The 54,272-nt window shown below is 51.2% G+C and overlaps 4 protein-coding genes across 7 annotated transcripts; 2 read left to right on the top strand and 2 right to left on the bottom strand.

Moving 5' to 3' along the window:
- Nucleotides 1-21,622: 21,622 nt before the first annotated feature.
- MAGIX (MAGI family member, X-linked) lies at nt 21,623-25,573 on the top strand. Of its 2 annotated transcripts, none has more exons than XM_060002777.1 (6): nt 21,623-21,734; nt 22,517-22,663; nt 23,416-23,498; nt 23,573-23,809; nt 23,921-24,053; nt 24,813-25,573. In XM_060002777.1, exons 1-6 carry the CDS (start codon nt 21,686-21,688, stop codon nt 25,115-25,117), a joined length of 954 nt encoding a protein of 317 aa, XP_059858760.1. In that variant the 5' UTR covers nt 21,623-21,685; the 3' UTR covers nt 25,118-25,573. The 2 variants fall into 2 exon arrangements, with proteins under 2 accessions (XP_059858760.1, XP_059858759.1); XM_060002776.1 differs by having other exon boundaries at nt 23,921-24,092.
- A 2,861-nt stretch (nt 25,574-28,434) lies between these two features.
- PLP2 (proteolipid protein 2) lies at nt 28,435-31,343 on the top strand. Its single transcript, XM_060001695.1, has 5 exons — nt 28,435-28,661; nt 29,734-29,886; nt 29,991-30,086; nt 30,618-30,708; nt 30,908-31,343. Exons 1-5 carry the CDS (start codon nt 28,566-28,568, stop codon nt 30,928-30,930), a joined length of 459 nt encoding a protein of 152 aa, XP_059857678.1. The 5' UTR covers nt 28,435-28,565; the 3' UTR covers nt 30,931-31,343.
- Nucleotides 31,344-31,407: 64 nt separating this feature from the next.
- PRICKLE3 (prickle planar cell polarity protein 3) lies at nt 31,408-39,854 on the bottom strand. 3 transcript variants are annotated; one of them, XM_060001692.1, is made up of 9 exons: nt 38,456-38,541; nt 37,390-37,573; nt 35,349-35,462; nt 34,915-35,052; nt 34,161-34,364; nt 33,888-34,074; nt 32,815-33,114; nt 31,569-32,194; nt 31,408-31,457 (listed from the first exon to the last, which is right to left on the bottom strand). In XM_060001692.1, the coding sequence occupies exons 2-8, from the start codon at nt 37,495-37,497 to the stop codon at nt 31,602-31,604; spliced, it is 1,644 nt and encodes a 547-aa protein (XP_059857675.1). In that variant the 5' UTR covers nt 37,498-37,573; nt 38,456-38,541; the 3' UTR covers nt 31,408-31,457; nt 31,569-31,601. The 3 variants fall into 3 exon arrangements, with proteins under 3 accessions (XP_059857675.1, XP_059857676.1, XP_059857677.1); XM_060001693.1 differs by lacking the exon at nt 31,408-31,457 and adding an exon at nt 39,757-39,854 and having other exon boundaries at nt 31,473-32,194; XM_060001694.1 differs by lacking the exon at nt 31,408-31,457 and adding an exon at nt 39,757-39,772 and having other exon boundaries at nt 31,473-32,194; nt 37,390-37,649.
- Nucleotides 39,855-41,350: 1,496 nt separating this feature from the next.
- On the bottom strand, nt 41,351-53,225 carry SYP (synaptophysin). Its single transcript, XM_060001966.1, has 7 exons — nt 53,137-53,225; nt 51,899-51,964; nt 50,609-50,733; nt 47,681-47,876; nt 46,757-46,948; nt 45,217-45,547; nt 41,351-42,971 (listed from the first exon to the last, which is right to left on the bottom strand). Exons 1-6 carry the CDS (start codon nt 53,170-53,172, stop codon nt 45,221-45,223), a joined length of 942 nt encoding a protein of 313 aa, XP_059857949.1. The 5' UTR covers nt 53,173-53,225; the 3' UTR covers nt 41,351-42,971; nt 45,217-45,220.
- Between the last annotated feature and the right edge of the window lie 1,047 nt (nt 53,226-54,272).

Genomic DNA, 54,272 nt, shown 5'->3' with positions numbered 1-54,272 from the left:
AACAACAAAAAAAACTTTAAATTTTTATTTTGAAATACTTTTAGACTAAAAGAAATGTTGAAAAAATAGTACAGAGAGTCCCTGTGTATCTAGATCCCCCCTAAACATTTTATATAACAATAGTATAATTATCATAATCCGGAAATTAACATTGATGCAATACAATTAACTAAATGATAATTTTCTGTTCCAGGATTCAATCTGGGATCATACTTTGCATATAATGCTAATGCCTTTTTTAAAATTTTTATTTTATTTTATTTATTTTTGGCTGCGTTGGGTCTTTGTTGCTATGCACGGGCTTTTCTCTGGTTGTGGCGAGCGGGGGCTACTCTTCGTTGAGGTGCGCAGGCTTCTCTTGTTGTGGAGCACGGGCTCTTGGCGTGTGGGCTTCAGTAGTTGTGGCACGCAGGCTCAGTAGTTGTGGCTCGTGGGCTCTGGAGCGCAGGCTCAGTAGTTGTGGCGCACGGGCTTAGTTGCTCTGCGGCATGTGGGATCTTCCCGGGCCAGGGATCAAACCCGTGTCCTCTGCATTGGCAGTACGACTCTTAACCACTGCACCACCAGGGAAGGCCCGGTAATGCCTTTTTAAGTCTCCTCCAATCTGTGAAAATTCCTGTTCTTTCCTTGTCTTTCATGACCGTAACATTTTTGAAAAGTACAGTTCAGTTATTTTGTAGAATGTCCCTCAGTTTGGGCTTCTCTGATGAGTTTTTACAATTAGGCTGAGGTTATGGGTTCCTGGCAAGAATGACACAAAGGTAATGTGCCCTTCTCATCACATCATATCAGAGGGTTCACAATATTATATCTTATTACTAATGATGTGAACATTGCCTGGGAGGTGAACTGTCCATGGCTGAAGTGATACCCATTTCCTGAAGCAGCCACCTGAGATAGTGTGCACAATACAGGCTTACACAGGCTAGGGCCAGAGGTCCCTGAGGGTCTTGCCTTCTGGGTTGGTTCACACCTGGTCTCTGACTCACTCCTGACATGTGCCACAGAGCTCATGCCAAGTCCTGATGCAAAACTTTGTGGTGAAAATGTAATGGGAGAAAAGACACTTTTTTTTCTATCTTTCCTTCATTCTGAAAACAAAATCAGGAAATTTTTTCTCTTGTGCTCCACAACAAGAGAAGCCACCGCAGTGAGAAGCTCACATACCGCAACGAAGAATGGGCCCCACTCGCCACAACTAGAGAAAGCCCACGTGCAGCAACGAAGACCCAATGCAGCTAAAATAAATTAAAAAAAAAAAAGCAATATAGGGACTTCCCTGGTACTCCAGTGGTTACTCCAGTGGTTAAGACTCTGGCTTCCACTGCAGGGGGCATGGGTTCAATCCCTGGTCGGGGAGATCCCGCATGCCAGGCAGTGTGGCCAAAAATTTAAATAAATAAATAAAAATAAAAAAGTAATGTATATCAAAGGTATAGGGACAATGTACTCAATACACAAAGAACTCCTGTAGTTCAATAACTATAAAAGGCAAGCAACCCCCAACTGAAAAATGGGCAGTGGACATAACTAGGTGGTTCACGAAATGGGAAATACAAATAGCCATGAAGCACATGTAAAGATTCTCAACCTCACTAATACTCAAAGCAATGCAAATAAATAAATAATAAAATGTTGTTCTTCATTTAACTCATTGGTAAAGACCAAAAGTAAAAATGACAACTACTTCTGTGGTAAGTTCTCTATGCCAATTGCCCAACTAAGCACTCATTTAGTCCTCCAAAGGATTCTGTGATGTAGGAACTATTTTAAAAATCCATTTTACATATAAGAGAACTGCAGCACAGAGAGGGTAACTGAGTTGGCCAAGATCACAAAATAGTAAGTACTATGGATGATGCCCAGAGTTACTAAAGATGGAAGAAAATGGGCACGTTCATACACTGCTGATAAGGGCACAAATTGATTCAACATTTATCAGGGGCAGTATAATAATATCTATGCCTTTCCTGACCCAATGACTCCATTTCTAAGACTAGATCTGAAGGAAAGAATGGAAAATTGGGGCAGGATGTTCTGTATGCTAATGAGTGAATGTATGTCATACTTTTACTAAAAAGGTTTAAAAATTCTTCATGGCTTGACAAGGAACAATAGCTACAATATTTTGTTAAATGGAGAAAGCAATTTGAGGAATATGTAGGGGATTTCTGGGAAATTAATAACATTCTCTTATTTAACCTGGTGAGAGTCACACAGGTACTGTACTGATTTTACAATTTGTCAAACTGTTCATGTATGTTGTATGCATGTTCTTCTCTATTAGGTATATTTCACTTTTTTAAAAAATAGAGAAGCACTTCCAGAATAGTAGCACTAGGAGCTTGGTAGACCTTGTCCTCAACAAAGCAACCCTAACTACTGAAAATTATTTTTTAAAACAACACTTTAAAGTCTCTGGGAATTGCGTAAGGGCATACAGGAAATGGCGAAACATTTGTTCAAGAAACTCCAATAAATCACTGTAAGAACACCAAGAGTCTGGCACTTGAGCCATGACTTGCTCCCTCCTTGAACCCCAGCGCAGTGTGACAAAAAGAAGCTCTACTCCAGGACAGTGTGGCCAAGAACATGGGGCTCTCTCTCCCTCCAGTTCCCAGTCTACAGCAGTGGTTTCTCCTCATGAGGGGTAGGCTACCAGCTTGTCTCATCTCCTCCAGCCCCATGTTACAGAAGCTCTATTCTGGGAATGCATGACTAATAGGTCTGGGGCTCTCTTCTACCACCCAGACCCCATTCTTAGGGTGGAAGCTTTACCCCAGTGTGGCAGACCAAGCATACTGGGCCCCAATTGCCCACTCCACAGCTTACTGTTAGAGTGGGGGTTCCACACTGGGAAAGACAAGCAGATAATACCAAGGGATATAACCTCCCCAGCGCCCTGCTCATAGAAGATCGAGTGTCAGTCACTCCAAGAGAAGTCGGCTTCTGATCCACCCCCAGCTCTTGAGGGGGAGTGCAAAGAACAGAGAGTTTAATAGCTCTCCTTAAGGGGACTGATTTACTTGGACAGAAAGTCAAGAAGTTAAAGAATAAGGGCTTTATGAGCAATTAAGAGGCGGCTGGTATCTCCAAGATAGCAACAAGCAAAACAGAGAGAAACAGCTAAGAAGAATCCTTCTAGGGTCAGAGCAAGCCACAAAGACTGCTCTCAAAGACTACACCATACTTATACCTGAAACACTGTAAATCAACTATTCTTCAATTTAAAAAAAAGATTAAAAAAAAGACCACCCCGGGCTTCCCTGGTGGCGCAGTGGTTGAGCATCTGCCTGCCAATGCAGGGGACACGGGTTCGAGCCCTGGTCTGGGAAGATCCCACATGCCGCGGAGCAACTAGGCCCGTGAGCCACAACTACTGAGCCTGTGCGTCTGGAGCCTGTGCTCCACAACAAGAGAGGCCGTGATAGTGAGAGGCCCGCGCTCCGCGATGAAGGGTGATCACCGCTTGCCGCAACTAGAGAAAGCCCTCGCACAGAAACGAAGACCAAACACAGCCATAAATAAATAAATATATATTAAAAAAAAAAGACCACCCCATATTTTAATTGAAAAAGGGGCCTGACTTTAATTGAATAAGACTTTAATTGGTTAACTGGAAAAAATTATGCACCAGGGTACTGTAAAAAATTAGTACCGGTTAAGCTAGGTATGGTATCAATACAGGCAGACCAGCCAGAAATTAAACCAGGAGATCAGGGAAAGAAACAAAGAGAGCCTGGATAAAAGCAAGGTCATTCCAGGGTGACTGTGCTCATGCCCAAGGCTGAACCCTTTGAAGAAGGACATCAGGTGGAAATAGATATGACTAAATTAGTCCAGTCAAGTCACTAAACAAATAAACAAGCAAATGAAAACAAAAATGGGCAGATCAGTATCTAGAGTTGCTATAATATATTATCTAAAATGTTCAGTGAAATATGCAGAGAAACAAGAAAATGTGACCCATACATGGCAGGAGCAGGCAGAACAGGAAACAGAAACTGTTAGAGGGCCCAAATGTAGGACCTAACAGATAAAGACTTCAAAGAGAAACAGGAAGGAAGGGGGCAGGGTACAATCTTTAAAAGAATGACACACCAGTTGAGGATAAGACATAAACTGGTTAGAACCAACTAGGTCCAAGATGGCAGAAGATTCAACTTCCAAGAGACCTGGAGCCTCATTATATGCTCATTTTAATATATTAGCATAAGCTAAATGACACACCCATAGGCACCATGACAGTTCCGAGGCTAAACATAGAAGGCCAAAAAGTAGGTGGTAGCCAAATCCTGGAAATCCTTGCCCCTTCTCCAAAATAGTTGGAATAATCTTCCCACTCATTAGTCTACAAAATTACCCAGCCCATAAAAACTAAATACCGCATATTTCAGGGCCTCTCGCCTTCTGAGCTGGTCCACACTCTGTCTGTGGAGTGTATTTCTCCCAGGGCCACTCTCACCTTTTGAGACAGAGTGCATTCTGTCTATGGAATGTGTATCTCTCTAAATAAATCCACTTTTTACCTATCACTTTGTCTCTCACTGAATTCTTTCTGTGATGAGACATAAAGAACTAGAGCTTCATTAAGTCCTGAGACCAGGTGTGTGATTTCAATTAAAAGACAGTGGGTTTAAGTCCCAATCTGGGTTTCAGCTGGACTTGAGTTCCAGTCTGAGGTGTACGGTTTCAAAAACAGCTATTAAATTTGTTCAAAGAAGTAAGAAATCATGTATAAAGACATGAGAGGAAAAAGTGATGTGATGACACGAGCAAAGATAAAGAGATTGGAAGACGCTATGCTTCTGGCTTTGAAGATAGAAAAAGGGGCCACAAGCCAAGGGATATAGGCGGCCACTAGAAACCAGAAAAAGCAAGGAAACTGATTCTCCCCTAGAGCCTCCGGGAGGAATTTAGCCCTAACAACACCTCGAATTTAGGAACTCTGACCTCCAGAACTGAACCAAGATGGCGGAGTAGAAGGACGTTCTCTCACTCCCTCTGGTGAGAACACCAGAATCACAACTAGCTGCTGGACAATCATCGACAGGAAGAAACTGGAACTCACCAGAAAAGACAACCCACATCCAAAGACGAAGGAGAAGCCAAAATGAGACGGTAGGAGTGGCGCAATCACAGTAAAATCAAATCCCATAACTGCTGGGTAGGTGACTCACAGGCTGGAGAACACTTATACCACAGAAGTCCACCCACTGGAGTGAAGGTTCTGAGCCCCACGTCAGGTTGCCAACCTGGGGGTCTGGCAATGGGAGGAGAAATTCCTAGAGAATCAGACTTTGAAGGCTAGTGGGATTTGATTGCAGGACTTCGACAGGACTGGGGGAAAAAGAGACTCCACCCTTGGAGGGCACACAAAAAGTAGTGTGTGCATCGGGATCCAGGGGAAGGAGCAGTGACCCCAGGGGAGACTGAACCAGACCTACCTGCTAGTGTTGGAGGGTCTCCTGCAGAGGCGGGAGGTGGCTGTGGCTCACTGTGGGTACGGGGACACTGGCAGCAGAAGTTCTGGGAAGTGCTCCTTGGGGTGAGCCCTCCCAGAGTCCGCCATTGGCCCCACCAAGGAGCCCAGGGGGGCTTCAGTGTTGGGTTGCCTCAGGCCAAACAACCAACAGGGAGGGAACCCAGCCCAACCCATCAGCAGTCAGTGGATTAAAGTTTTACTGAGCTCTGCCTACCAGAGCAACAGTCAGCTCTACCCACCACCAGTCCCTCCCATCAGGAAACTTGCATGAGCCTCTGAGATAGCCTCATTCACCAGAGGGCAGACAGCAGAAGCAAGAAGACTACAACCCTACAGCCTGTGGAATAAAAAACACATTCACAGAAAGATATACAAGATGAAAAGGCAGAGGGCTATGTACCAGATGAAGGAACAAGATAAAACCCCAGAAAAACAACTAAATGAAGTGGAGATAGGCAACCTTCCAGAAAAAGAATTCAGAATAATGATAGTGAAGATGATCCAGGACCTCAGAAAAAGAATGGAGGCAAAGATGGAGAAAAGGCAAGAAATGTTTAACAAAGACATAGAAGAATTAAAGAACAAACAAACAGAGATGAACAATACAATAACTGAAATGAAAACTACACTAGAAGGAATCAACAGCAGAATAATTGAGGCAGAAGCACGGGTAAGTGACCTGGAAAACAGAATGCTGGAATTCACTGCTGTGGAACAGAATAAAGAAAAAAGAATGAAAAGAAATGAAGACGGCCTAGGACCATCTTCCTTCCCAAGTCCAGGAAGCACAGAGGGTCCCATACAGGATAAACCCAAAGACAAACACGCTGAGACACATAGTAATCAAACTGGCAAAAATTAAAGACAAAGAAAAATTATTGAAAGCAGCAAGGAAAAATGACAAATAATATACAAGGGAACTCCCATAAGCTTAACAGCTGATTTCTCAGCAGAAAATCTACAAGCCAGAAGGGAGTGGCAGGATGTACTTAAAGTGATGAAAGGGAAGAACCTACAACCAATATTACTCTACCTGGCAAGGATCTCATTCAGATTCGATGGAGAAATCAAAAGCTTTACAGACAAGCAAAAGCTAACAGAATTCAGCACCATCAAACCAGCCCTACAACAAATGCTAAAGGAACTTCTCTAAGTGGGAAACACAAGAGACGAAAAGGACCTACAAAAAGAAACCCAGAACAATTAAGAAAATGGTAATAGGAACATACATATCGATAATTACCTTAAACGTGAATGGATTAAATGCTCCAACCAAAAGACAGAGGCTTGCTGAATGGATACAAAAACAAGACCCATCTATGTGCTGTCTACAAGAGACCCACTTCAGACCTAGGGACACATACAGACTGAAAGTGAGGGGATGGAAAAAGATATTCCATACAAATGGAAATCAAAAGAAAGTTGGAGTAGCAATACTCACATCAGATAAAATAGACTTTAAAATAAAGAGACAAGGAAGTACACTACATAATGATCAAGGGATCAATCCAAGAAGAAGATATAACAATTATTAATATATATGCACCCAACATAGGAGCACCTCAATACATAAGGCAACTGCTAACAGTTATAAAAGAGGAAATCGACAGTAACAAAATAATAGTGGGGGACTTTAACACCTCACTTACACCAATAGACAGATCATCCAAAATGAAAATAAATAAGGAAACAGAAGCTTTAAATGACACAATAGACCAGATAGATTTGATATTTATAGTACATTCCATCCAAAAACAGCAGATTACATTTTCTTCTCAAGTGCGCACGGAACATCCTCCAGGATAGATCACATCTTGGGTCACAAATCAAGCCTCAGTAAATTTAAGAAAATTGAAATCATATCAAGCATCTTTTCTGACCACAACCCTATGAGATTAGAAATGAATTACAGGGGAAAAAATGTAAAAAACACAAACACATGGAGGCTAAACAATATGTTACTAAATAACCAAGAGATCACTGAAGAAATCAAAGAGGAAATCAAAAAATACCTAGAGACAAATGACAATGAAAACACGATGATCCAAAACCTATGGGACGTAGCAAAAGCAGTTCTAAGAGGGAAGTTTATAGCTATACAAGCCTACCTCAAGAAACAAGAAAAATCTCAAGTAAACAATCTAACCTTATACCTAAAGGAACTGGAGAAAGAAGAACAAACAAAACCCAAAGTTAGCAGAAGGAAAGAAATCATAAAGATCAGAGCAGAAATAAATGAAATAGAACCAAAGAAACAATAGCAGAGATCAATAAAACTAAAAGCTGGTTCTTTGAGAAGATAAACTAAATTGATAAACCATTAGCCAGACTCATCAAGAAAAAGAGGGAGAGGACTCAAATCAATAAAATTAGAAATGAAGAAGGGGAAGTTACAACAGACACCGCAGAAATACAAAGCATCCTAAGAGACTACTACAAGCAACTCTATGCCAATAAAATGGACAACCTGGAAGAAATGGACAAATTCTTAGAAAGGTATAACCTTCCAAGTCTGAAACACGAAGAAATAGAAAATATGAACAGACCAATCACAAAAAATGAAATTGAAACTGTGATTAAAAATGTTCCAACAAACATAAGTCCAGGACCAGATGGCTTCACAGGTGAATTGTATCAAACATCTAAAGAAGATCTAACACCCATCCTTCTCAAACTCTCAAAAAATTGCAGAGGAAGGAACACTCCCAAACTCATTCTATGAGGCCACCATCACCCTGATACCAAAACCAGACAAAGATACTACAAGAAAAGAAAATTACAGACCAATATCACTGATGAATATAGATGCAAAAGTCCTTAACAAAATACTAGCAAACAGAATCCAACAACACATTAAAAGGATCATACACCATGATCAAGTGGGATTTATCCCAGGGATGCAAGGATTCTTCAATATACACAAATCAATCAATGTGATACACCATATTAACAAATTGAAGAATAAAAACCACATGATCATCTCAATAGACGCAGAAAAAGCTTTTGACAAAATTCAACACCCATTTATGAGAAAAACTCTCCAGAAAGTGGGCATAGAGGGAACCTACCTCAACATAATAAAGGCCATATACAACAAACTCACAGCAAACATCATTCTCAATGGTGAAAAACTGAAAGCATTTCCTCTACGATCAGGAACAAGACAAGGATGTCCACTCTCACCACTGTTTTTCAACATAGTTTTGGAAGTCCTAGCCACGGCAGTCAGAGAAGAAAAGGAAATAAAAGGCATACAAATTGGAAAAGAAGAAGTAAAACTGTCACTGTTTGCAGATGACATGATGCTATACATAGAGAATCCTAAAAATGCCACCAGAAAACTACTAGAGCTAATCAATGAATTTGGTAAAGTTGCAGGATACAAAATTAGTGCACAGAAATCTCTTGCATTCCTATACACTAATTATGAACAATCTGAAACAGAAATTAAGGAAACACTCTCATTTACCATTGCAACAAAAATAATAAATTGCCTAGGAATAAACCTACCTAGGGAGACAAAAGACCTGTATGCAGAAAATTATAAGACACTGATACAAGAAATTAAAGATGATACAAACAGATGGAGAGATATACCATGTACTTGGATTGGAAGAATCAATATTGTGAAAATGAGTATATTACTCAAAGCAATCTACAGATTCAATGCAATCCCTATCAAACTACCAATGGCATTTTTTATGGAACTAGAACAAAAAATCTTAAAATTTGTATGGAGACACAAAAGACCCCGAATAGCCAAAGCAGTCTTGAGTGAAAAAAAACGGAGCTGGAGGAATCAGACTCCCTGACTTCAGACTATACTACAAAGCTACAGTAATCAAGACAATATGGTACTGGCACAAAAACAGAAACATAGATCAAGGGAAGAAGATAGAAAGCCCAGAGATAAATCCTCGCACCTATGCTCAAGTAATCAATCACAAAGGAGGCAAGGATATACAGTGGAGAAAAGACAGTCTCTTCAATAAGTGGTGCTGGGAAAACTGGACAGCTACATGTAAAAGAATGAAAGTAGAACACTCCCTAACACCATACACAAAAATAAACTCAAAATGGATTCAAGACCTAAATGTAAAAAAAAAAAAAAAAAAAGACCTAAATGTAAGACTGGACACTATAAAACTCTTAGAGGATAACATAGGAAGAACAGTCTTTGACATAAATCACAGCAAGATCTTTTTTGATCCACCTCCTAGAGTAATAAACATATGGGACCTAATGAAACTTAAAAGCTTTTGCACAGCAAAGGAAATCATAAACAAGACCAAAAGACAACCCTCAGAATGGGAGAAAATATTTGCAAATGAACCAACAGACAAAGGATTAATCTCCAAAATATATAAACAGCTCATGCAGCTCAATATTAAAGAAACAAACAACCCAGTCCAAAAATGGGCAGAAGACCTAAATAGACATTTCTCCAAAGAAGACATACACATGGCCAAGAAGCACATGAAAAGCTGCTCAACATCACTAATTATTAGAGAAATGCAAATCAAAACTTCAGTGAGGTATCACCTCACACCAGTTAGAATGGGCATCATCAGAAAATCTACAAACAACAAATGCTGGAGGGGGCGTGGAGAAAAGGGTACCCTCTTGCACTGTTGGTGGGAATGTAAATTGATACAGCCACTATGGAGAACAGTATGGAGGTTCCTTAAAAAACTAAAAATAGAATTACCATATGATCCAGCAATCCCACTACTGGGCATATACCCAGAGAAAACCATAATTCAAAAAGACACATGCACCCCAATGTTCATTGCAGCATTATTTACAATAGCCAGGTCAGGGAAGCAACCTAAATGCCCATTGACAGACGAATGGATAAAGAAGAAGTGGTACATATATACAATGGAATATTACTCAGCCATAAAAAGGAACGAAATTGAGTCATTTGTTGAAACGTGGATGGATCTAGAGACTGTCATACAGAGTGAAGTAAGTCAGAAAGAGCAAAACAAATATCATATATTAATGGATGTATGTAGAATGTAGAAAAATGGTACAGATGAACTGGTTTGCAGGGCAGAAATTGAGACACAGATGTAGAGAACAAACATATGGACACCAAGGGGGGAAATTGGTGGTCGTGTGATGAATTGGGTGATTGGGATTGACATGTATATACTGATGTGTATAAAATTGATGACTAATAAAGACCTGCTGTTTAAAAAAAAGAATAAAATTAAATTAAAAAAAAATAGACGTAAGGGAAAGTATGATAAGAGTATCTCAAAAATAGAGGTCATCAATAAAGAAGTAAAGTTACAAAAGGACCAAGTGGAATTCCAGGAGCTGAAAAGTACTGTGAAATAAAATTCATATTTCATGGCAAGACAAGAAAAATTTAAACATAAAAATTCTTCTCTGTCCTTTGGCCTCCTCTCTCCCTGCACTGTGCATTCTGTATCTTCGTTATGCATTGACCAAACCTGTCCCGTCAGCAGGAATACCTGCTCAGCCATAAAGAGCAGCATTCTCCTAGCATTGAAACAGGAGGGAAGTGGGCAGGGCACAAACTTTAAAAGAACAACAGGGACTTCCCTGGTGGCGCAGTGGTTGGGAATCCCCCTGTCAATGCTGGGGACACTGGTTCAATCCCTGGTCTGGGAAGATCCCACATGCCATGGAGCAACTTAGGCCTGGGTGCCACAGCTGCTGAGGCTGCACTCTAGAGCCTGCGAGCCACAACTACTGAGCCTGTGTGTTGTGACTACTGTGGCCCACATGCCTAGAGCCCGTGCTCCACAACAAGAGAAGCCACCACAATGAGAAGCCCGCATGCACCGCAATGAAGAGTAGCCCCCACTCGACTCAAGTAGAGAAAGCCCACACGCAGCAACAAAGACCCAACACAACCAAAAAAAAAAAAAAAAAAGAATGATATAGCCATTGTGGATAGGACAAAAAGTAGAACCAATTAGGCTGGAGATGGCAGAAGATTTGACTTCCAGTAGACCTTGAGCCTCATTATATGCTCACTGTAATATATTAGCATGCTAAATGACACACCCACAGGCACCATGACAGTTCTGAGGCTGACTAAGAAAGGGCAAAAAGTGAGCGGTGGCCCAATTCCTGGAAAATTCCACTCCTTCCCCAAAGAGTTGGAATAATCCTCCCAGTTGTTAGCCTATGAAATTACCAAGCCCATTAAAACTAACCACCCCATGTTTTGGGACCACACTCTATGTGGAGTGTGTATGGAGTCTATGGACTGTGTATGTATCTCCCTAAATAAACCTACTTTCCTTCTTGGGGCAGAGCCCCCTTGCCTGCCCACTTGTATCCCTCACAAGAGTCCAATATTAATAAGTCTACTTCTTGCCTATTGCTTTGACTCTTGCTGAATTCCTTCTGTGCTGAGACATAAAGAACCTGAGCTTCAGTAAGTCTTGACACGAGGTGAGTGACTTTAATTAAGACAGTGGGTTTGAGTCCTAGCCCATGGGTTCAAGTCTGAATCTGAGTTTTGGCTGGGTTTGAATCCCATATGAGGTGCGATTGTGTTCTAATCTAATCAGACCAGGTGTGCAGGTTTCAGCATCAACAAGACAACTCCTTAAAAGATAATATTCCTTCTTGATCTTGTAACATGACCTACCATGATGATGCTTAGATATGGATTATGTAAACCATCAATAATACACCATTTGATGTACAGCCCTCTTTCTCAAAAAACATATAACTGTGCCTTGACTTCTAAGGGGTGGAGCAGTTCTCAGAGCTTTCTGAGATGCTCTTCCTGGGTTATAATCCTCAAATTTGGCTTGAATAAAAATTTCAATTTCTTTCTTAGATTGATTGATTAGTTTTTCATCCACAGTACAATAACCAAAATGAAAAACTAACCAGAGGGGCTAAAAGTAGATATGGGCTAGCAGAAGAAAGAAGCAGTGAACTAGGAGAGAGGGCAATACAGATTATGCAATTTGCAGAACAGACAGTAAAAGGAATCAAGAAAAAATGAACAGAGCATCAGACAAGTATGGGACACCATTAGGTGCACCAACATATGTGTAACAGGGGTAGCAGAAGAAGTAGAGACAGGGAGAGGAGCAGAGAAAAATATCCAAGGAAGTAACAGCTAAAACCATTCTAAATTTCATGAAAAAAACTTTAATCTACATGTCCAAGAAGCTTAACCGACTCCAAGCAGGATAAAATACAAAGAGATAGATACCTAGGCACATCATAATCAAAAATATTAAAACCCCAAGAGAAAACTTGAAAGAACAAAGAGAAAAATGACTGATCATCTATTATACAAGGTAACCCCAATAAGATTACAAGCAGGCTTCTTATCAGAAACAGTGGGTCCAGAAAATAGCTAAGATCCTATTTAATAGTGACAGTCTGTATACTCTGCACCCACGATCTGGAAAAAAACAATGTCTGCTCTTGCTACTTCTATTCAATATTGTACTTGAAGATCTAGCCAAGGAAAAGTAGGGAAGAAAAAGAAATAAAAGGCGTCCAGATTGGAAAGTGTTAAGAAAGGAAGGACAAGGAAGTTAAAAGAGTGAATTATTTCTGGCAAGGTCACCCTCACTTAGGGGGAAGACAAGGGAGAGTGTTTTAGGCAGATTACCTCACTAGTGCAGACCAGGAAAAATCACAGACTGATTGGCTTAAAATTCAAATGTAGGATAGCCTGAAACTACAGTTAGGTTAGTTATTAAGTATCAGTGGGGCTTAGCACAAGTCACTCCATTTTGGGCTACTTTTTTCTTTTTAACAAAAGGAAGATGTAAAACCATCTCTATTTGCAAACTAATGTTAAGGAATCCACTAAAAAAACAATTAGAACTAATAAACAAGTTTGGCAAGGTTACAGGATAGAAGATCAATATACAAAAATCAACTGTATTTCTATAGACAAAAATGAAATTAAGGGGCTTCCCTGGTGGCGCAGTGGTTGAGAGTCCGCCTGCCGATTCAGGGGACACGGGTTTGTGCCCCGGTCCGGGAGGATCCCACATGCCACGGAGCGGCTGGGCCCGTGAGCCATGGCCGCTGAGCCTGCACGTCCGGAGACTGTGCTCCGCAACGGGAGAGGCCGCAACAGTGAGAGGCCCGCGTACCGCAAAAAAAAAAAAAAAAAAAAAAGAAATTAAGAAAATAATTCCATTTACAACAGCCTCGAAACAATAAAATACTTTGGAACAAATTTAACAAAAGAGGCGTAAAAACTGTACTCTGGAAACTACAAAACAATGTTGAAAGAAATTAAAGACGACCAAATAAATGGAGAGACATCCAATATTGACTCAAGGCTTGTGCTGGATTCTCAGCTGGCCCTGTCCATTGCTCTCCTGCAGCACCCATCCTTCTCTACCACCCTCTCTCCACATCCAGGAACCCAAGATTCATTAAGGAAGTCTTGGCAGGATGGACTGTTCAAGCTTCCCAAAAGTACACAAGGTTTTAAAAACCGACTTCATTTGCCATGCTAAGAACTCTGGCTGGGAGGCAAGGGGATGTTGGAACAAGTGACTATCCATGATGTTATTGTCCTTACATTCCAACACTGAAGGGCTGAAGGATGAAAGAGGCTAAGAAAACCGTTAATGACCCTCCAATGAAACAGCATAGGCCATTCCCCCTATATAAACATTCTAGCCTCATCTCGTTGAACTCATCCGGGCCTCACTCACCATTTACTACTTAGGCAGTGCCCCTCAAGTAATCATTCAGGCTCCGGCCACCAGAATGACCATCCTGATCCCGCCTTCTTAGCTAATAACCCTGGGACCAGCTATTTGAATAATCCTAAACACCTTCCTACCTCCCTCTAATAACACGCAGATCCCGCCCCTCATATTAAACCCTTAGGCTCACCCTGCAGGGTGCTACTCCAGGATTCCGCTGCTGAAGATTCCAGGCCCCGCCCCCCAATCAGCCTAAAAATTTCAACCTTTTCCTGACCTTTCGAGCCGCTACCCCAGTGCGCTTATAGACTCCACCTCCTTGACTAACATTCCAGGCCCGCCCCTTAGCCAAATGCCCGCCCCCAACCCTCTCCAGGCCCCGCCTCCTCAGAAATGCCACTCGAAACCCCGCCGACAAAAGTAAAGATCAAGCTCCGCACCCACAACTAATCTTGCAACGTTCACCTACTGCAGTAACCCTCTCTGTGTCAGCTCCTAGAGAAATAATCTAGGCTAACCCCAGCACCCTCGAATCACCGCCGAGGCCCATCCTCCTAACTCACACCCATTGGCCCCACCCAGGGGAGTAACTAACACTCCTGGGCCCGCCCCCCCAGAACCCCGCTCCACTCCGACCGCGCTCCCTGGAGGCCCCGCCCCCATCACGCACCCTCCTTGGGGCGCAGGCGCAATGTGGCGCCGGCCCGGCGTCCAAGCGCCAGCACGTCGGCCGCAGCTCAGGCCGCCAGGAGGCGCGCGTCCAGCCGCGCCAGGAGCTGCCGGGCTCTGGGGCCCGCGGGCGGGGGAAGGCCACGGCCTGCGCGAGTGAAAAGAACAGATCAGGGCCCACCCTGAGTCTCAGCGACCCCCTACAGCCCCCCCCCCGCCACGACCGAAGACCTAGAATGCCCCTCAAGATCCCGGAGACCCGAGACCACTCCCTCGATAGTTCTGAAAGTCACCGACTGCCCCTCTCATCTCCCGCGACCCCCGACCATCGCGGGTATGCCCGTGGACCCAAAACTGCACCCACGATATCCCTGGACAGCTATTTAACCCCAATATTCCTGGACACCTCCGAACACCCTGTGAATAACTCTGAAGGTCTCTCACTGCTCCCCTATAACTCCAGTTTCCAGACTCTTCCCCCGAACATCGAGAAGTATCCCGATTCCCCCAGATGTCCCAACAGAACACGGTCTGCCCCCTGTGGCCCAGGCACCCCCGATTCCCCTCCAATTATCCTAGGCAGCCCTGCTGGCCCACATATCCCCGGAGCCCCCAGCCTAACCCCCCACAATTCACCAAAGACCCCGAGTGCCCAGGTGTCCCCAGTGACCCCGGGCAGACCCCTCCGGCACACCTCCCCGGAGACTCCGGAGAGACCCCCGGGTCTGGTGCGCCGCCCCACAGCGCGGGTGCGGGTAGGGCGCCTCGAGCCCAGCCCGGGTCGCTGGGCCCCTGCCCTCCCCCGCCGCCGCCCGCAGCCGCTAGGGCGCCAGGGCTGCTTTGTTTACCACCTGTCAGAAGGAAAAGGTGAGAAGCAGACAGGCGGGGCGAGGGCTGGCAGGGACGCGCCCACTACCCTCCCACCCCGCGCCCCGTACCTCCTCTGCTCCCCTTAGGGTCCGTGGCGCCCCCCGCGCGTGGCTCCATGACCCGTACTTGGCCTGGTGGACGCACTGCCGCCAGCGACGCGTTTGGAGCGCCAGGGAGCGCTCACCTGGCGGCCCGCCCGGGCTTGGACGCGGCTGAGGCCGGCCGGTCCCGTGCTTGGCGCCCCAACCAGCGCGGTGACCTACCTGGCGGCCGCCAAGGAGGCCTGGCCCTGGGAGCCAGCGCGAGCTCTTGGCCTTGCTCTGCCTCAGGCGCTGCCTCTCTTTCCCAGCATCATGGGAAAACTCTTTCCGCCCAGGGGATGTTGTTATTCCACCTGTGAGAGGGGGAAGTCGAGGCCCAGAGAAGTTAAGGGCCCCACCCGAGCTCTGATGACTAAAAGCGGGGTGAGAACCGGAACCCACGTTTACCAGGGTATTCTGCAGCCTCCACCAGAGCTTTGCACATCGTAGGCACTCAGTAAATTTGCAGTGAATGTTTCCCTACTGGGGGACTGGAAGAGTACGGTGGGCTGGGGAGGAGGGTGCCCTTGGAGCCTTTGGGAGCTCCGGGAGGTTTCAGGGGCCTGAGCATGATAGGGTTGGGGGACTCAAAAAGTAGGGGAGGGCAGGTCTCCTGGAGAGTGGGGAGGCAGTAGGAGCCTGGACTTGAGGAGCCTTTGAAGGCACATGGTGGGGGAGGGGACACTAGCCAATGAGAGGGGAGAAATGAGGCCCTTCCTAGGTTTGAAAAGGGGTGGGGCGTGTCTGGAGACAAAGCCCCCAAGGGTGGAGCACTTGGGCAGAGTGCTACAGAAGTGGAAGGAGGAATGGGGAGCTGTGAGAGAAGGCCTGTGGCCACCACTTTGTCGAGGAAGAAACAGGCAAAAGATTTGAACACAAACTTTACCAGAGAACATATACACATGGCAAATAAGCGTGTAAACAATGCTTAATATTATTAGTCTTTTGGGTAATGCAAGTTAAAATCATGATGAAATACCATTACACACGTATTAGAATGGCTAAAGTTAATTAAAAATCTGACCATACCAACTGTTTGTGAAGATGTGGAGGAAATGGAACTCTCATATACTGTTTACTTTTTTTTGGTTGTGCCGTGGGACTTGTGGGATCTTATTTCCCCAACCAGTGATTGAACCCAGACCCCAGACAGTGAGAGCACCGAGTCCCTAACCAATGAACCCCCGGGGAATTCTCTCATATACTGTTGATGGAAATGTAAAATGATCTATAGCATCTTTAGAAAACAGTTTGGCAGTATCGGTTTTTTTTTTGGTTTTTTGTTTTTGGCTGCACCTCACAGCATGCGGGATCTTAGTGTTTCCAAACCAGGGATCAAACCCACATCCCCAGCATTGGAAGCACTGAGTCTTAACCGCTGGACCACCAGGGAAGTCCGGCAGTATCTTTGAAAAGTTAAAGTTACATGTATGATCCAGCCTTCCACTCCTAGGTATTTACCTAAAAGAGATGAAAGCATATGTCTACACAAATATTTGTAAATGAATGTTCATAGAAGCTTTATTTGTTGTCTAAGTCATCTCAGGCTGCCATAACAAAATACCATGTGACAACAGAAATTTATCTCTCACGGTTCTGGAGGCTGGGACATCAAAGACCAAGGTGCTAGCCAGTTTAGTTCCTGGTAAGGCTGTCTTCCCAGCTTGCAAATGGCCACCTTCACTCTGTATCCTCACATGGAAGAGAGAGAGAGAGATCTTCCTCTTCTTATCAGGCCACATCTTATCAGATTAGGACCCCACTCTTATGACACCATTTTTTAAAATTTTGGCCATGTCCTGTGGCTTGCGGGATCTTAGTTCCTTGACCAGAGGTTGAACTCGGGCCAGCCACAGCAGTGAAAGCGTCAAATCCTAACCACTAGACCACCAGGGAACTCCCGTCTTATGACATCATTTTACCTTATTTTCCTCCTAAAGACTCTATCTCCAGATACAATCACATCGGGGGTTAGAGATTTAATATATGAATTTTGGGGAGACATGAGTCCATAGCATATGTTAATAGCCCCAAACTGAAAACAACCCAAATGTCCATCAACAGGTGAATGGATCAACAAACTGGAATATTCATGCAATGGAATACTACACTGCAATAAAAATGGATGTAAAATTTGGATGGATCTCAAAATAATTCTGTTAAGCGAAAGAAGCAAGACCTACCTCCCCACGCAAAGAGTACATTCTGTATGATTCTGTTTATATAAAAATCTAGTAAAATGCAAACTAATGTACAGTGAAAGAAAGTAGATTGGTGACGACGGGGAGGGACCAGCAGGCAGGAAAGAGGAATCACACAGGGGCAGGAGAAAACTTTTGGCAGTGAGGATTGTGTTCCCTAACTTGTAGTGATAGTCTCACAGTTGTAAACAGTTTGAAACCATGCCCCATAGGGTTAGTGTTTCTGTTCAGGTGCCTAACAGAAATTCTTGAGCTTGTCTTACAGAACAGCAGGTAAGGGAACAGCTTGTTAAAAACCCCTCTGCTTGTAACCTGCCTTCACTGACCAAACTCGCCTTAATTATTTTTGACTCCTTTACCACCCCCTATAGATAACACCTCTGACATATGGGTTGCTATAGTAATGGGGCTTACCACTGTTTTCCAGGAACTTGGAGTCAGCTCTTGTCCTATTCGAGCCAGCTAAGACTGGTTGGGACCACCGACCCCAAAACTGGGCCTGCACAGGTGTTTGATGAATGACCTTTTGACATCAGAGGGCCGAAAACTCCACCCTCAGATCATGCTAAGCACCTCCATTTTTGAACATGCATTCCATGAAGAAGCATGTAACTCATATACACCTGTGCAGAACATCGATTGCCTCACCTTTTCCCTGCCTCCAAACACTTTACCCTGGGCCTGAGACCACCCTGCTTCTTTATCCCATAAGTATCTCAAGCCCTGTGCCTTTGGGGAGGTGGTGAATAAACCCTTTCTCTGCTGCAGACCTTGCTGTCTCAGCGTTTGGCTTGCTGAGTGTTGAGCAAATGAACCTCGTTCAGTAACAAGTTCAAAACCTATCAAATTTTATGTCAATTAAACCTCAATCCCCTTAAAAGGGATCTATTTCTTAAAAAGAAGAAATATTTGATTAAATCAATAAGAACTGGTGGGGTTGTGAGAGGGACTGACTTAAATCCATGAATTAGGTGACGCTAAAAGGGGCAAAAGGCTTATTTTCATGAATGGATGAGGCTAAGAATGCATTGGTTTAAACCCACAATGGAGAGGACTAAGAGGGGGTTTGACCTGTCCAGCTGATTGTAATCAATATTGATTAAAGATAAGCACCAGAGCTGCTACCACAGTTTGGCTGGGCACAATGCAGGTGGTTTGGAAGGTTTATTCCTAATCCTTTGGCAATTTTACCATGCACACTTCATTACCACCACTTCCCAGAGGGGTACACTGAGGGTCCAGACAAAGCAGTAGCTAGGATTCCACATTCTGTAGCTAGGGTTTGCCTTTTGTCTGGCCCCCCTAACCCTGCCAGCTGCCTTGGTGACCTGAGCATGGCTTCCTCAACCCCAATCCTTGCCCCATCCCCAGATTTGTGGCCCTGCTGGTATCAGCTCTCAGCAAACTCTCACCCAGGGTCCCGTCCCTACCATTCATCCCTGAGGCCATCCTTGGACACCCCATTCCTTTGCAAACTCCCCTAAGACTGAGCATCTCCCAGTCTCAAACAATCCCCCATCTCCAAATACTTGAGCCCCCATCCAGTTGGTAAGCTCTTTGCCCCATTTCTGAAACATCCAGGCTGCCGGATACTTGGAAACCTCCCTTCACCATCCACCATCCCGAACTTTCGACAATGCTCCTCTGCAAGGCTCTCCCATCAAGCAATCTATAGAACCTCAGGCACCCATTCCTCAATCTTTAAGCACCCCTCTACCACAATCACTGGTTCCCCAAGACCCAAACCCCAGATTGGAAGCTGCCATCTCCATTTTCAGTGCTTGAAGTCTCAGTAAGAACAGGGCCAGATGATGGTAAGTTGCTTACACTCTCTGGGCCTCCTTCTAATTTATAAAACTGGGGTAATAATTGTGCCTTGTGTTGCCTTATTTCTCATTCCACAAGCCATACATAAGAGGTTTACACAGCATTATACAAAGAGAGCATCTTGGCTTCTCTGAAGAGAAGGTGGGCAGATGTAGCCATCTTATGCTGGGGACTGCTGGGGACCCCTGGGAGCGCACACATCAGCTGGACTCCCAGGGGTGGCCAAGAGGGACAGAGCGGATCCCAGTTCAGGCAGGCAGATGCCCAGAGAAGCCAGTGATCCTGGTGACCAGCACTGCCCTGCAGGATTGGGGAGGTCCCTGGGGGAGGGAAAGGGGACTGGGCCCTGGAGGAGAGAGTGGAAAGGCTTCCCAGTGGAGGAGAGGATATGGATTCCTGGGGCTCAGCCTTGGTTTTTCTCCTCAACCCAGTTCTCCTGGGAAGACTCAGGAAAAGAAAGCAGCTTGGACTCATCCCCACAGACAGAAGCACTTTGGTTTACAATTCTGCAGGGACAACCATCCATCGTCTGCATATAAACATGTGTTCTTTCTTTTCAGAAATAGAAGAACGCAGGGTTGAAGACTTTGAATTGGGCCTTGATAACATGCAGTCACCTTCCAGGTAGACAAAAGGCTGGGAAAGGCCGCCTAGAAAGAGGGAACAGCATAGGCAAAAGCAGGGAGATGGGAAGAACAGTGGGCATATTTAGGGAGTTGTGAAAGCCCCATTCGGTCACAAGAACAGGGCAGAGCAGTGAAGGAGGTCCAGTGTGTTCCCCCACAGACAAGGTCAGGTCAGAGATGGGAGGGGCATGGGACTACAGGAGGAAGGAAAGTAGGGAGCATTCAGCCCTTTCAACTACAACAAAACCAGGACCCTGAAAGGTGGATGAGAGAGGTTGCACAGCCTGCCAGAAGGGACATCAGGACACAGTGTGTTCACATCCCATAATGAAACAGTCATGGACCAGATGACTGTTGGGGGTAAGCTACCTGAGACCCCCACTGTTGCTGGCTGACTGTGCAACCCTGGGCCCCTCCCATCCTCAGTTTCTTCTTCCACAAAGTGGTGGCCACAGGCCTTCTCTCACAGCTCCCCATTCCTCCTTCCACTTCAGTAGCACTCTGCCCAAGTGCTCCACCCTTGGGGGCTTTGTCTCCAGACACGCCCCACCCCTTTTCAAACCTAGGAAGAGCCTCATTTCTCCCCTCTCATTGGCTAGTGTCCCCTCCCCCACCATGTGCCTTCAAAGGCTCCTCAAGTCCAGGCTCCTACTGCCTCCCCACTCTCCAGGAGACCTGCCCTCCCCTACTTTTTGAGTCCCCCAACCCTATCATGCTCAGGCCCCTGAAACCTCCCGGAGCTCCCAAAGGCTCCAAGGGCACCCTCCTCCCCAGCCCACCGTACTCTTCCAGTCCCCCAGTAGGGAAACATTCACTGCAAATTTACTGAGTGCCTACGATGTGCAAAGCTCTGGTGGAGGCTGCAGAATACCCTGGTAAACGTGGGTTCCGGTTCTCACCCCGCTTTTAGTCATCAGAGCTCGGGTGGGGCCCTTAACTTCTCTGGGCCTCGACTTCCCCCTCTCACAGGTGGAATAACAACATCCCCTGGGCGGAAAGAGTTTTCCCATGATGCTGGGAAAGAGAGGCAGCGCCTGAGGCAGAGCAAGGCCAAGAGCTCGCGCTGGCTCCCAGGGCCAGGCCTCCTTGGCGGCCGCCAGGTAGGTCACCGCGCTGGTTGGGGCGCCAAGCACGGGACCGGCCGGCCTCAGCCGCGTCCAAGCCCGGGCGGGCCGCCAGGTGAGCGCTCCCGGGCGCTCCAAACGCGTCGCTGGCGGCAGTGCGTCCACCAGGCCAAGTACGGGTCATGGAGCCACGCGCGGGGGGCGCCACGGACCCTAAGGGGAGCAGAGGAGGTACGGGGCGCGGGGTGGGAGGGTAGTGGGCGCGTCCCTGCCAGCCCTCGCCCCGCCTGTCTGCTTCTCACCTTTTCCTTCTGACAGGTGGTAAACAAAGCAGCCCTGGCGCCCTAGCGGCTGCGGGCGGCGGCGGGGGAGGGCAGGGGCCCAGCGACCCGGGCTGGGCTCAAGGCGCCCTACCCGCACCCGCGCTGTGGGGCGGCGCACCAGACCCGGGGGTCTCTCCGGAGTCTCCGGGGAGGTGTGCCGGAGGGGTCTGCCCGGGGTCACTGGGGACACCTGGGCACTCGGGGTCTTTGGTGAATTGTGGGGGGTTAGGCTGGGGGCTCCGGGGATATGTGGGCCAGCAGGGCTGCCTAGGATAACTGGAGGGGAATCGGGGGTGCCTGGGCCACAGGGGGCAGACCGTGTTCTGTTGGGACATCTGGGGGAATCGGGATACTTCTCGATGTTCGTAGGAAGAGTCTGGAAACTGGAGTTATAGGGGAGCAGTGAGAGACCTTCAGAGTTATTCACAGGGTGTTCGGAGGTGTCCAGGAATATTGGGGTTAAATAGCTGTCCAGGGTGGGTGCAGTTTTGGGTCCACGGGCATACCCGCGATGGTCGGGGGTCGCGGGAGATGAGAGGGGCAGTCGGTGACTTTCAGAACTATCGAGGGAGTAGTGGTCTCGGGTCTCCGGGATCTTGAGGGGCATTCTAGGTCTTCGGTCGTGGGGGGGGCTGTAGGTGGTCGCTGAGACTCAGGGTGGGCCCTGATCTGTTTTTTTCACTCGCGCAGGCCGTGGCCTTCCCCCGCCCGCGGGCCCCAGAGCCCGGCAGCTCCTGGCGCGGCTGGACGCGCGCCCCCTGGCGGCCCGAGCTGCGGCCGACGTGGCGGCGCTGGTACGCCGGGCCGGCGCCACATTGCGCCTGCGCCCCAAGGAGGGTGCGTGATGGGGGCGGGGCCTCCAGGGGGCGTGGTCGGAGTGGAGCGGGGTTCTGGGGGGGCGGGCCCAGGAGTGTTAGTTACTCCCCTGGGTGGGGCCAATGGGTGTGAGTTGGGAGGACTGGCCTCGGCGGTGATTCGAGGGTGCTGGGGTTAGCCTAGACTATTCCTCTAGGAGGTGACACAGAGGGTTACTGCAGTAGGTGAACGTTGCAAGGTTAGTTGTAGGTGCGGAGCTTGATCTTTACTTTTGTCAGCGGGGTTTCGAGTGGAGGAGGTGGGGCCTGGAGAGGGTTGGGGGCAGGCATTAGGCTAAAGAGCGGGCCTGGAATGTTAGTCAAGGAGGTGGAGTCTATAAGCGCACTGGGGAAGCGGCTCGAAAGGTTAGGAGTAGGTTAAAGTTTATAGGCTGATTGGAGGGCGGGGCCTGGAATCTAAAGCAGCGGAATCCTGGAGTAGCACCCTGCAAGGTGAGTCTAAGGGTTTAATATGAGGGGCGGGATCTGCGTGTTATTAGAGGGAGGTAGGAAGGTGTTTAGGATTATTCAAATAGCTGGTCCCAGGGTTATTAGCTAAGAAGGCGGGATCAGGATAGTTATTCGTGTGGGCGGAGCCTAGTTAAATGGATGAGCATGTCTGTCTCTGCATCCTAGAGGCAAGGAGATGAGTTGAGGCTAGAAACATTAACTCAGTAGGCTGGTCCTAGATAGTTTCTTTATAGTACCCTTCCGACTGCCTTTTTCATCCCCCAGACAATAGCGTGCTGGATTCTGCAGACATAGAGGTCACAGACAGTCGCCTTCCTCATGCCACTTTCGTGGAACACCGGCCCCAGGTACCACCTTGTCCTCCTTCGAGGCCACCTGCCTCGAGACCGGCAGTGTATGTATACTTGTGTCCTTACTCCAGCATCGTCGGTCAGAGACCTTGGGTACACGTACCGCGCCACCCCAAGTGACCGAGGGTAAGGCACGTCGTGCTTCGAAGCCGCCCCAGGCCTCTGGTCAGTTCTGTGTGGAACTCGTTCGCAGTTCCGTGGGCTTTGGCTTCACATTAAGTGGAGGCCGAGATGCAGACGGGGACGCTCCGCTGGCAGTTCGCGGGCTGCTGAAGGACGGGCCAGCACAGCGCTGCGGTCGCTTGCAGGTGAAGCATAAAGCACCCTCCATTCGACGGTGCCAGCCCTGTCCTATCCTGTTGTCGATGTGCTCTCCATTTTGACCTTTCTACAACACCCCTTGCCTTGCACTCTTGCAGCCTGGCGACCTCGTGCTCCACATCAATGGAGAGTCAACTCAGGGCCTCACGCATGCTGAGGTCATGGATCGGATTCGCACAGGAGGTCCCCGGCTCTGCCTTGTGCTAAGCAGGCCTCCTGAGACCCACCCCGGCAAGCCTGAGCGGGTGGGAGGGCCCTGGAAAGAAGATGGTGGGTTTCTCAGAGGATTGGGGTCAGGGATCTGTGAGAGGAAGAGGGTCGCAGAGTGGAGAGGCTGGGGACCTGGGTGAGAAGGGTTTGGTGGTCACAATGGGGAGGATCAGGGCTTGGTGTTTGTGAGGGTCATGATATTTTCAAAAGTGGGGATGGGAAGACCAGGGTCCCAGGATAGGAATAAGGGTGGATTTCAGAGGGGAGGCTTTTGAGGTACCGTGAGGGAAGAGAAAAGAGGGGTTTGGGGCAAAAGTGGTTGTTCAGAAAGAAGGGTCATGGTCCTCAGATGGGAAAGCAGAGTGGGTCTCAGTGGAGAGGGGATGGAATGGGGATCCAGAGGGTAGGGGGTCTGGTCCCAAAAGACGAGGGATCCATTAGGGAAAGGATTGGGAGTTGAGGAAGGTGGGATGAGCAAGGGAGAGAGTCTGGGATCCTGTATGGGAGGGATTTGACTTCCTTTGGGAGTTGTGGGAATTGATTCCTGAGGGGAGTGTTCTGCATCCAGGAAGGGAGGGGACTCGGGAAAGGAGGTGTCGGGTCTTGAGGAGTGGCTCGGGTTCCCGAAGGGCGTGTCCATTCATTGACGGAGGTTTCTCTGAGTACTGGGGTCTCTGTCTCCCGCAGCCCTTCGAGTCTGCCGGCCACCCTCAGCCAAGGGGCCCCATCTCCGTTCCCCACCCTATCGCCTAATCTAATCTGCAGTCTTGCCATCCCCAGATCGCAGTGCAGATCCTGGGGGACCAGAGGTGACGAGGTCTCGAAGCTCCAGCACTTCCCCACTTCAGCACCCTCGACCCCGTACGACGCCCCAAACCCGGGGCAGCCCGGAGTCTAGCCCAGGAGTGGCGGACGACCCCGCGGTTCCTCCTCCTGAGGGCCGCACAGAGGACCCCAACGACCACACCCCGGATTCCCCTGGACCCTGGCTGGTGCCGAGCGAGGAACGGCTCTCGCGAGCCCTAGGGGTCCCGGGGTCCGCGCAGCTAGCCCTGGAGATGGCAGCCGGAAGGCGGAGGCACTGAGCGTGTAGCAGACGGGTCACTTGGTACTGCCCAACCTGGATTTGGTGTGCCCCGCCCGCCGCTCACTAGCATCATGGGGAGAGCTTCCTTGGCCTTCTCCCCCCTCCTGCTTCGCAGTCGACCAGCCCTTGCTCCCCTCGAGGCGTCAGTGGTACGGCCCTCCCGGACCGGCCAGCCCTGCGCAACTTGCTTCGGGCGGGGGAGGTAATAAAATGGTTCGATCCGGTCTTAACTTGCCAGGTGCTCTAGGCTGGGTGGGGCTCCCGAGTCCTACCCGTAAAGCAGCGGGTGGGTCGACCTGGTTGTGAGGAGGGCCTCTTCTAGCAACTATTGTCAAGCTTACTTCCTGCTGTTTCTTTCATGCCTCTAGAGAGGTCTTCGCTTCTGCCGGCATAGCCCCACGCCGTTCCCCTTCGCCAACTCCTGCTTCTCTCCCCATTTATTCATTTCACTGTTTTGGACGTGTGCAGGGCTCAAAGTTAATTATTGCGCGTGGCGTGGGGAATGCAGAGGTGGGCCTATTGTGGCGGGGAGTGCACCAGTGTACCCACAACCCCGGCCAGGAGTCGTCCAGACCCTCAGCTGGGCTGGATAGCAAGGCTAGAACCGGGGCGGCTTCCTTCGCCGAGAACCTGCGGTCTCTCACTTCCAGCCTGGTCTGCCAGCTTTGGCTGGCTGTAGACTGCCACCCTTACGGCACTGGCTGGGGCCCCGAAGCCCCCTTCGGGGCGGAGCCAGGAAGGTGTGAGTCAGCGGGCCGGGCTAAAAAAGGCTTTTAGAACCCTTGGGCCGCGCCCCCCTCTTCCATAGATGGTGAGGAACCGCAGCTGGGCTTGTGTGCACACGCTACACGCTGGGCGTTCCCGGTCCTGGGAGAGGCCCGAGTTTCCTCCGTCCTGGGAACAGAGCCCCAAAGCCGGGGCTTATATGGCCAGCTGGACTCCGGTGTAGCCCCAGTGCGGGCGCTGACCGAGGCCAGAAATGTCCCGTCACCTCCGCTGTCACCACATCCTGAACACTTCGTCCCATCCCCCCAACGAAGGAAGCTGTGGTCTGGAGGGAATGGGCAACTCTACCCCCTATGGGGAGGGGCTGGGGAGGTGAGGGAGGGAAAGGGCCCGAGTGTGAGTGTCCAAGGTGGCGCTGGGGAGGAGAGAGGGACTGTAAAACTAGGCTGGGAGTTGGGGTATAAAGAGGTGAAGAGGTGAACCGTTGAATGATTAGCGCTGTAGGCACTGTGGGGGAGTGCACTGGGGCTTCTAGTTGACCCTAACTCAGAGCCTGGTAGAAGTGTGGCTCTAGGGAAGTCAGGAAAGGGCTCCAGAGCCCCAGTCCTATACAAACAGTCACACCCAGGAGACTAATAATATCGATAGTACTGCCAGCCACCATTTACTTGGTCTTATCCTGGCTACCGGCTTTACTGGCACTATCTGTTTCCATCTAGTTACACATCGACTCAACAATCCCGATGTGACCATTTCACAGAGAGAAATGAGGCCCAGTGAGTATAAATAGCTTGAGGAAGTTGGGGATTGAGGCAATATTTAATATTGCCCGATTCCCAAGCCTGTCCTCTTAATCTCACCTGCATTTGACAAGTATTAATTGAGCCCCAACTGTCTACCTTGCACTGTGATAGGCACTGGTGAGATGCTGGAGGAATGAAATATAAAGATTTCTAACGATTGTGTAGCTGAGGTAGTGGGGGGGGGTAGACAGATGTCAGAAAAGAAAATACACAAGAAGATGAATAAATAAAAGATAATTTCAGAGAGAAGTGAGAGTTAGGAAGATAGCAAAAGGTTATGGTGGGGGAGGTAATGATGGTGGGCTGCTGGCCTCTTTGAAGACATAATATTTGATCTGGGACCTGAGTGACCAGAAGCTAGATGTTTGTAGAACTGGGGGAAGGGCATTGACAGCAGTAAGAACAGCAAGTTCAAAGGCCCTGATACAGAGCAGAGTTTGTTCTGTTCTAGAAACTCTGGCATGGCCTCACAGAGTTGGAAAGCAAACACTCAGCCTTGGGAAAGGTATGCTTCATGCCTTCCACTATCCAATCCCTCTTTCAGCAACCTGGGCTGAAAGAGGGGAGCCCCTTAGTTTTGTGGGACCCCAGGTTCGGGGGTGGGGGGGAAGCAGGCAGGCCCTTGGGTTGAACCATCCTGGCCTTCCAGCCATGGCTCTCCTCTCCTCAGATGAGATGAGAATGAAACCAACACTCACTCTGGAGAGAGTGTGCCCCTCAGCAGATCTTGGGGGAGATCCTGATTCCATGACCAGGTGCATGTCTCAGACGCAGAATTTGAGGCTGAGTCAGGAGAAATTACTCGCTCAGGATAACACACTCTTCAAATGTCATCAGCCTTTTCACCCAGTCTGGCACCCAGCAGCCTTCCCCTCATCTTGCCAAGCTCACGGCAATAAATAAAGCTGTGCTCCTTCCCCATTCTTCATCTAAGACTGGGCTGACAGCCCCTCTACTTAGAACCAGGAAATGGAAGCCCAACATTTGGGGCCAGGGCCTCCCTAGAATTGCAGAACAGAGAAACAGACCCTGAGCCCTGACACTATTAATAACGTCCACCCTTCATTTACCGAGCAGTTTGATGCTCAACAGGCTTTGTTCTCTCTCAGCCTGTGCACTGGCGAAGTCTCATTCCATCACTGCTAAGAGGTTAATTCCATGGTCCACGATCTTTTATCCACAATTCCAAAATCCAAAAAGCTTTGGAAACCAACAGTTTTCCCACAAGTTGGGCACAATTTGGTTACAAAACTTGACCTGACTTAACCAGGAAAGATTTTTGGTCCTGGCCTATCCCTCTTACTGTGAATGTCCACACCATTCCTTGAGGAAATATTAACGTGTTTTTGTTTGTTTGGTTTTTTAACGGGACAGTCTCAGACCCCGCTGAGAGTGTTAAATAATATGCCTTATACGTATTGAGAAAACTTTCTAAAATCCAAGATATTCCGAATTCTGGAAACATACCTGAGTTTAACCCTGGCCTCAGCCGTTTTTACAGCTAAGGAAACTGAGGCATTCCCTTCCAAAGCCAAATCCCCATGGTTCTGAGTTGAGGCAGCCCTAGGCGCATTGGTATTCTAAAAGCGTGAAGGGCCTCTCCAGTGCAACACATGGCTCGCAGAACTGCCAAGCCTCAGAGGCTGGCGACCCCGTAGATGGGACGCCCTGGGGGCTGTGCGCCGGGCGGGTAGAATCCTTGGCGGGAGGGGCAAGGGGGCTTCCGGGGCGGCGGCCACCTGGCCCGGCCCGCTCCGGCCCCGCCCGCTTCTGCTCCGCGCGGTGATTCACTCCCTCCTTCGCCCCGGGGCCCCCTTCCCGGCCAGACGGCGGGCAAGACGGCTGGGTGTGTACCGTCCTCGAACCCACGAGCAAGCGAGCAGATTCTCCGCGCCTCTCGGGACTCCGGTCCACGCCATGGCGGATTCCGAGCGCCTCTCGGCCCCCGGCTGCTGGGCCGCCTGCACCAACTTCTCACGCACCCGAAAGGGAATTCTCCTGTTTGCTGAGATTGTGAGCGTCCCGGGACTGGCGGGTGGGCAAAGGCGGGGTAGGGTGGCTGGACTACGCGGAGTGGGGCAGCTCCGGGGGAGGCAGGCGCGTGGCCCGGGCTTCTTGGCAGTGGAGCGAGGGGTGCGTGGGTTGGTGGCGCAGGCCCGAAACCAGGGGCGCACGGAGGACGAGTCAGTGAAGTTTGGAGAAGGTGGTCGGGAGCTGCTGGCCCACGGGGTCAGGCAAGAGGCCCATAGGGGCATATGGGGGCCCCCATGGAGAGAGACCCCATAGACTTATCGGTGGACTCATCGGAGGGGTCCCCAGGGGCTGGGTGTTGGGGTGCATCCCGTGGCAGGGCGTGGCGCGGCCTGGGCACTGGCGGGAGGGTTGGCAGAGCGCCCAGGGGCGGGACCTGTTGGGGTGGGGCCCCCGCGCGCTAGTCCCGCGGGGTAGGGTGACCAGCCCTCCCCCAGTTCTTCCTCGCCTCTCTGTGGTGGGGTGGGAGGTCCTCAGCTATTTGGGAGCCTTGGTTTCCCGTCCCTCTCAAAGTGGGCGCCTCCTTTGAGTCACTTGTAAAAGGGGTGCGGCGCCTTTAATGGAGCCCTGCCCCTCTGGTATCGCTCTCACCGTTTCCCAAAGGGGTTGCTGGGAGAACCGCACGTCCCGCCCTGTCAAAGCCCTGAAGCTGGCGCCGCGAGTGCTCACTAAAAAACACCTGAAGGCACCACTCCCGGCAGGCCATCCTAGAAGGGAAAAGAGGGGAAACTGAGGCACCTAAATCTACTCCTTATTAGCTGGGTGATCCTGGATAAGTCACTTCATGTCTCTGTGCCTCACTTTTCTCATCTATAAAATAAAGATACTAATGATAGTACCCAGCTCATTAGGTTGATGTGACGATTGAGTGAATTGATACTTGTACAGCTCTTAGAACAGCATTTGCAACACAGTGTGCACACAATAAGTGTTTAGCTATTATTATTTGTCATTTTTACAGTCCTGGTATGCATCTGAGTTTGAGGCCCCCAATTTAAACCAGTCCCCTCAGCCCTGGGAGTTGATCGAGGCCCCCTTTCACATATCCTTCCAGATATTGTGCCTGGTGATTCTGATCTGCTTCGGTGCCTCGACATCAGGATACTCCTTCTTGTCGGTGATAGAGATGATCTTTGCTGCTATCTTCTTTGTCGTCTACATGTGTGACCTGCACACCAAGATACAGTTCATCAACTGGCCTTGGAGTGTGAGAAAGGGGCCACAATGGCAAGGCTAGGGAGGGGCTCGGGAAGTTGGGATTGTGGGGGGAATTCTGGACACTGACTTCCCTCTTCTCCCTACACCTCACAGGATTTCTTCCGAACCCTTGTAGCGGTCATCCTCTACCTGATCACCTCCATTGTTGTGCTTGTTGAGAGAGGAAACCACTCCAAAATCGTTGCAGGGGTAAAGGCTGTGGAGTCAGCTCCAAAGCACAGAGAGAGGGGTTTGAGGATCCTGGGGTCATTTCTGCCTCCGCTTCTGCCAGAAAGTGTGTGACCCACAGTAGGTCACACTTGTCCTCAGGGCCTGCAGGAAAGTCTGACCCAGGCCCTGGTTGTCCTCCCCAAATCATTTGCTGTAAAGGGCCATCCCTTGTCCGACACAGGGACTTTTGTGGGAAGCACAGAGAGGTGGCCCCTTTGTCGATACACTAGACTATACCATCTGCTAGAGCTTTGTCTCAATGTACAGTATGAATGGCGTCCCCTATATGTGGGGCCACTGTGTGGCTGCACTGTGTTGAAAGGTACTAGGAAGAGGGAGGGTGGGGTAGAGTCCAGTCTCTGGCCTTTCCCTGGGGCTCTCTGGCTTGCCAACCTGGGGCTTTAGCTACCATCCCTGCATGGGGTAGTCACTGGAGGTGGTGGATACAAGGAGGCCGAATAGGCTGACTAGCCTAGTCCACTCCCACCTCACTCCCATCCCCATCCCCAGGTGCTGGGCCTAATCGCTGCATGCCTCTTTGGCTATGATGCCTACATTACCTTCCCCTTGCGGCAGCAAAGACATACAGCAGCCCCTACTGGTAAGTGTGTGGGTGTGTTGGGGGGGGTGTTGCTAAGGGGGTGAAAAGAAAATGGGTCTCCCAAGGGGCATGAATGCCAACTCTGTCTCTTATTGATACTTAAGGCTTTAGTGCCAATAAGTACCATAAGCTTCAGTATTCTTATCTGCAAAATGGACATATGGATCCAGCCAATGCGTCCTCTCTTTTCCTCTTGCAGACCCTGCAGATGGCCCGGTGTAGGTGAACTCCCTTCATTTCTCTCAGCAACCTGCAAATAACACCTCCATCGAAATAACTCCTCCCCGCCCCTACTACAACACTCCCAGTCAACTCCCAGCCCCCTACTGAGGTAAAAGTGCCTTTATCGCGAGAATTTGTCTTCCAGGCTGCCAATCAACTCCTCTGGGTATGGCCGCCTTTATGGGTGTGCCTAGGTTCCCCCTTCCTTCTGCAGTATCCAGATGGAGACACCAGTTCTGCCTGGACAATGCCCCCACCTAAGCCACAAAATGACGGAAGAGGGTGCCTCAGATTTCAGACTCCAGGCCCCAGGTTGTAACCCACTCCTAATAACCTTCTCAGTGTGCATGTGTGTGTGGGAGGAGAGGGGTTCTGTGGAGGAATAAATAAATAATAAGCAGATTATTAGAACATATGATAGTGAATAAATTAATCCTTTGATCAAATGTAGCTAAATCTCAAGCATCAGGAGGGGGAAAACTGGGGGGAGCTGGAGCAGCTGGAGCAAGGAGGTAAAGAAGCCAGGCCTGTTTTAAAACAAATATTAAATTACTTCAGTAATACAAACAGATGAAGGAGGGAGGAAGGCAAGGGATTTATGACTTAAGTTGGGGGGCTGGGTCATCATCTACACTGACTTGAGAATGCAGCCCTCCAGAACTGTCACTCCTTCAAGCCACGATGCAGTTCTTGTCTCTGGCCTGGCGAGGCATCCCTGGGCGAGAGTTCCTGGGGAGCTGTGGAGATGGGGAATTGGGGGTCTCAGTTGCAGTGTCCTGAGCAGGCATTGGCCTGCACAGGTGTGGGGGCAGTGGGATGCGTTCCCCTAGGAAGAAGCCGTCGTCCTCTGAGGATTCGGAACTGGGACTGGAGGGCGAGCTGGAGCAAGATCCCGAGTCCGACCCTGATCCCAAGTCACATCGATGGTGGCGACGTCTGCCAGAGTGGCGGCGGTGATGGTGGTGGTGGTGATGGTGGGGGTGGCGGCGATGTATGGGGCCCCTGGGCGGGGGGCTGCGTGGCCTGCGGCGCTGGGCTGGGGGCACACTCAGGGACCGCCGCGGGCCTCCCTCAGACACCAAAGGGTCGCGGAAGCTGACGCGTGGGGTGCTCTGGCGACCAAAGGCACCATCTTCTGGGCGCGGGTCCGGCTGGCCGGCAGGCCCTGAGGGTGGTTCGGGGACACTGCGGAGCCCCAGCTCGGGCATGGAGTGGCGGTGAGGGGCCCCTCTCAGAAAGCGGGCAGGCTCCTCGGAGCCTGCAGCTGGAAAGAGAGATGGAGCGACTCCCTGTATCTCTCGCCCCACCCCTACCCCAGCCCAGGGGAGGCCTTTGGAAAGGGCCTTCTCTCTCCCCCATCAGGACTGGGAAAGTGGAGGCAGGCATGGGGCGGGGCAGCGAGGTGGGGAGTCCGGGAAATGTGAGGCCTGGGGCAGGTTCTGGGTGGAGGGAAGGTTGAAAGCAGGAGGAACAGGACCAGATGGATTGGTGTATGGGGTGTGGCCGGGGTGGGGGCGTGGCTTCTGGTGAAAGGGGAGTGGCATAGGCTGGAGCAGACAGGGTCTGGGATAGATTGGGGGCGGGGCCTGGGGGGCGGAGGGTGAGGGGTAGAGGGTTTGGAGGAAAGGAGCAACTTGGGCTCAAGCTGGGACAAGTTGAGGTAGGGAAAGGGCCCTGTACAGAAGTGGGGTGGAACCTGGGTTCACGTTGGGGTGTAGTTGGGGATGGAGACTAGGCCTGGAATGGTTTGGGGACGAAGCCGGGGCTGTGATGGGGGCGGGGCCAGGGATGCCACAGGTGAAGGACCTGGGCGAATCAAGGGGCGGGGACAGGGTTGAGGCGGGAGCACCGGAGTGGCTGGGCGTGGCTGGAAGGTTGGCTCACCAGGCGCTGGCTCGGTGCTGGTGCCTTTTGTGGAGGTCTCAGATACCCCCTCCACAGCAGAGAAAGAGGCTGTAGAGGCTGTGAGAGGTGTGGAGACAGTGCCTGCGCTCCAGCTGCGGCGGCCGGGCCCCGGAGCCGTGAGCTCGGACCCCAGGCTGCAGGCTCGGGAGCAGAAGATTAGGCCACGGCGTGGCAGGAAGGGGCGGCCCAAGAGGGCTCGCCCACAGCGACTACAGCAGAAGCAGCGGTCTGAGGCGTGCCAGTGCTGGCCCTCATAAGCCATCTGGCCCTGGTCCAGGCCTGCGGGGATGGACACGAGGGGGAAAACTGAGGCAGAGCCCCCAGGCATATTCCCAACCCTCCTGAATAGGGGCCCTTCTTGGGAAGAGGCAGGGAATCTGAGGCAGGGTACCCAGAGATGCCCTCTCCTCCCACCTCTCCAGAATGGGGCCCTTCCTCATCATTCTCTCCTGGAAACTGGCTGATAAATGTCTCCTCTGCCTCCCTTTCTTTCCCAGGGTGGGGGTAGACATTGGACTCCAAGATGTGGGTCAGGCTTAGACATTAAGAGGTGGCTTCAGGTGGAAGGAGAGTGAAGGTGGACCTGAAGAAGAGGCCTGGGTGGTGGCGGCAGGACACAGAAGGTAGGGCATGGCCTTGGTGGGAAGGGAGTGGGTCTTAGAGAGTAGGGTCTGGCTTAGAAGGTAGGGTTTACCTAGGCTGATGGAGGAGAGTCTTAGAGAATAGGGCATAGCTTGGAGTAGGGGCCAGGCTGAGAGGGTAGGAGGGTAGCTATGGTGGGGGGCAGGGCTAGGAATTAGAGGGCACTCTGGAGGTGGACCTAGATGTGTAGTGGTGCCTAGTGTAGGTGGGGTTTAGAAAGTATGGCATGATGGGGGGACATTGGTAATGGAATTGTAGGGAAGGGTATAGGGCTACAGTGCTGGAGCTAGACTTAAAGTATGGGGTATAACGGAAGATGGGGCCTGGAAGATGCCCCCAGGAAGAATCCTGGCGGTGGGGCTGTGACCCAGCTGTCCATCCATCCCCCATCCAGTCCCATGTGCACCCACCAATGTGCTCCCCACAGCCATCACAATACTCCGCGTGGCGGGCCTCGTAGCAGGCGCAGCAGTGGGGGCGGCTCTGACGCATGACATAGCGCTGCCCTCCCAGTGATGCTTCACACTCAAAGCAGCAGAAGTGACCCATGTGCCAGTGCCGGCCCTCGGCCTCTGTGCACTCAGGGGAGAAGATGATCTGGGGGGCAAAGGCCATCCATGGCCATCAGAAGGGCCTGCCCCTGCCCACCCTCCGTTCACACCCCTGGGCAGAGAGACACGAACCTCGTCACAGGCTTGGCAGCGCGGGCGCAGGCGTTCAGCATGGTGGCGACCACAGTAGACCTTGCCAGCATGGTAGAAGTAGATGAGGTCCACCAGCAGCTCCCGGCACGTGGAGCACACAAAGCACTGTGGGTGCCAGCAGGCACCCAGGCCTGCACGGCTGGCAAACACGGCGATGTCCCCACCTCCAATCTGCTTCCCGCACTGCCAAATGACAGGTGGATGCTGTCACCATCACCAAGATGGTAGGATGGATGGGGGTCAGCCAAGGCGTGTCACATGTGGGCCTTCCCCGTGGCCTTTGTGACAGGCCCCATCCAGGGGGTAACTTTGAGATAGGCCCTGGACGCTGCTCCTGGGGGAGACCACAGAGACAGGCCCTATTTCTCGTGGGTGGCCTTAAAGGCAAGTCTCCCCTTTAGGGGGTTGGGGAAACCATAGAGACAGGCCAGGCCCAGTTGGGGGATCTTAGCAACAGACCTCACCTAACAGTAAGATCTAAGGTTAGGCTCCACCCACCAGGGGGGCCTTAGAGATAAATCCCACCCATCACCCAGCTCTAGAGACAGGCCCTGCCACTGTGGGTTGGTTCTTAAAGACAAGTCTCAATCATAAGAGGACCAAAGAGATAGCCCACGCCCCATGTACACTGCATGGAGGGGAGAAAACTCTTTCCAGGGCCTGGCAGATGGGCCCTGTACCCCAGGGCTTGGAGCAAAGGCACCATTACTCACTGAGGCCCTCCATGGCTCACCTCCTCACAGATGGCCCCAGTGATGGTCACGGGGAAGATGCGCACGGTGCCTCGCCCCAGATTCTCCCGCTTCCGCTGCTGGCTGAAGGCTCTGAGTTCTTTCTTCTCTTCCTCTTCCAGAGCTGTGCAGTACTGTGCCTGGAGTAGTGGGGATCTTCCAGGCTCCTCCCCTGATGCCTGCCCCCAGCCTTCTTCCAAATTTCATCTATGCTCAAAAAATTTACTTCTAGGCCTTTATATAGATGGTGCTTCCTGCCTTAAATACCCACCCCTTACCTCTTCTGCCAAGGCACAGCTGTGGTTTTGCCTGTCCAGACCTGTCACCTCAGATCAGCTCACCTTTCCTCCTCTGACCCTGCCCACTTCTTTCCAGAAGCATTTGTCCAGGCTGTGTCCCCTACCTGGCATGCCCTTCCTGTCTTCTGTCTCCTCACCTCACTGTCATGTGGGGGCAGCTGGTGCAGCAGCTGTTTGATCCTGTATTTCTCCCCGGGACTGTTGACGTAGGGGACCTTGTCCTCTGGAAGGCAGCTGAAAAATTGGTATACCTGGGAGGACATGGGGGATGGGAGAAAACAATTGAGACTAGGGGTGATGCAGTGGGATGGTGGGTCCCTACTTTTCTGAGAAAATTAAAGTCATCGTGAGGGAACTTCTATTGACCCCCTCCTCCCTACAGGCCAGATCATTTCTGCCACTTCCTAAGCATACTGAGAGTTCCCTCATGTCTTGACCCCACTTTTCCCTCCATCTGCTGCTCCACTTTTCTTTCCCCTTTATAGCAAAATTCCTTGAAGGAGTTGTGTGCATTTGCTGTCTCCACTTCCTCTCCTCCCATTCTCTCTAGACCCCACTACAGTCAGGCTTCCCCGCCCCCTCTGTCCCTGCCTCTCCTCCAAAGCTATTCCTGTCATAGTCATTGATGATATCCACATCGCTGAACTCATTGTTCAGGTCTCAGTCTTCATCCAACTTGACCCATCAGTAGCACTGGACACAGCTGGTCACTCCCTCTTCCTGGAAACACTCTGTTCCCTTAGCTTCCAGAACACCACACAGCCCTGGGTTTGTTTCCTCCTACCTTATTGGCTGCTCCTTCTCTGCCCCTGTTTTGGTTTCTCCTCAACTGGCCAACCCCTAAATGTGGGAGGGTCCTCAGGTTCAGTCCTTGGTCCTCTTGCCTCTGTCTACCTTCAGTCCCTTGGGAATCGAATCCACCCTCATGGCTATAAATACCATCTCATGGCTAATGCCTCACAAATGCATACCTCCAGCCCTGTGACCTCTCACTTGAGTTCCAGACAACGTGACCACTCAGATGTCCAACAGGCATCTCAAACTCCAGATAGCCAAAACCAAACTTATGCTCTTAGCCCTCAAACTTGCTCCTGCCTTGGCCTGTCCCATATCAGTCAATCCATCCATCCTTGGGGTCATCTTTGACTCCTCTGTCACACCCACAAGCAAATCCTCTCAGCTCTATTTTCAAAATATAACTAGAATCTGACCACCACTCACTACTTCCACTGCCAGCGCCATCATCAGTCACTTGGACCATTGCAGTAGCCTCCCTTTCACTGATCCCCTGCTTCCACCCTCTTACAGTCCATTCTACACTCAGCACCAGAGGGATTCTGTTAAGTCCTAAGACAAATCACATCCCTTCTCTGCTCACAAGCCTCTTGTGTCCTCTCCCTCATTCAGAGTGGAAGTCAAAGTTCTGTCCATGGCCTCCGCCATCTCTGACCTCACCTCCAACTACTCGCCCCATTGCTTACTGTGCTCCAGATACACTGGTCTCCTCGCTGTTTCTCATACATGCCAAGCACACTCCTGCCTCAAGGCCTTTGCATTAGCTGTTTCCCTTGCCTGGATCGCTCTAACCTCAGATATCTGCATGGCTCACATCCTCACCTCCTTCAAGAAGCTCAAACATCATACACTCACAGAGGTTGACCTGGGCACCCTATTTACAATTCTAACATCTCTCTCTCTCTCTCCCCCCTCCCTCTCTTCCACTTCCCTGCTCTATTTGTTCCGTAGCCCTTACACCATCTGACGTATATTTACAGGTTTGCTTATTGGCTCTTGCTCCCTTTGGGAATACAACCTCCATGTGGGCAGATGTATTTTTCTGTGTTTTGTTCATTGCTGTGTTCTCAGTGCCTAGAACATTGTCTGACATGCGGTAAGTGCTCAGTGACTGTTTGTTGAATGAATCAATCAATGGAAATGTAGTGAATGAAGTGCTGGGATAAGACCTGAGGTAAGGGGAGGACAGGAGAGGGGTGAACAGGTCCTGAGGAACTGGCCCAGCGATCAATCAGGGTTCCCTGCTAGACCACAGAGGGGTCAGAAGGACATGCACAGTCTGACCACGCACCATAGAGTTTCCCTGGAAATAGGTTCCCACTTGAGTGTGCATGTGTGTGTGTGCCCACTGGTGAGCAAGAGTGGGTGGTGGTGTTTGGTCACCTGCTCGGGCTTGAGACCAGGGGGCACCCAGGCATACTCCTCCGAGGCACAGCCGGAGTCGTCGTCAGAGATGGAGTGGCGCTGGAAGTCTGAGATTAGCCGACACATGATGCGTTCCAGGTCCACAGGCACTGCGTGCACGGCGTGCTCCTCCCGTGGGCATTTGCAGTGCTGGCAGATCTTTCTGAGGGGACCGGGATGTGGGGTCAGCTCCTAAGGGATGGCCCACTTGGACCTCTTGGCAGCCCAAGGAAGTCCAACTGAGGGCCAGAGACGTTCAGATTATCACCAGCAAAAGACTCCGAGCCAGACAGGGGCCTGGGGGCGGTGCTGAGCGGAGGTGGGGCTGTGAGCCAGACTACTGTCGGGAGTTGGCCGGGGCTGTGAGGGGCAGAGCGGCCAGCTGGGGGCAGGGCTGTGAGCTGGGAGTGGGGCTGCGGGGCCTGGGCCGAGGATGTGAAGGGGTGGTGGGGCTGTGGCAGGTCTCAAGGCCATCCCTGGACTTTCAGCACTGGGACTTGGGTCACACTCTCCCAGCAACGGGCCTGAGTAGGGGTGGGGCTCTGAGTCTGAGATTGGAGTTATAAATCTAGGGATTTCCCCTCATGACTTTGGACGTGGTGGGGGAACTTTCCCTAGGGGTGGGCTCTAGCTTGTGCTGAGGCTCTGAGCCTGAGTGAGTAGGGCTCTGTCTGTGGTATTTTATGGGACGTTTTGGGTACAGGGCTCCACTAGGATAGGACCTGGGTCTGGGAGGGGAGTTCTGAGCCCCAGAAGGGGGCTGGAGGTCAGTGGGCGGTTCTTAGAGCCCGGGACGGAGGATCTCCCTAGAGATGGGACTCAGAAACTTGGAGCACATTTCTGGGGGCGGGGCTGTGTAGTAGGCGGAGCTCTCCTGGGAACTGGACAATTGGGAATGAGTCAGGGGCGGGGCTCTGGACCTGAGCTTTCTCTAAGACCTGGCTCAAGCCTAGGGGCGTGGCCTAAGTTGGGGGGGTTCCCCTAAGGGCAGGTTCCCATAAGGGCAGGACCCTGACGAAGACAAAGTCCTGGGATGGTCACCTACCTCCAGCCATGCAGCAGGAAGCCGGGGCACTGCTCCCTGCAGGAGTTGCAGGGCTGGCCTCGGTCTGGGTCCTCTGCTTCTTGAGGCTGTAGTGGGAGGGGGCAGACGCGGGACCCGGCGAGGTGCGCGCGGGCGGGGAGGGAGAGAGAAGTCAACGCCCGCCTCTCCACTCCGAGGCCGGCAACCACACGCCGGGGCATGTCCCACCAGGGCAACGCCGGGCAGGCTGGGACAGAGTCCAGAGCGCGGGGGAGGGGGACACAACCGAGGTAGAGGCGGGGGAGCTGAGGCCACCTCCCTGTATGCCGCCCCTTTCAGGGAATTCCCCTCCCCGGGCCAGCACTGGACTCCCCTCACCCAACCTCGACACCTCCCCACCAGCCTCTGACTCCTCTAGGCCTCAAAACACCTCCCCCTGAACTCAGAGTACTCTCCCCACCAAAGCAGAGCCCCTAATCTGGGTGTCTCCTCTCAGGCCTCATCTCGGCCCCTTCTCCACTCAGGAAGCCAGCAGCACTCCAGTTCCACAGGGTAGGAATCTGAGACCCCGTCCTTACTTGGGATCCCCACGTGAGCCCTGCTCCTCTTTTCAGAAGCTCAAGAGCCCATCCCCCAAACCCTGGCTTCACCTTTTCATACCCAAGGAACTGAGACCCTCCTCCAGGATCTCAGGAGGCCCTTGAGCCATTCAGAAACCCACACCCCAAGAAGCCTTGGCCCTTACCCCTCATATCCTAGGGCTATTCACTCTTCTGGACCACCAAACGCAGACCCCACCCAGACAGCCCCTCCAAGGGAAGAGAGAGACCCTCCCATCTAGGAAGTCAAAAGCTTCCTGGCTCAAGTGGAAGCCTGGAAGCCCTCTCCTCACAAATCCCAACCACTCGACTCTCAGTATTAGGGCACCCCAGGAATGTAGGGCCTCACTCCTCAGTTCACCTTCCGCCAAGGTACAGGAAGAGGTCCCTTTTCTCATAAGCTCAGGAGGCCCCTGCTCAATCTAGGACTCCAGGACCCAATCTTTTGGCTCTCAGAATCCCCTCCCATAATTCACCGGAGAGGGGAGTGCACCAGGTCCCCGGGGTGCTGATAAAAGTGTGCGGAAAGGTGATTAGGGAGCAAGGGCCACCACGTTCCTTCATCCACATACTTCCAGCAGTCCCAGGCCCTCCGGTTTGGGAACCCTGAGGATGGGGATTCCCAGATCCTCTGGGAGCGCCTCCTCGCTATCCCTATCCCCTGCTCCCTCTCCCGGGCCTCAGTTTACCCTGACCCCCACCGCTGCCCTGAGTCTCGCTCACCGCGCGCCCTGAGCGGCGCCTCCGGGACCCACGCGCGAACATGGCGCGCCCAGGCAGGGTCAAGCCGGGCCGGGTCAGGCGAATGGAATCCTTGTGGCCGTCTGGCCACCGCGCATCCGGCAGGGGAGCTCTCGGTTCCGTAAACCTGACACCGGCGTAGGAGGAGCGCGCCCAGCGGGGTCCGCCCCTGGGCCTGTTGTCTCTCCCGGGCCAAGGCGCCCCCTGCCTAGAGGTGAGGGGCGCGCAGCCCAGGAACGCCGTGCGCGAAAGCTTCCTTGCACTCCTGCCTGGGCGGGAGCTGGGCCTCAGAAAACACGGGCCCCAGAGCCCCCAGGGTTCCACATGGTCTCTCACAGGACATTCTAGGCCTTGAGGGCTCTGTAGTGGAGGACTGGGAACTTGGAAGTGGCGACCTGACCGCAAGGAGTGTGCGCTACAGTACTTGTACTGACGCTTTGTGTGATTTATCTTGGATGTTTATTTGGGGGATGGGTTAAAGCCACCTCTTGGCCCCCTCCCCACTGGTGATGTTCTGAGGGTCTCTTTCCCCCGGATGAATGCTGCAAGAATGGTCCCAAGCCCCATCGCAGCCCCAGCTGGTGCTCCCTCACCCCATCAGAGAGCTCGATCTTATGTCCCCGCCCCACGTCCCTGTTCTCATCCGTTTTCAGAGCCGGAGGGGGTTAAAGTTACCGGCCAGGTTCCGAGGCCCTCTTCCCTGTTCGCTCCCCATCTTTACAGGCCCAGCTGCGATGCCCCCTAAGTCCCGAGAAATAGATTTTCAAGCCTTCCCTCCCCTGCTCTCACTTTTCTCTCTCCAGTGATTCTTTCCCTGAGCTCATTCCCTGAGCTAGGAGTCTCTCCGCGCTCTCAGGCTTCGCTATGCCTCGGGGCTGGGAGGAGGGGGTCCCCGGCACACAGCCAGAACTCCGGTGCCCGGCCAGGGTCTCTAATTAGGCACCGCGGTGGCGGCGGTCAGCCGGGCTCTTCATCGTGGGCGCCGGGGACTTCACCCCCCATCCCCACCGCGCCCCATTACGCACATCCTGGTCACTTCCCGCCCCTCCCTGCCCCAGGGAGGAGCCTGAGACAGGTTATAGGGAGTGAATGAAAGAACTAACGAGTCACCTTGGTGCCCCGCCTCCCGGCCTTGCAGCCTAGTCGGTCTCCCGGTTCTCCAGCTGGACCAGAGACAAGGAAATAGAGAGACATCAGGGTCTGAAGAATGCGAGGCGGGTGGCTAGAGGGAAGTCTCCCTTTGAACCGTTTGGGGATTCAAGGACAGGGCTCCACAGGGGCTGGGAAGGGGCATGGCTAAGGGACCAGAATTAGAACCGAACCCTAGAAAGACTGGGCATTCGGTAGCCAGTAGTGGGGCAGTTGTCAGGGCTACTCAGAGAGTGACTTAGAATGATCGGCAGGCGAGAGGCTTCACAGAGGATAGGGCTCGGCAAAACACTGTTGGAGGGGCCGAAAATGGTGGGGTGACTCGAACGGTGTCCAGCAGGTCAGAGGCGGAGCTTCCTCTCGCCTCCTCTTCCCCATCTTTCTCTCCCCCCTCCAAAAAGACACACTGAGAAGTAAGAGCCGTGTGGACTAGGTGGTTGAGGAGTTTATTTAGGGGAGAAGAATTAATCATATTTTTTCCTTCTCGGGGATGGAGTCTTCAAACAATACCGAAGGGCATGGGAAAGGGTGGGGGTCTGGAGAGGAGGGGGAGGGGCCACAGCCAGACAAAATGGCAACACACAAGCACAGGCACTACCGACGTCACAGACACAGCAGAGGGTGCAGGATAGGGGCTCCAGACCGGGCCTCCAACCACTCCGGGACGGATGGGGATGTGGAGGGAGGGAGGAGGCCGGGGGGGGGTGGAGAAGGGTAGGTCGGCCCCACAGACCCTTTGGCTCTGTCCTCTGCCTAGCTGTCCCATCTCGGGGTAGGCAAGGGTGTGGGGGGTGCCTCTCTCTGGATCCCACCCCTTACCCTCCAAGTCTTATCTCTCAGCTCTTCCCAGGCCTCCTCAGTCCCCAGCCTTGGCCAAGGATATTCCCCCCTACCCCTAACGAAACCCATCCCTCAGCTCCTAACCAAGCCTCTCACCTCGCCCTCCCCACTGCCAAGCCCAACCACTTTAAAAACACATTTTCTTCACTGCTCCTTTGCGGGGCCGGGGCTGCTCCTTCAGAAACCACCATGCACGCCCCACTCTAAGTCCTGAACTGTCTAGAACATGGACCACGACCTCACTCCAAGTTTGGCCCATTCCTGAACTCCACTTCTTGCCTTGCCCAAGGTCGGCCCCCTTTAGAATCAAACTCTGTCTCTCGGAGTGTTCAAAGCCACACCCCTTCCATAGATTCTGGTCCCAATCCAAGGCCCGCCCACTCTGGGGCCTCACCCACAGCCTGCTTCAAGCCCCACCCCTTCTAGAACCACGCCCTTAGCGTTTTTCCAAACCAAGTGTCCAGGTCCCAAGTCACACTCCTTCCGTAGAACCCTGTCCTACTCCAACCCCTGCCCACTGTGGGCCCACCCGCTGCCTCACCCAAAGCTCCACCCCTTCTAGGACCACACCTTCAGCTTCCTTCTAAGCCCCATTCTAGAATGCTGTAGGGCACCCTTCTTCTTCAGACTCCAGATCCAGTATGTCTGGAACCCAACCCCTCTGCTTACTAGCCCTGTTCATTCTAGAGGTCCTCTCCAAGACCACCTTGGGTCCCAAGCTCCCCCAGCCTCTGCCTTTCTCCTCTCTTCAGAGTTGCATTTTCCCTAATGGCCCCTGTTCAGGCATTGCTAGAGGAATCAAGGCCCGAGTTGGGAGGAGGGGAGGGAGAGAGGGGAGAGCCTGAACTCACACCCACCCTCCCCACACAGCCTTCTGTCTCCTCCCTGTCCCCCTTACAGAGCCCCCCAACCTCAGGGCACAGGGCCAGGGAACAGAGAGGGGCCAAAGGATGAAGGGGAAGGGGTAGGGGTAAGAGAGGGGCCCATGCAAGATCGGGTCCCTAATGCATAAGGGGAGTGGAGTGGGGGCAGGGCTCAGACAGATAAATAGATATTTATATATTATATATATATATATATAAACAGCAAAGACAGTTAAGGGTCTCCTGGTTTGAGGGGTGGAGACCTGGGGTGTAGGGATGGGAACGGGGGGCAGTCCTTCTCCTGAGCTCTTGCCTACCAACGGGGTCCTCCCGGGCTGCACTGACCTGTGGAGACAAAAGATACAAAAGGAGAGGGGGTCCAGACACAGGTGGTGCCTTTAGGGAAGGGCTGGGCTGCTATGCCTCTGCCCTGGCTTCACCCACTACCTGCCATGACCTTTCTTCCTTCCTTCTTCCTTCATTTATAGTCTTGGGGTCAGCTTCATCCCAGCTGCCCCTGCTGGGAAGATATACCTTGCCTTCACTAGATTAGGTACCAAAGAAAGTATGGTTTCCCCTTCTCCCAATCCAAAAAAGTCTGTTAACAGATACTGTACTCCTCATTGGTGGTAAACTATATTGAGCAGAGCAAAGATCCTTATCTTTGTGGAGCTTACATTGTAGCAAGGGAGAAAGACTTAAACAATTACCATGATGTATAAATAAGTTATCTAGTATGACATAAGGTGATAATAAGTGAAATGGAAAAACAAAAAGTAGACTGGGGCGAGGGGGATTAGGAGTGACAGTAGGGGAAGAAAGGTTGCTGTAGTAAGTAGGTAGTCAGAGAAGACCTCATTGAAAAAGTGACATTGGAATAAAGACTTAAGGAGGTGAGGGAATGAGCCACGCAGATAACTGGAGGGAAGAGCATTCCGGGTAGGGAGCGCAGCCAGTGCAAAGGCCCTGGGGTGGGACCACATCTAGTGTGTTTGAGGAACAGCAAGATCAGTGGGGCTTCAGTGGAGTGAGCAAGTGAGAATGGTAGGAGGTGATGTCCGAGAGGTAGGTAATGGGGTCACATAGGAGCTCGTAGACAAGGTTGTGAGGACTTCAGCTTTGACTCTGGATAAGGTATAAATCAACTGGAGATTTTAAGCAGAGAAGAAAAGTAAAATGATAGTAAAATGTCTCATGCTGTGTTGTTTCTTTTATTTCCTCAATAAATGTTTCTTACCATTAGTAGTGCTCTAGGTGATGTGTCTATAGCATAAATTAGTCATGGTCACATCCCCTAGTCTAGTAGAAGAGACAGTCAATAAACATATAAACTAATAATTACAGACTGTGATAAAGAAAAGCACAGGGAGAGGTAAGAAAAGGGACTTGTAAGGAGTTGGCCAGGTAAGGTTATCAGTGTGTGTGGGTGTGAAACTCCAGGGGGAAAGCAAGTACCAAGACTGTGAAGTTGCACTGTGCCTGGTACATTGATGTGGCCAGTGTGGCTGGAACAGAGTGCGGGGGAGTGGTTGGAGGTGAGAGGTCAGAGGAGTGAAGGGTGGGGCTAGATTGCGTAGGGCCTCGTGGGTCATAGTTTTGGCTTTGGCTTTTAATCTGAGTGAGATGGGAGCCCCGGTAGAGCTCTGAGCTCTGAGCATAGGAGGGTCGTGGAGTGATTTAGGATTTAACAGGATCGTTTCCCACGCCATGAGCAGAATATAATGGGAATGGGGGTGGAAACCAGTGAAGAGGTCCAGGGGGACAGTGGGAAGATTATGGATATATTTTGAAGGTAGAGCCAACAGGAATTTTTAGTGAATTAGATATGGGATGCCTGATAAACTCCTCCCTGCCCTTTCCATCCTGGCCAAGTGCCAGAAGCTACCTCCACCCATGTGTTGCCACCTCCTTGCCTTTCCCCTCTAACGCCATCAGCCTGCCTCTACTCCCCGTCTTCCCCCCTCACATTTGAGGGAAATCTCGCTTCTCTTTTGAGGCCCAACAAGAAGGCCGGCAAGACTTTCCAATGCGCCCCCCCACCCCCACCCCGCCCCGCTCCACCCGGGCCCTTTTCTTCTTTGAAATTCCACACTACCTCCCTCGCCTCCAGGGTTGCGGAGAGGTGGCGGATCTGTCACCTCCTTCGGATTAGTGATCTTGTCTGACCTTCATGATCCAAGCCCGTTTACCCTCATCATCTATTGGCCTTATCATAACGTATTGGATAAGACCCACCTCTTCTTCCCTCCATGGCTCCTGCGCCCAGCGGATTTCCCACTACGCAAGTCCTCCTGTTATTCCCTCCTTTCATTGGTTGCTCTGCCCACTTCTCTCTCCCCTCCCTTCCCTCAGAGCAGCACTTCTACCTCTCTCCCATTGGCTTTTCATTCTGCCTATTTTCAAACACCACTCTTCTGCTCTCCACCATTGGCTAGTTTTTCGCCCCTAGCACGTAGCTCCGCCTCTCTATTGGCTCCTTCAAATTCCCATCCTTACCTGTCCGGCCAGTGTCCTACTCCTATTGGTTCACTAACCCGCCCATGAAAGGATCATGAACCCTCCTTGGCCGCCCCGCCTGTCTGTCACTCACCAGACTACATCTGATTGGAGAAGGAGGTGGGCGCACCCTGAGGGCCATAGCCTTGCTGCCCGTAGTCGCCCTGAGGCCCGTAGCCACCGCCACCGCCACCGGCGGGCTGCCCGTAGTCAGGCTGATAGCCGCCCTGGGGCCCGTAGGAGTCCTGGGGCCCGTACCCGCCGGGGCCCTGCCCGTAGCCTGCCTCGCCGTAGGCATCCCCGGGCGCCGGTTGCTTCTCGGGGGCGCCGGGAGGAGCGCGCAGGAATGGGGCGGCCCAGCCTGTCTCCTTGAACACGAACCACAGGTTGCCGACCCAGAGCACCAGGTTCAGGAAGCCAAACACCTGCGGGGAGACAAAGCTCGGCTGTTGTCCTGCGCCCATTGCCCTGGCGGCCCCGGGGAACATCGAGGCCGCTTGCGTTGGGCTTGGATTCGCGGGCCCCGGGATAGTGGTGGTTTCCGAGACCCTGACCCTCCGAGTCCCAGCGCATGAATGTCAATGTGCACAAAAATCACCTTGGTGGGGAGGGGGGCGTGGGGCGTGTTAGAATTCAGATTCCCGGGGATGTTGAGATATATCAGTATTGCATATATGTGTTTATGTATTTGCATATGTACACGTTTATACATGTACAAAATATAGTAAACCTAATTTTGTAATATATAGTAAAATGCTAAGCATAAATTTTTATTAAATACGTAGATATACCGCTAATGGATGCATATATACACATACATATGTATATACAAATATATGTATAAATACCCATGTATAAAGTATATAAATATACGCTTTTATATTAAAACAAATATATACATTTGTATAAATATATACAATGTAATTCAATTTGGGGACGGAAAGTAATATTTCCACTTTACAGCTGAGGAAACTGAGGTGCACAGAGGCTTAGTGGCTTAGATCTTAGATCTGTCGTAGCCAGCAATTGACAAAAAAAGAGTTGGAATCTGAGGATCTGTAACACTTGTATACGACTTACCATGTGCCAGGCCCTTTTCTAAGCACGTTGTATGTTATTAGTTCACTACTTAACTTTGGAGCAGGACCTCTTATTTTCAATTTATATGCTCAAACTGAGGCCTGAGAAGCTGAGTAACTAGTTTCAGGTCCTAGAGCTTGCAAGTGGCAGAGCTCGGATTTGAGCTCAGTCTGACTCTGGCCAGTAGGGGGCGTCCATACGGGAAACATTTCAAGTTATTCTTTCATTTTGCATATAAGGAAACAGGTCCCAAGAGGGTACTTACTGAGTTGCCAGAGATTCTACATGACTAGGCTGAGCCTGTGATCCAGGTCTCCCAAACCTAACTGGACAGAAGATCTCACGTTCCCCTTTTGGGGACAGTCTGTGGTGTCACAGTGGTTATAATTGCTATCTCATCCTACAAGGCTCTGTTGTTGGCATGCCTCCTCCAGGGAGCCCTCTTGGATTTCCTCTGAATTCTCCTCTCATTCTCTCTCTCCACCACTCCCCATGCCAGACTAAGTTTCCCAGCCACCCTCCCCAGCTGGCCCAGCCAGCTTCCCAGGGCTTACCACCGAGGTGTTGAGGCCAGAGGTCACAGGGTCCCTCAGCTCCTTGCATGTATTCCCCGTCTGGTGGCAGACAGGCATCCCCTTGATAATGTTCTCTGGGTCCGTGGCCATCTTCACATCTGACAGCCCCTTGGCCCAGGCCGACGAGCTAACCAGCCACATGAAGGCGAACACTGCCGTGGCCAGAAAGTCCTAGGCCGGGCAGGGGGGAGGGAGATGGTACCATGAGTGGGCTGCTTCATGCTGGGCTGTGGGGCCTCCTCAGATCACAGGCTTTCTTGGGAGGGGCGTCTCCCAGAAGAGGCTTGTCTCTCCCCTGCCTTTCCAGCTCTTGAAGCCCCCAACACTCACTTGAAGGTGGCCCTCCTAGCTTGGGCTTGTCTGTGCATGTATGTGTATGTGACAGAGGGTGTGGGAGTGTGACTGTGGTATGTGGTGTGTGTGTGTGTGTGTGTGTGTGTGTGTGTGTGTGTGATTCTGTGAGATGGTTGCCAAGTCTGTGGAAAGTAGTGTGTCTTTCCACTTTTATCTGAATGTGGGAATTTGTGTCATTTTGTGTCTGGGATGAGGGTGTATGAGTACAGCTGTGTAGGAATCAGTGTGTCTGTGTGGTGTGATGACAAGCATGATTGTCACAATGAACCTCTGTGTGCTGCTTTCTTTCATCTAGACTGTAGGGTTTTGTGAGAGGTGGCAAGTTTCCAGGTGTCTGGGATTCTGTGTGGGCTGTGGGTGTGTCCCTGTCACTCTGATTCGGTGTCTCTGATGCTCATAGCAGCAGCAGCAGTAATGTGTGCGGCTGTTATCAGGGCCGCTTGCATGTGGGCCTGTCTGGGATTTGACGTGGCCTCTGAACATGGCTGTGTCCCTAAGGCTCCATGTCCCCTGGCCCCTGTATGCATACGAATGGCTGTGGGAACTCACCAGCATGGGCCCTTTGTTGTTCTCTCGGTACTTGTTCTGCAGGAAGATGTAGGTAGCCAGAGCCCCCATGGAGTAGAGGAAGGCAAATACGGCCACGGTGACAAAGAATTCAGCCGATGAGGAGTAGTCCCCCACGAGGAAGATATTTTTAGGGTCCCCTTGGCAGGTGGGTGCCTCAAAGTACACTTGGTACAGCCTGTGGAGAGAGGTGGGCAGGTGTGGCCCAGGCCCTAAGAACTCCCTCCCCTCCCCCCTGCCCAGTCATGGGTGTCCCCCAGATTCTGACAAGGTCCCAGGAAGAGGAGGAAATAACCATTCACGAGCACCTACTGTGTACCAGTCACATTTCATTGATTGCTGAGAGCATGCTGGTGAAATAGGTATTACTCAGCCCTCACTCCAACCTAGGTACTTTGGCCCCTTGGTTATTCATAGAACATACCAGGCACCCTCCCACCCTAGGATTTTTGCACTGGAATGCTCTTCTCCTTCAAGCTTTGCTCCACTAGTCACCTTCTCAGTGAGGTCTTCCCTGATCTATTTAATTAAATCTAACCATTCCCTCCCAGCACTCCTTAGCCCCCTTCTTTGCTCCATTTTCTCTGTAGCTGTGATACCCCAGCTGACATACCATGTATTTTACTTTTTTCCTTGTTTTTTCTTGTAACTACAAGAGGGCAGGGCTTTTTCCTTTGTTTTGTTCAGTGTTGTACCCTTAAGGCCTGGAACAGTGCTGCCACATAGTAGGCGCTCAATAAATGTTTATTAAATGAAGTATATGGAGGCAGAAACAGAGGCTCCGAGAAACGCATTAACTTGCCTAAAGTCACACAGCTTGTATAGGAATGACAGAGTTGGAATCTGAACCTTGTGTTTTTCCCCTTACGTCATGTTGACTCTTCTCCCCACCTCACTTCAGGTCCCCAAGAGAAAAACAAATGTGTACATAGCAGAGGAGAGCCCAGGGACTATAAAATAGGAGGAGACAGACAGAAAGACAGGAGGGTAGAAGGGATGCTGGAACAGGATTCGTGTATGTGAGGTGTGGGCGGGGGTGGGGGGGAGCTGTAGACTGGGAAGGCATGTGAGGCTAAGGCCTTTCCTATGGTGTGATGGAAGAGGGGTCATAAGGAGGAACGTGCGTGGAGAGAAAGAGCAGGGTGAAGTCCCAGAGCTCTGGCCTCAGGTTGGGGGGCAGGATCCAAATGGTGCCAGTGCCCTTGTATAGCAAAGGCTCTAAGGGAAAGGCTTACACTTATTGATCACCTCCAAGCATTTTACATAATTTCTTCACTTAATGACCCTCCCCCACAATTCTCTAAAGCAGGCATTATTATACCTGTTTTACAGATGAACAAACCCAAGCTCTGCAAGGCTAAGTTACTTGCACAGGGCTGCATGGCTGCTAAACGATGGAGCTAGGAGTTGGAGCTGGGTTTAAGTTTCTGGGTTTCTAGGGGGAATGAGGGGTCTTTGGGGGGGATTATTGGGGCAGTGGCAGGGTTGGTCAGGGGGACACAGGGCAAAGATTTTTTTCCCCTGGGAGGCTTGGGGGTGAAGGGCAGATCCTCAGCACCCGAGGTCCTAGACATGGGAGGAGTTGGGGTGTCCACAGATTTTTCTGGTCTTCTAGATCCCCAAAGGGCCTGCTCTCAGCAGTATCCCATGCTGCAGCTCCCACTCCTTCCCCAAACTCTCTTGGCTTCTGTGAACTGGTGGATCCCTGGTTGTCATCCCCCCCTTCCCCAGCCTCTCAGACCACGCCTCCCTGGTGCCCCCTTTTCTTTTGATTATTGCTCAGGCCCTGCGCTGGCCTATCTTCTCTTCAGTCTTGCCTCTCACCCTGGGTGATCCCCTGAGCCTACATTTACCCTTAGTGCTCAAAAATCCCTAATTTCCAACTCAATCCCTGATCTCTTTCCTGAGTCCTTTAAACTTATTTATTTTCCTTATTTTAACAAACACTTATGGAGCGCTTCTTGTGTGCCTGGCACCGTGCTAAGCATTTTACAAGTATTAATTCATTTAATATTTATCATAACCCTGTAAGGTGGGTATTATTATCCCCTTTCACAGATGAAGAAATGGAGACCCAGAGCAGTTATGTGATTTGTCCTAGTAGTGGAGGAGCCTCAGGAGCCTCTATTGAAATTGTGTCTGTGGGTCTCTGTCTTCCCATTCCTAGGAGGTAAGCCTCCCCATGAGTGCAGCAACCTTGCCTGCTTGTGCTCACTCTTGTGTACCTAGCACCCGGCACACGGTATGAGCTCAATAACTCTCAGAACTGTTTAATTTGGCTTAATCCTTCCCCATGGCTAAGCAGCACCCCCTCATTATTCTTTATCATAAAACCCTGCATGAAGATGCCCTCCTTGGATTTCTCCCAATCTGCAATTATCCTCTTTAGTCATTTGTTTATTTGTTATAATGTTGGCTCCATGAGGGTAGGGAGCTTGGTCTGTTTTGTTCACTGTTATATCCCCAGCACTTTCAGCAGTACCTGACATACAATAGGTTCTGAAAAACTGTGTATGGGATGAACGAATGGGAATTAAATAATAATATTGGCTAACATTAATTGAGCACCTACTGCCTTAAGGATATATATATGTGTGCATATATATATATATATATATATATATAATTTTGAATCTTGTTTATTGTCAGTCTCCTGCCCCTCCTCTTCACTAGAACACAGCCAGAGGGCAACAGCCTATGCCTGTCTTGGTCACCACGTGTCCTAGATGTCCAGAGGAGTGCCAGGCACAAGGTAGGTGCTCAGTGCATGCGCAGTGATCTGAGTGGGTGTGGTCTCCCGAGGTTGGGGCTGGGCAGGAGCCGCTGGGGAGGAGGTGTTGGCCGGTCCCACCCCCCACCCCCATCCCAGGTCTGTCAGGATCCCAGGGGTGGGCTAGTGTGGGGGCACACCTGAAGGGGTACTCGAATTCGACCGTGATGCTGAGGTTACTCTTGGTCTTGTTGGCACAGTCCACACTCAGCTGGAGCTCCCCACTGTAACTGCCGCATGTGGCAAAGGCGAAGATGGCAAAGACCTTGGGCAGCAGGGATGGGGATGGCCACGGTGAGCCTGTGTGCACGTGGGATGGGGCTGCCCTCCTCTGGACAGATGGGGCCCAGCATAGGCAGCAGCAGATGGACTGGTCCCCACCCCCACCCTAATCAGGGCTCAGCGAGGCCCAAGGACAAGCTGATTAGAGGGGTGTGGCTATCTCTTCCAGTCTTTCTCCCAGTGTCTCTCTTGGTTTCTACCTCTCAATAATGCTCTGATTCCCCTTATTCTGTCTCAGTCTATTTCTGTCTCTGTCTTTGTCTCTCTCTGTATTCTGCCTGTCTCTGTTGTTCTCTGTGTCTGTTTCCCTCGGTATCTCTCTGTCTCTGTTTCTCAATATGTCTTTGTCTTTCTCAGATGTCTCTGTCTCTCTGTATCTCTGTTTCTCTCTCTGCCTCTCTAGTATCTATGTGTGTCTCTTTCTGCCTCTTCTCTCTCTCTCTGAATGTTTGTGTGTGTGTCTTTCTGTTTCTTGGTCTGTCTGTTTCTATCTCCCTGCTCTGTCTCTGACATTATCTCTATGGTGCTCTCTCTGTCTCCCTCCTGCCTCTCCTTCTGTTTATCGGTTTCTCCTTTTCCCTTTTCCCGGAGGGTCTCTTCTTCTCCCTCTGTCTCTTTCTCTCCCCCACCGCATTTCTCTTCCTCTCTTCCTGTGTCTGTTTCTCTTTGCATCTCTGTTCTCTGTGCATCTTTCTCTGTCTCCCTTTTCTTTGTCTCTTTCTGTTTGTTTCTCTCCCATCTCCATATCACTTTTTTCCTGGTATTTCCATCTCTGTCTCCATCATTCCCAATCTCCCATTCTCTCTGTCTCCTTCACTGTCTCTGGGTTTCTCTGGCTTTTCGTCTCTCCCTGCAGCAACCAGCTTCAGTCTCCACCTCCCCTGCCCCCCTCTCACCTCAGGAGAGGAAGTAGGACGTCGCAATCTTCCACTTGAGAATGGGGGTACCCTTGGCCTTATGTGGCGTCACATCACAGCCCATCTGTTCTCTGGCCCCAACCCCCTGGGACTTCACCCAGGAGCCCAATTCCCCCACCCCCTTCTGCCCCCCCCCACCCATCCATCCCTCCCTCCTTATCCCTACTCCATCCCTGCTCTTCCAGACCCCACTACCTCCCTCTTTCTCCCCACAGCCCAGACCACACTCACCCATTGCAGCACCTTCACAAAGCCGAGGGGCTCCTTGACCACCCGGAACTGACCCCCGGCCACCAGCTGAGGAGAGAAATGGTGGGGAGGGGTGGGGTTGTTGGGGATGGAGAGGGAGGTGGGGGACAAGGCCACCAGGCAATGACCCCTGGGGATAAGGCATGTGATCTCTGGGAGGGAGTGACGTTTGGAGAGGCGGTGAAAAGGAGAAAGTGACACTTTGGGGAAGGTGTGAGCTCAGGGTCTCTGAGAGAAGGTCCCCTGGGTTCAGGGCTGGTGGGGACGTCTGGGGAGATGGTGAGATAGATGGCAGAGGGCGTCAGGGGTGAGTAAGATGGGGATGGAGTCAGGACTAGTTAGGGAAGGGGAGAAGGTCTAAAAAGGTAAAGGTGAGTCAGATGGTGAAGGGGATCGGGTGGAGAGAGTGAGGAAGGAGTTGGGGTTCATTAGGGTGGGGGAAGGGGTCTTGGATGGTGAAGGTGAGTCATAACAGGGAGGGAGTCGGGTTTGCTAGGGTGGGGGAGGGATCTGCAGCGGTAAAGGTGAGTCAGATGACGGTGGTGGGGTGTCTAAGGTGATGAGGATGGGGAGGGGTTAGTCCTGGTTAGAGATGGGCGAGGTTCTGAGGTGGTGAAGAAGAGTTCGATGGCAGAGAGGGTCTGGACTGATTTGATTAAGGTGGAGGAGGGCTAGGACATGGCTTCACTGCATATGTGCTGGGGGAAGGGGGACTAGGGGTTTGGGAGAAGCGAAACTGATCGTCCCCCTTGGTCTGCTCTGGGGGAAGAGGTGGTCGTCTATCAGGGTACCATCTCTGTTTGGAAGGGGCAGGTGTCAGCCCTCCCCTTCACCCCCGCCCCCACGCCTTCTGTCGCTCTATTTCCTAGCTCATCTGCAGCACCCCCCATCTTCCTTCTACTCTCCCCTCCCCTCCCTCCTTGCCCATACCCTGGCTCCAAGACCCCTTCTTCCTTCCCGGTCGCCCGTAAGGAACTGGCTTCTGGCGGCCCCCGCTGCGGCAGTGAGGACGGCCCTCGCTGCGGCAAAGGGCGCACTCCTTCTTTTCTCCACCTCCCCTTTCCTCCCCTCGCCTGCCGCAGACCCCAGCCCCAGCGCCGGGGACCGGGTGTCCGCTGCTAGGATTCTGGCCACCACCTCTTAGAGTCGGCGGATTCGCAGCGACCCCGGCGAGGAGGCCGGCCAGCGGCGGGCTCTGTCCGCGGTGCTGGAACGCGTACCTGATTCACCACGTCCATGTCGGCCAGCAGCAGCATCAGCAATGCGGGGGGCGGGAGGCGCCTGCTAGCAAGGGCGGGCGCTGGGCGCGGAGGGGGCGGTGCGCGATCGTCGGAACAGCCCAGGGGGCCGCAGCTCCGCCCCTCGCGCCCCCGCCTCGCTCGCCGCGCGCGCCTGCGCACAGCGGCCGTGTCTAAACCTCGCAGGCAGCCATTCCAGTCCAGAGGCTGCAGAGGCTGGAACCGTGAAAATGCTTTCAGAAGGTCGTTATCTCTGAAAACACAGCTAGAGATCTGGGGAGGTGGGCCGTTGGGTCCTACAGTAGGACAATTTGCCAGGCCGTTTGCTGAACTGTTGAATGTGTTCACTTATTTAAGCCTTAGAACATCCCTACGTGGTAGGGACTATTCGCCCCATTTTTACTGGTGAGGAAAATTAGTCCCCAGAGAGGTTAAGCGACTTATACAAGGTCGCCCAGCTAGTTATTGGCAGTGCCCAAAGTCCCTGCAATTTAAACATGGTTCAGGGTCTTGAGGGTTTCTTCTCATCTGCATTTTAAGCACTTAAAAAAAAACAACCCTCCCCCTCCAACCATTTCCCGTATTTCGCTCTTCCTTAGTCAAAGTGTTGCCTACTCCAACTCTCAACTTTTTACATCCTGTTTATTCCTTAGTCCTCTCTTAATTGGACTATGCCTCCTTCATGCTACTAAAACTAGGCCCACCAAGGTCAATGGCAATTGCCATGTGGCAAAATCCAATGGATAAATACAGCTGGAATTTAAGATGCTCAACCTCACTCATACTAAAAGGAATGCCTATAAAAGCTACTAAGACACTGTTTTTCATCTTTGAGGGTGGTGAATATAAAGAAGTTTGATAATGCTCAGTATTAGCAGTTGGCCAGAAACAAGTATTCTCATACATTGCCAGTGGAAGTTAAATTGGTATAACTTCTGTAGAGGGTAATTTGGCAAAATGTAGCAAACTAATAAGTCCATATATGTGGCTCAGCGTTTACATTTCTAGGAATTTGTCTTACAGAGAGATTCAAACATGTGCTAAAAGAAGTATGTATAAGATAATACACTGCAGCACTGTTTGTAAAGTGTGGACACTCCCCAAATGCTCATTACTGG

The sequence above is a fragment of the Delphinus delphis genome, chromosome X (genome assembly GCF_949987515.2).
Source record: "Delphinus delphis chromosome X, mDelDel1.2, whole genome shotgun sequence".
Classification (NCBI taxonomy): domain Eukaryota; kingdom Metazoa; phylum Chordata; class Mammalia; order Artiodactyla; family Delphinidae; genus Delphinus; species Delphinus delphis.
Note: the sequence above shows the minus strand (reverse complement) of the source record. Positions and strands in the feature narration are given on the sequence as shown.

Bases quoted from the DNA above. Each gene is read 5' to 3' on its own strand.
- MAGIX (XM_060002776.1), top strand. From the start codon at position 21,686: ATGGAGCCACGCGCGGGGGGCGCCACGGACCCTAAGGGGAGCAGAGGA. The intron at 22,664-23,415 runs GTGCGTGATGGG...TTCATCCCCCAG, and splicing joins GCGCCTGCGCCCCAAGGAGG to ACAATAGCGTGCTGGATTCT. The intron at 23,499-23,572 runs GTACCACCTTGT...TCCTTACTCCAG, and splicing joins TCGTGGAACACCGGCCCCAG to CATCGTCGGTCAGAGACCTT.
- PLP2 (XM_060001695.1), top strand. From the start codon at position 28,566: ATGGCGGATTCCGAGCGCCTCTCGGCCCCCGGCTGCTGGGCCGCCTGC. The intron at 28,662-29,733 runs GTGAGCGTCCCG...ATATCCTTCCAG, and splicing joins TTCTCCTGTTTGCTGAGATT to ATATTGTGCCTGGTGATTCT. The intron at 30,709-30,907 runs GTAAGTGTGTGG...TTCCTCTTGCAG, and splicing joins ACATACAGCAGCCCCTACTG to ACCCTGCAGATGGCCCGGTG.
- PRICKLE3 (XM_060001693.1), bottom strand. From the start codon at position 39,798: ATGTTCGCGCGTGGGTCCCGGAGGCGCCGCTCAGGGCGCGCG. The intron at 35,053-35,348 runs GTGAGGAGACAG...CCACTACTCCAG, and splicing joins TGCCCCCACATGACAGTGAG to GCACAGTACTGCACAGCTCT. The intron at 34,075-34,160 runs GTTCGTGTCTCT...TTTGCCCCCCAG, and splicing joins GCTGCCAAGCCTGTGACGAG to ATCATCTTCTCCCCTGAGTG.
- SYP (XM_060001966.1), bottom strand. From the start codon at position 53,172: ATGCTGCTGCTGGCCGACATGGACGTGGTGAATCAG. The intron at 51,965-53,136 runs GTACGCGTTCCA...TTCTCTCCTCAG, and splicing joins ACATGGACGTGGTGAATCAG to CTGGTGGCCGGGGGTCAGTT. The intron at 50,734-51,898 runs GTGAGTGTGGTC...CTGCTGCCCAAG, and splicing joins TTGTGAAGGTGCTGCAATGG to GTCTTTGCCATCTTCGCCTT.